Raw genomic sequence first — 66,427 nt, 5'->3', positions numbered from 1 at the left:
CGGAATTTCTCCGTCCCCTTTCTGCAGGGAAGGCCACTGAAGGCAGCTCCAATTTTTCTGGAATGTTTTTGGCTCCCACTGAGTGGTTTCTGAGTGCCACCCTGTGATTCCTGCACTGGAGAACAGCAAAGCACCCAGGAGAATCAGAGCTGCTTGGCACAGCCAAGCACTGCCCCAGCTCCTCTCCCTCTCAGCTGCACTGTGGGCAGGGCCAGAGGGTTTGGACCACAAAAAAACCCCCAGATTGTTTCTGCAGTGAAGGAGGAATCAGGCTGTAGAGCCTGAAGGCAGCTCCAGGAAGGCAGCTCCATTCCCTCCTGGCTGGTTGTGCAAGCACTGGACAGCAGGAGCTGTTCTGGCACAGATGTGACTAAAGCCAGGTTAGTGCCCAGACCCTCAGGAGCAGCCCAGCCTGGGGACCAGACCTGGCTCATCACGGGACCTCTAAAAGAAACTGCAGGAGAAACCCTGCAGTGTGGAATTTGGAGAGTAGAAGGTGTGAGGCAGAGCTGGCAGGACACTGGATGTGAGGCTGCTGCCTGTGCACCAGCGGTCTCTCCTGGGCTGTGGGAAAGCAAACACGTTTCCTGTCTGACTGCTGAGCTCACTCCAGCAGAACTGACAACTCTGATTTACCGCTGTGGGAAAGCAAACACGTTTCCTGTCTGACTGCTGAGCTCACTCCAGCTTACTGATTTACTTATTGGTCCAGTTTTTGGGGTCTCTCTGGTCTGTGACTCCTCTTCCTACCTTCAGAGAAAAACAAAAGCCTCCAAAACGTACCCAGCTGCACCCTGAAATGAAAAACAGAGGGTGAAGAACGCTGTTCTGTGAAAACCTCTCTTGAGAGTTGAGGAAACACCATGATATTGTGGTGGAGAGTGTGCAGAAAAATTCACAATGTGAGAGGCTTATGTCCAGAAAGGAGACAGAGGAGTTCTGCAACTTTATTTGAGTAAAGGGAAAAGCCATGGGGCATTTCCCCTGGGGTCTACCAAATGATTGGAGGATGCAGCCTCCTTTTTATCCTAATTTCCCTCTTCCTTTCCCAACTGACTTCGGTACTTGGAAGGTACAGACTTCCCAATAGGCCCACTGAATATCCCCCTTCTAATATGCACATCCCTCCTTTTTATACATATAACAAAACAATATTCATCATTCCATTCAGTCTTTGTTCTTCTTCTCTAAGTTCAGGAATTTACCACGGCCTTGGCTGAGCAGCAGTCTGTGTCAATTGGTAACATTTTCTAGAACTGATAGTTTCTCCCATTCCTTCCCTATCTATAAGTCCCTGGCCCTATCTACAGGCAGATTCACATGGTCTGTAAAGACACGTTCATCCTATTCCTTTCAAGAGGAAAAGGGAATAAGTCAGGAGAAGGAACCCCTTGTGGCTGAGTGCTGGCATCTGCTGACCCTAGGGTTTATCAGAGGGTTGGGATGGGGCACAGCACATGCCACAGCAAGAGCCTGGCTTGGCCTCCCTGCCTGGCTTTACTGCACCCCCAAAGCAAAGCCCAAAGCTCCCTGCCACCTTATTATGCATTAATAAACTAATTAGTCCATAAACTCAATACAGAGAAGAGGGGCCAGGACTTAGATTAATGCAACAAAGAAAGCTTTACACCTCGCTGAGGGCTCTACCCTTCCAGAACAGAGCCTCCCAGCACCTCCAGCAGTGCCAAGCGTGTAAGCTCGTCTGGAGGGGCAGCTCATTCTTTTCAGCATTGTCTGATTGGGCACTACTTGACAGAATGAGCCTCCCATAAATCCGGGGGTGCTGGGGCCAGCTGGGCATTCCAGCCTGTGGAAATGCAGGACATGGGTGTGGTGGTTGACAGGGGTCAAACGCTGTGCTCGGCTTTGTTCCCAACACAGGCTGGTGGGGTTTTGGGGGTCTCGGGAGGGATTTTACCCCTGCCATGGGTGATGCAGAGCAGCCCCCAGCCTGAAGCTCAGCAACAGCCCCAGGGCCCCGTGTCCTCCTGCCCAGTGTGCCTGGGGGGAAGCAGGAGGGAGGAGGTTGCTGGAGTGGAAAAGCTCCTGCCTGTGTGCTGCTGCAAGGGATGCATGGCCGGGGCAGCACGGGGACACCATGGCGCCTCTGTTCCATTAGTGTCATGGAAAAGGTGGGGTTTTTTTAAAGTTATATTTATTTTCATCCCATTTTAATTGCACAAAACAGTAAAATTTAATGCATGAGAATTTTTTTGTTGTTTTAACTGTGTTTTTTAGTGTTTAAGCCATGCCTTTTCCAGCTTTGGAGAAAGGGTGTGGACAGATGTGCTGTGTAGCTATGTGACAGGATGGCCAAGGTGACAGGGTGGCCAAGCAGCATCTGAGTGTGGAGGGAGCTGACCAGCCTGGGGACGCTTTTCCCCTCAGCCACTTTGTCGTGGGGGCGTGCCTGGCACCTCCAGAGTCCTGCTGGCCTGGAGATGTTTTGGGGGCGACGCTGCCGGGGCACCCTCCTGGCTTCAGTTGGGTGAGCTCGCATTTGGTCTCAGCTGCACAAGGGCTGTGCTCCCCCTTCTGCCGGAACTTAAAAACCAGACCTGTGAAAAACACTAATTACTTGTTTTTAAGATTTTCAAAGTTTAATAGTAACAAAATGGTTATAAAAGTAGTAATATAATTAGAGTAATAAAAGTTTGGACAATTTGGATTAGGACAATATGAGACACAAAACCCAAAGAGTTACGGACATTTCGGGTACCTCTTTCTGGGCAAAATAAGCCCGAAAAAGGACACCCGTTAACAGAGGATTAACCCTTAAAGGCAATAATCTGTTGCATATTCATACACCTCATACATGATGCATAATTCCATTCAAACAAAGGATTCTGTCTGGTCAGTGTCAGCTTCTTCCTCTTAATCCTAACAGCATCTTCATGGCTGAGCAAGGTGGGAAGAAGTTAGTTTATTCTGATAATGGGGAAATAAATTCTCTTTCTCTGAAAGATTAGGTGTCCTGTGGCTGCTATCTCGGTGCGAGTCCCCTCTTAAAAAAAAAAAAATGACGTAACACAGTTCCTATTTTAACATTATGTTATAACTTAAAACTATATTTAAGAAAGCAAAGAACTACTTAAGAAAATTAACACAGCACAACATTCTAACGGAACACATACAATATTCATTTTAACATTTGCCAAAAGCCAATCCTAACATACGCATTTTTCACAAGACCCGATCCCCCCCGAGTCCCGCGTGGACGCGGGCTCCCGGTGCCGGGCGGGCTCCCGGTGCCGGGCGGGCTCCCGGTGCCGGGCGGGCTCCCGGTGCCGGGCGGGCTCCCGGTGCCGGGCGGGCTCCCGGTGCCGGCGCTTCCCCCGCGGGCCGGGAGGTGGCACTGTGCCCCCGGACACGGGCAGGCCGCACCTCAGGGCGGGCAGGGCAGCGCCTCAGGGCGGGGAGAGCGGAGCCTCAGGGCGGGCGGAGCCGAGCCTCAGGGCGGGAAGAGGGCCCCGCGCTGCCCGGGATATTCCCCGTGGATGCGCCCCGGGCGCCGCTGCTTTCAGGCCTTTTTCTCCACTCCCGGCACTTTTGGGGTTTGGGTTTCCTCACTACGAGCTGGGGAGGTGGTTAAAATTAATAAACCCCGCTCTTTCTTGCAGCGGCTCCATCGCGGAGCCAGCCTGGGCAGGGCAGCGGGTGAAGGGTTCACGCTGCCCGCATCTCCTTGCGGGGTGGTTCTAGGGTGAGAGGCTGGGGGAACACGACTGTCCCCCTGTGACATTGCAGGTTGGAGCCCCCGGCAGCCCCTGTCCCCTGGGGACAGCTTTCCCGCTCCCACTCGAGTCTGTATTTTGTTCACTTCCCTGCCCTCAAAAAAAATACAAATTTGTTCTTTGTTATTGTGAAGTGTAAAAACGAAAAATTTAGAAAGCCCTGGGAAATGGGAGAAGGCAGGGCCCTGCTGTAGTGTCCGCTGGTTTGGTTTGTCTTTTGTCCTGTAGTTTGAAGTGCATGGAAGCGGTCACACTGTGCTCCTGCAGTCCCGGGGGTCCCAGGGAGGACCTGCCATGCCCATCCCACACTTTACCCCAGAGCGGGGCTGTGGGCACAGCTCTGCCCCGTCCTGCACCTCCAGAGCCTGCCCCACCACGAGTGATGCCTCCAGCAAGGAAGGCTTCATATGGGGATGTACTGCTGTGGGGGCACCCCGGGGGCTGTTGTTGCTTTTATACAGTCAGGTGTTCTCTGTCCACCCTTACGGGACCTCTCTCAGCAGTTCCTGCTGCTCCCCAGGATGCAACAGTGCTTCCACCCTGGAACAGCCAGAGAGCACAGGAGAGCTGCTGCTGGTGCCACTCGGAAGAGAGAAGTCCATGGAGGAGGCTGCTGAGTGAATCCAATCTGTGACAGCTCTGGAGGAAACTGAGAAATGTTGGGAGCCCAGCAGCTCATCCTACTTCTGGCACTGCTGCACTGCCTGCTTGGGGCTGGTTTGTTGGGACTTTGTGCCTCCTACCATTCATTTGGTGTGTATTAACAAAGTCAGACCTGCAAGACCTGGGGCCAGCTCCCCCGTGTCCACATTGCCTGGTGCCAGGGTGTTCAAACACACTTTCCCTAGTGTAGAAACCTAAGATTTGAAATCACCAGGACAAAGGAGCACGAAAAGAAATAGAGGCACAAAATTATTTACTCAAACACCTGACCAGAGCCAGGAAACAAAATCAAATACTTTAATTTCTAGTGACTGACCTCTGTGTCAGAAGGGGCTTTTGCTCCAAGATGTTTTACGTGCTGCTTTCCATGGCAGGACCCCCAGGAGTGCTGCAGGGATACACACACACACAGAGATCTTCTCTTGTAGCAGTGGAGCTGGCTCAGGGAAGGGAATGTCAGAAGAAAAAGCAGCAGGAGTCTGTAGTAGCAAGATAGAGATGCTACAGATATTTGCAAAAGATCTGTGGCTAAAAAAAACATTTCCCACTGGCAGCGTGGTATCTTTTTCTAGAGCTAAATTCATATTTCATCTCTTTTTATGCCTCCGGAACAGCGAGGGGAGATGGCAGGACCCGTGGGTGGGCTCTGCAGGGTGCCATGTGCTTCCTCCCACCATTCATCAGCCCCAAGCAGGCGCTGCAAACGTGCCCTGCTGCGACTGCCACGTTCTGCACGTGCCCAGCTGCTTTTCCCATGGGAAATGGCTCTGCAGGAAGGCTCACCAGCCCTGTGGTTTGCAGGGGGATCATCAAGGATCAGAGGATGTCTCTTGAGCACTTGTGAGCCAGCATGGTACAGCCCACAGTGCTGCTGCCCAGGGAGCATCCCCAGGGCAGGTTGGTGCCATCCTGTCCTTTGAACCACTTGTATCCTTTGGCCACGGGTGGGACAGGCAGTGACAGTGGCAGCTTTGGTGGGACAGGCAGTGACAGTGGCAGCTTTGGTGGGACAGGCAGTGACAGTGGCTGTTTTGGTGGGACAGGCAGTGACAGTGGCTGCTTTGGTGGGACAGGCAGTGACAGTGGCTGCTTTGGTGGGCAGAGGTTCCAGCAGGGCAGGTTGCAGCATTCTGAGAGTGCCAGGGCACTCACACCCTGTCTCTGCAGGGAGAGTGGCTCCTAATCCCTGTGCTGCCCAGGCTGCTCAGCAGCATGTGGGCCCTTGAATAAACAGAATTTAAGCCTGGAATCTGGCATTCATCTGGCTGGCCTGAAATCAAGGCCTGTCCCTTAAAAACCCACAACTTCCCTTCACATTTCTGGCAGTGCAATGCTTGGTGTGCCCCAGACATAAGCATACACTCCTCCCAGTCTTGCAGCTCACATCCTCTTCCAGTGGGCTGCAGTTTTCCTGTGGAAACAAGCTCTGAAATATCCTGTAATTATAGTATTACCTCCTAGGATCAGGTGCTACCTTCTCATAGCTGCATGTGGATCTGAATGTGTATTTGGACTGCATGGCTTTGAGGTTTAGAGATAGTACAAGCATACCTCACAATAACCCTCCTCTGCACAGACTTTTTTTTTTTTAATGGTTGCTCAGGCTAGTTTGAAAAGAAAGTCAGACTTTCTTTTCAAACTAGTTAAGATTATGCTTTTGTAAATGTGTATATCTCTAAATGATCCAATATCCAGGTGGTGTATTTCCATGTCTCTGCATGGCCAGCAGTGAGAGCTGGGCAGACGCTGGCTCCCTTTTGGGGTGAGCTGCAAGCTGGGACTGACCCCAGCCCTCCTGCACAAGCTGCCTTTGCCCCACCAGTGTAACAGCTGCCAGCAGCCCAAGCTCTCCCAGACGGCCTCATGCAAAGCCCACCTGGTGACACTGATTGCTCTGGAGCGTGCAGGAGGTCACAGCTGCTCCCCGTCACCCTGGAGTGGTGGTGCTGTGGCTGCAGCCCCGTGGCGCTCCCAGCAAGAGCTGCTGCAGGATGGGATGTATCCCAGAGGTGTATGGCAGCTGTAAGGAGGTGAGTTGGTTTGGGGAGGCTGCAAGTGGAGAGGGAGGGAATTGTCCCTGTTGTGTGGTGGTCGCTGGAAAGGGACTTTCCTTGGAGCCACCACTGTGTGCTGCACAGAGCAAGGGCTGGGCTGTGCTCTGAGGGCACCTGGGCTGGCTCTGCTCTTGAGTTGGGGGGTGAGCCAGCTCACCCCTGAAGTCAGGGTGAGGTGTGTGCCCAGAAATGTGCCATGGAGGTTTTCCCTGTGTCTCACCTGTCTCCACCAAGCTCTAGTTTTTAACTTTGCTTTCGTGTGGTTTATTGCTGATTTTCCTCCTCCCCTTCTGAGATGGTTCCACTAGCAGGGTGCTAAAGAAATCTCTTTGAGATAATCATCCCAGATCTCTCTTGTGGGCTTGCCACGTGCTGGTGTGCCTGCATGGGTGTATTAATAGTATCGCACTACTATGTGTCAGCGTTCATCCCAAAGTGCTTCCCCTGCTGAGGGCTGAATAGAAACAGAGCAGGTGAAAGGAGCTTCTGCCTCACCTCCCAGAGCCCTCAAAGCCATAGGGTGTGAGAAGACCCTTCCTGCTGGTCTTGCACCAACTCAGAGTTTGGCTCCCTGATCCAGCTGGGATCTCCCATGTGTTTCCCTACCCACAGTGGCTTTGGGGAGGGAGCAGAGCAGTGGTGGTGTGGCATTGTTCATCAATGCTCTGACAAGCTGCTGGCCCTTGCAGCAGAGCTGCCTTTCATGGGAAGGCTCTGCCACCTGCTCAGCTCTGCTCGGGTGTCTGTGGCCAAGCTCCTGACAGCATGTGGGCTGTTCTCTCGCAGGGAGCAGGGATAATGCACCTGGAGTCATATTAAAATGTTAAAATTGTGAACAAAACCCCGTCAGGAAGGATTGTTGGTAGGCATGTGCACAGGGCAACACAGGGTGGTTTTTCCCCCTCCCTTGTCTCCATTCTAGAGGTTCAGGTGAGGCTCCTCACCAGCCTTCTACTGCTCTGGAAGGTTCTGGTTGTGAATTCCTTAAGGAAGCCATGCCCTGGCCTCTGCCTCCTATCCTCAGGGGATGTGGGTGTGGGCTGGTGTCTGCTGGATGCTCTCCATCACCTCACTGGTGGGAGGAGAACGAGAACCCATTTGGAATCAGGGATGATGGGATTTCTCCAGGTGACACAAAGAGACTCTGCATTTCATTCCAGCTGTCCAGCAATAGAATATATTTAACTTAAAAAAAAAAATATCCACAGTATCAAAACACAAGAAGTCACAATCCAATACCACTCAGTGATATAAACAGGCATACAAATGGTCCTCTGCAACCCCTCAGTTTGGCCTCCAGTACGAAAAGGAAAGATGGGCTCACCAGCAAGGTGCAAACGGCACAGGTGGGCAGGCCCCTGCTCCCTCCTTCCTAAGGTGAGGAATCTGAGCTACCCATGCATGGCCAGAACCACAGAGCACACAGACTAGAGCCAGCAATCCCCCTCCCAGCCTTGGAGCAGTGCCTGTGCTGGTGTGGGGTGGGATGCCTTGCTGGGTGTCTGGGGGAGCACTGCCATCATCTCCAGCAGTGCTGGGAGAGGTGAGCCCCTGTTTTGATCCCTACCCAAAATGTGCCATTCCCTTCCACCTGCTTGTTGAAGGCGTTCTCAGAGCTGGAAGATGAATTGAGCTGCTCTGGCCTTTGCCATTCTTAGAGCCTGAACAAAGCCTTCACTTCCCACTGCACCATTCCAGCAGTGGGGACAGGGCGTTTTTGCTTCCCTCTGGCCACTTGGGTGGGTGCAAGAGAAGCAGGACTTGACTTTTAGCCTGGCTTAGGTATTTATACAGATGACAGGAGGAGGAAGGATGGGTTGTGGTTAGCATGAGCTCTGGTGGGATTCACTGTAATTAACCCTGCTTCAGATGGTGCCACTGTGACTCGGGGTCTTGCACCATGCTGCTCCCACAGGGGATGGGAATGCTGAGTGCCAGTTTGGGAAATAAATTGCAGCACTGCTTCAAAGTGCATCGTGTGTGTGAGCGTGAAGCAAAGTCAGCTGGAAAACACAGGGCTGTGTTGCGACGCCATGGTTAGCAAGTGTGTGGGAGAAGACATGGCTTTTACCTGGGAGGAATGTCAGACCTAGCCAGGGTCTCCTTGTACCTGGGGCTAGATGCCAAGGAACTCTTGGTGGTGTCTTGCAGTGGATGCAGTTTGGGCTGGGTAGCAATAAAATGCATCCTGGCTGGAGTGTATGCATGTGTGTGAGCTGCGGGGTCAGCCAGAACAAGCAGGAGGCAGGGAATAAAACAGCCCTCTGGAGAATACTGGGACTGTGATCTTCAGCTTCCTGCCCACACAACTCAGCACAACACTCCCAGCAAGGCTTAAGGGCAATTTCCAGCACAACTGGAAGGTCTTTAATAAAATGTGTGCACACAGGGAGGGACATGCAGCTTTGTGTCTTGGGAAGCACAGGGTGTGGCACAGATGGAGTCCCCTCTCACACCTAACTCTCCTGACCCGTGGCTGCCTGTGCCAGAGCTGCTCCCACCACAAAGCCCCACTGACCTTCCCAGCTGTGAGCACCCCCAAACCCCTGCAGCAAGGATGGCCAACCAGACAAAAGGCTGGGAGGGTGGGGGTCACCTGCCAAAGCACCTGTTCCATGGTAAATATGGATTTGGCAACACCAGTGAACTTGGGAAAATGGTACTGTGCCTTGCATTGCAATGATTGGGTTGACCCAGAATGAAGCTGTTTTTTCACTGGGTTGGTTCCTACCTGGAATTGCTTTCCAATGAGTAGTAAATCAGTTGTTCAGCCCAGCTGGGTTCAGGTACCAAGAAGCTATTTCATTAAAGCCCTTTTTTTGTTTTGGTTATTGTTTGGGGTTGTTTTTGTTGTTGTTGTTGTTGTTGTTTTTTTTTTTTTTTGGAGAAACCTGGTTTTCACAATCAGAAAGGAGCAGCAGAAAATTCTGTTGCTGGCAGATGGGGGTGAAACAACTGAATTTATTCTTCATTACCCACGATCACTCTTTAGCTGTAAAACTGGCATGTCAAACATCTACATTTACAAAGCAGGTGATGGTTCTGGGATAGCTGGAGGCCATGCACTTCGGACCAGAGGAGGGGCTCGGGCTGTGCCCTCTGGCTGTGCTGGTTTGCAGCTGCTCCCACAGGAGGGAAGGGAGTTATCCAGCCTCCTGGAGGTGGAGGTGTTGTCCCCTCTGCAGTGCTTCGGAAGGAGGTGTGAAAGCGCTGGGTGGTTAATTTTACCCTAAAGAGAAAGAAAGTAATTGTTGATAGGGGAAAGCTCCAGATTTTCACTCATACCTGTGTCTTCACAGCGTGGCTCTTCTTGTCAGTGCCTGGATTGTGGGCACCAGACACACCTCTCCAGATGCTGCCAGCTGCCCACAGAACTCTGACCTCTTGTGAGAGGAGCAAAACCAATCATAGTGGAGGGTGTGGTACTAAAGATGGGAAGAGCAGAACCCCCTGGTGAGCACAGCCCTGCCCTGGGCTCAGTCTCTGAGCTCCCCACTGCTTGCCATGGGGAGACCTGAAGCCAAGGTGAAGCCAGTCTCACCATTGCCTGAGAGCAGGCTGCTGCTCACACCTGGGCTGGGGGGAGACTGGCAGTGCCGGTTTTATTCAGGGCTATTGGAAAAAGCAGAGGGATTTATCATTTTTATTACTACCACAGGACTGCCTTGGGCAAAATGCAATTTGATGCTTGCTGCCTGGTAGCAAGGCCAATCTATAAAGTGGCTCCTGTCCTAAAGCTGAGAGTGGTAAACTGCTTCTAATTAAAATCAATTGAGCAAATCACCACAATAGGCAAAAATAAGGCTTTTTGTCCTGGGTGACATTTGACAGATTTCAGTGCCTCTGAAGTGGTGCACTGAGTGTTTTCTTGGCTTCACCAATTCAATAAGAAGATGAAAGATAAGAAAAAAATTTACAGAGCAAAAGGGGAAAGTAAATTATAAATCCCACACCTTATCTGTGCAGGGCTCAGACTCCTTCATGCAATAAATGCAGGCAGCACCCAGACTAACCAAAGTGATGCTCTCAGAGACCTGCAGCCATCCTGGGGAGGGCAGCATTTCCATTCAGTCCTTTCCCAGCCAGTCCAATTCCCCCATCCTCACTAGAGCACAGAGACAGACAGCACCAAGTGTGGCCCAGAAGTTCAGCAAAACCCTGGTGATGCTGATGAGGAGATTATTCTGTCCCTTTTTGTTCCCAGGGGACCTTCTGTGCAGGTGCTGGGTCTCTGGGATGAGGCATCTGCTGCTGATCTGATAACTGATGCCACAGGGGATGTGACTTTTGGCACTTTAGGCCCAGTGAAAATGTCATCTTGTTTATTCCTCCCCTATCTTGTGCTGCCTGTCCACTACACATTTAAATCCACAACCCAGCTTCACAGGCACCAGAAGAAGTTGTTCTTAAGCCACACTTGCTGCTCCTCTTCCAAAGGTTTTGCCTGGTTCCTTTTATCCATGGCCTGTTATCCATGTCTGCAGGGGCTCCTGCACACCCATCCTGACACCACAGCACAGCTAACTTGGTGCTTAGGCAGTGTTTGGTGTTTGCACTTTGCCCAGCCATTCTGGTTTGGCAAAGGTGAGGGGGAACCATTGCTCTTCGTCATTGCACGTGCTGCAGCTGAGCAGGCAAGTGGTTTGGGTGGCTTCAGGGCCAGTTACAGACCTCAAAAAAAGAGTTCTCACTGATGACAGCAGCAGCTTGTGAAGGTGTTTTCCAGATGTGCTGCAGATTCCCCATTTGCTGCTGGTTAGGATAGGATCCTATTTATTCCTTTTTTTCTCAGGTGGGGAATGGAGGAGCAGAGATGGTCTGTCTCACAGGGAATGCTCAGTTCTGTAACACCTGTACAGCCCAGCAAGCCACAGAGCTGCAGATGCACTGCACAGGCCACTCCCTGAACCAGTCCCTTTGGTAGAAATGGGCAAAGACACTTGAAATTGTTGAATGTTGTGAGCAGAAATCTTTTTGACCATTGCTGTGGCAGTGGTGCTCTTGAGGAGCTCATCCCCTGGCTTTAGGGAAGGTCCCGGATGGCTCTTGGCTTTTCACCACTGACCTGCTTGGTTGGTTTTCTCCAGCTGCTGCTGTCCCCCACGCCTTTTCCTGGCAAAGCAAGGTAACTGTGGCTGGCTGCAGCCTGGCATCCTGGCAGGATAACTGGGCTGCTTTTCCTCTGGAGCACTTCCAACCCTGGCCTAACTGAGAAGCACCCTGAGAAGCACCAACTGGTACTTGTCTTCCAAGGAAAGCTTTTCTTTTCTGCTGCCTGTGTTGTGTGGTTTGTGTCGCTCTAAAAACTGATGGTTTTTCATATCTTTTCCTCTAAAATGACAAATGCAAAGTCTTTCTGTCTGCACCATGCACGATCTTCACTTTCTATGCAGTAGCTCAAAAAGTGGAGCTCAGCATCCCTGTTTGGGTACAGGGTAGTGACTAAATACCTGCTTCTGTCTGTCCAGCATGGCAGTACAAGCAACAGTTTAGGGTGTGAGGACAGAGAAATGCAGCCTGAGTTATTCCTATGCTTCTGCCATGGGTTTGCTTAGGAGACGTGTCCTTTTTCCTTACTCTGTACTGAGAGCTGTACAAATACACTGCCCTGCCTGAAGTCTGGCTTGGTAAAATGTACAATTAATTGTTTGTGTTACAAATTTGCCTCCTTGTTTATATATATATTTTTTAATTTTTTTCCCAATTAATACTGCTGAGATCAGAGGAAATGCTTGAGCCAGCATCTTCACAATGAAAGGTGGTGCTCCCAAGGCTCCTAATTCTCTGCCCCTTCCTCCTGTTCATGTAGCCTAAAGCTTTTCATAGTGCCCAGCCATAGAAGGGTGAAGTGAAAAAAAGTCTGTCATCCCTTCTGATGCCTGCATTGGATAAATAGGCATAGGTTGGAGGGATCCTCTCCCACCACAAGTTAGTTGGGACTATGGATGCTGCTTTATCCTCAGTCCTGAAGAAGGATCTCCTGAGCTGGGATAGCAAAGATGTACTGATGCCTGCTTTCCACAGGCTGTGGGCTCACAGCACAGTGTGGGCATTGGGCAGGGAGGAAACTTTCTGGGAAGAGAGGTGTTGCATTAAATCCAGACAGTGCCCAGGCATCAGGAGAACAGCAGGGGCTGTGGGGAGGCTAAGACAGAGGTTTGCACCAAAACACCCAAGGAGCTTCCTACCCCAGCAGCTCTCTGTGGGATCACTGACAGGTGCCCTGCCCAGCACAGGGCTCTCCTCCACCCTTGGTGGGCAGCTCAGGGCACTTGCTGCTTTTTGACACCCCAGCTCTCTTTACAACAGGAGGCATTTAGCTGACAGGACCTGTTCTGTGTGAAAAATAAAACCTTTGTTAAAAGGAGACCATCATAGCAGGAGAGGCTGGACACTTGCAGGGCAGTGGGGTCTGCTGCCATCCCTTTCTCACCATCTGCCTCCTGGCAGGAGCAGTGGACTGGGAGTGGGTCTCAGCTCTGCCACGCTTGGGTGGCTCCTGGTTTTGGCAGAGGGTTTGCGTGAAACTCCTCTGGCTGGAAGGGCCCTCCCTGCATGTCAGCAGCCTGGCTTTGCCCTTTCAGCAGGGCTCCTCCTGTCTTCTTTTTGGAGAGGAAAAGCATCCAGGTGCTGGCACCAAGCCAAGCTCTTCTCACCCTAGTGCAGTCAGAGGGATCACTCCACCTGCAGCCACTGCAACTCTGCACATGGTGTTCAAACCACGAAATCACAGCCCCACCCCATTTGGCCACGGGCCTTCCAACCACAACAGCTCCCAAGCACCTGTCTGGTACCAGGTGGAGATCCTGGAGTTTTGGATACTTACCTGGGGAAGCAGAGCTGGGATGCTGCTTCAGCCAGGAGCACTTGGTGTGCTCTAAGGGGATCCATTTCCAAAGCATGGAGACACTGCCAGCAAGTCCCTTTCAGGGGCAGGAAAGGTTCTTAGGCTCCCCCAGTATTGTTTTATATGAGAGGCTTTGGGCAGTACTTGCTGCCCTAGAGGCAAGGTGCTGCAGGACGCCAGTCCTGTGCTAGGAAAAGTGTCCCCTGGGCTGGTGGGAGCTCTGGTCTTTGCACGGTGGCAGCGGGTGGAAGCAGGGGATGGCCCCGGTCACTTCAGCGGTACAATACAATTTACAGCAAGCACATTTCTCAAGACATCTGCGGGGACAGAGCTTCAGTGAACATCATATCTACACAGGCAGCAGAGAGGGCTGGGTTGGACCCTCCACTACTGCAGAGCAGTCACAGACGGAATCTCGGGGCAGGAAAAAAGTACCACTGGTTTGCTTTTACATCCTGTACGTGTATCTATGAACAGCTCCTTGGCATTTGATGCTCACAGCCAGCGTCCTTTAACAGCGAGCATAAAAAGGAGGCAAAACATCTTCAGCGACCTCCCCCTGGAGCAGGGGGAAGGCAGCATCTCCCCCTCCCTTGATTCAGCTGCACGCCCAGGTGCCACCTTTGCCAAGGGCGTTTCCTTGTCCTGGCACCCTCGTCCTCCTGTCCTCCTCGTGGGCCGCCCACCTCCTGCTGGCCGGGACCAGTCCAAGGCCAGCCGTGCTTGCCTCATCTCCGCTGCTCGGGCGTCAGTGCAAGTCTGCGCCGGCTGCTCTGCATCTCCGCTCCGCTGGACGGGCACGAGGACCGGGCAGACACAGGGAGACAAAACAAAGGGGACAAGAAGAGAGACAAAGGGTAATGAAAAGGTCCGTGGCCCACGGCTGCCAAAGGAAATCTCTCGCCGTGTTTCTCTGACCACACTTGTCCCAGCCACTACAGCTGCTGTGGGATCCCCTGTTCCTTGTAGCCTGTGAGGAGGGAGGGGAAGGGAACACGATTAGAGTTAATTCCAAATGAGGACCCTCGGTGAGGCTCAAGCAAGCCACGAGCCTGGTTTACCAGGAGTGGCAAAAATAAAAAAAACACGTGGGAAAACAGGGGGGCTGCCACATTCTCCCTCGTGGCCAGGCTGCCCAGGGCAGCCCCTGCCCTGCTGCTAGCCAACAGCTGCCTGGTGCTGCCTCCTTCCTGGGCACAGCCATGTGGGTGCTGGCAGCCAGCCCTGCTGCTCTGGCACCTGCCTGCCACCAGCCTGGCACAGGCACCTCTGCTTGAAGAGATTTGTCCTGGATTGTCAAGCACATTGTATTCTATTTGACATCTATGGCAGTTGTCTTCTGTTCAGTGGGCAGTTTTCCTTATCTCTTCCACAACTATTCCTCCCTCCGGGGAGACATCTGCTGATAACAGGCTCTACAGCATCCCATTGGGAGACGCTCCACCCAGAGGGAGGAGCCAAGCATTCCTACTGGAGATATAATCTGGAGATTCTGGAACACCAGCACTGCTTTCTCCACTGGATTTCCCAGAGGAACAGCAGCTGACTCTTCCACTGGATCTTCAGAGGAAGACTACACCCTTCTACAGGATCCCTGCTCCAACAGAGCCACACCTGACACTCCAGGAGGACTGCAGCCACAATTCCAATTGGACTGCTACCAGCACAGCACCCTGACCAGCAGGGTGTCAGGTTGTGTTCTGACTCTGTCAGTGTTGTTTTAGTTTACTGCATTGCTTATTTTATTTTTTAATTTTTTTCACTGGTAAAGAACTGTTATTCCTGCTCCCATATTTTTTGCCTGAGAGCCCCTTAATTTAAAATTTATAGCAATTTGGAGGGAGGGAGTTTACATTTTCAATTTCAGGGAGGCTCCTACCTTCCTTAGCACACACCTGTCTTTCGAAACCAATACAAGATTGTAAGAGCACAGCAGGTACCAGTGGTCACCAATTCCAGCCCAATAACCTACAGTTTTTATGGAGTGTGTTTTCCTGCAGTGCAGGGCAAATGGATGCCCTTGTATCCTGCTCCAGAGACACGGCTGTTCCCAAGCCCTGCCCTGGTAGGCTGTGCATCCCACACACATCTCTCCTTGGGATCTACTTGTTTTTGAACCTCATCCTCCCAGAGCACTGCCAGGTAGGAGGAGGTTGGTTTCCTCTATCCATCTTTGTGTTCCCCTGCTGGCTTTTGCTGACAGCACTCCCCAGCAGCAACCAATTTGCACAGGTGAGCAAACACCTCTTGAAGGAGAAGGGGAATGCCTTGACTCACAGGATGAAGTGTCAAACACAGATCATGGGATGCCTCTAATGATATCCTCACTGCCTGGTTCTGCACTTGCTTTGCTCCAGCCTAGCAGAATTACAGGTGCTTTTGTTAGGGCACAGCAGCCATCCAGTGGGCCTGGAGGAAACCAATCTTTTCAGCAGCAAAACCAAGGAAACTGCCAGGATCCCTGTTCCTTTTCACCCTTTCCTCTTCCTGTGGCCATGAGGTTGATGCACTTCCCAACCAAGACAGCAAAGCCCTTGGGGTCCCCCAGTGTGTTGCAGCCACATGGATGTTCCAAGGGCTCAAGCAGCCTGTCCTGCTGCTTGTCACAGCTCCTTGGGCTCCTGGGGCCCCAGATAATTACTGTCCTGCACACAGGCTGCAAATCCCACAGGGGACAGCCTCATCCCCTGGCAGGGCTAGGGCAGGGAAGGGCAATAGCAGAGCACCTGCAGCTCCTGTGCTAGTACAGGATGATGAGAAAAATACTGGATTTCTTAACACTTTCCTAAGCGGTTGCAATGACTGCGCCAGAAGCTTTCCCCACTTTCCTTTCAAGACAAGCTTGTTATTCTGACTGTATCAATGCAAAAAAATCTCCTTATTAAAGAAGCAAACTGCCCTTACTTGCAGTGCCTGCCACAGTGAATATCTTTCAACTAAAAAACTTTTTTCAATCTGGAGGGGGTTTTTTTCTTAGCTTAACTAACATAAGTAGTCTGTCATTTTTATATTTTGAATTTCAAAGAAGTCTGAAATTTTATATCTCAGAAGAATGCTTAACTTTTCAAACACTTTTCCATTTATGCTTTGTAATATTCTTTCTAACCCTTATGTTAGGCTTTTTAAAGTCCCTTACAAAAACTGAACATAAAATACCAGCAGGTGCCAGAACTCCTATCTTTAATGGACTTTTTGCTGAACTAAGAATTGACTCCAGCGAATGAACTTTGCTGTACTTTGGAAAAAACCAACATGTTCCCCCAGGTTTGGCAGCCTGGACCTCCTGCTGCTAAACAAGCACAAGGGACAGAATAATGACACTTAACTGAATTTCTGCCTATTGTGTGCAGCTGAACAGAAAGACTCTCATCTCTTTCAAACAGCTTTTTCTAGGGGGCAAAATGGTGATTTCACATGCATTTATGTTTTAAGTGTGAGTCAGCTCTGAAGGCAATGTGAGCTGGCTGGAAACTTGTAATTTGGGCTTGTCTATGGTATGGGTTTGATTTGTTTAGGGAGCAGAGTTAAAAAAGCAAACAAACAACCCTATGGACCAGAAAGGTGGGGCCTGCCTTAAATCTTTAGCTAAAGTAGGAGTAACCTACTTGTACAGCCATGCCTTTATTGAGATATAAGAAAATTAAGATTGAGAAATCCTTTCAGTCTGGCTGTCACTGTTAAAACTGGCTGAAAGGAAGTTACAGTGGCCAAGCCTGTCTCTTTACATAACCATAAGCCAAAAAATGACCTGTCCTATGCTAAACTTGTTTCTTACAATACTTCAGGCTTATCAAATAGTTTATATGTGAAAATAGTTATTGCATTGCTTGCATAGGACTAGCTGTTCTGTATGAAGCAGCTTTACATTAATACGCCTGCAATAAAATTGAGGTGCAATCCTGTAGAACAGACAGCTCTGGGTTCAGGATTAAGTGGGCCTGTGCACAAAGTCACTGATTGAATCAAGTTTACTTGAAATTGCACTTCTGTAAACCACTGCACGTAAGATTGAGGCAAAAGGAACCCAGTCTATGCACAGGCTGTCCTTCTGGGACTGGGTTCATGCAGAGGGTGGTTTCAGGATGCTCTCAGTGCTGAAATTCCTGCTCTGCTCCGAGGGCGCCCTTGGGGCATCCCCAAGGGCATTTCAATGCTGTGTGAAGATTTTCAGCATCCCTGGGGCTGTGCAACCACAGGACAGACACAGACACAGTCGGACACACACATGTAAAGGCTGGACTTGTGCTGGGAGTGGGCAGCGCTGGCCAAAGTGAATTCCAGGTGTCCAGCCCCACTGATGCTCGCTGCTCTCCATGGGAAACTGCCTTAGAACTTGAGGAGGAGGAGGAGGAGGAAGAACAGAAACAAACTTACCTTGTGAGACTTTGATGGTGAACAAAAGGAGGCAAAGGAACATGAAAGAAAGAGAGAGGGAGAAATGTAACTGTAGATGGTATATCTGAAACACACGGAGAACCAGAAGAGAATGAACAAACTGAGGCTGCAGAGTAAACAGAGAACAGCTGCTCTACCATCAGACATTCACACCAGGGCTAAACATTTCTTTCAATCCTTGTACTTGAAGTGGATCATTTCATTTGGGACTCTTGTTTAAAGATGATGGGGGAATTCTTATCTGCTTTTCCAGCCCCAGGCAGAACAGGCTGGATGGGCTAACACCTCTGAGCAATGCTCCCAGAAACTGTCTCCTCTGTGCCACTGGCATTTCATGGGTTTGACTGAAGGGGAGCCACTGAAGGAAAGCATCAAAGGAGACATCACAGTGTACCAAAGGGCTCATGAGATACCATTCACAGTCCCAGAGCTGGGAAAACTACACCTGAAGAGTTTTTGGCAGCTTCCCTGCTCAGTTTGCTTGTGCCCACAGTTAACACAACCACAGCATGCCTCAGGCTGTCTGGGTGCTTCAAACACTGGGGCTATTTAACATTCCTACAATGTGTTAAGAGCTTACCCCACTGCTGCATTTGGTAGGAAACTGCAAAAAAGGGTATTTTAACTACTTGCCTCAGGTTGGGGGATAGCTCTTCTTAGATTTTTTTTTTAAGTGTAGTAAGTCCAAGCAGGCAATTTGTCCTTGGAATTTTTTCTATCTCATGAAGGGTTACTGGTTGGTTTGGGCCTCCTGCTCTCCTTTCTTTCCCAGGAGAGCAGTGTTACCTGCCCCAGCAGGGCTCTGCAGAGCAGAGAGGCTCGGTGATGCTTTCCCTCGGAGCCCGAGCATACAGTGACTGTGCAGTCATCTGCTGCTGCTGCTGGCAGGGTGTGAACAGAGGAATTAGCAAAGGAGTGATGAGGATGGCATGATTACAGGTGAGTTCTCACTACTGGCTGGCGATCAGCCCCGAGAGTCAGCTGAAGTCTCCATCCAGTGAAGCCGAAGTGATGGTGCAGCCAAGCACATCGTTCACTCAGAGGCCGAGAGCCGAGGGAGGGCTTCCTTCAGAAACCAGGCTTGACTTCTTGGCTGCATTCAGCAGAGGCAAAACAATGCCTGGACAAACAGTCCCTGACTTGTGTCCCCTGTGCCACGTCAGTGTGACATTACTATGTTATTTCTCTGTCAAGAAATAGCACACAACCTTTTCTACCCGGCTCTGAGCAGGCAGGGACTTCCTGGAAAGTTCATTCTCACAGATGAAGATGTGGGCTGGGGACAAGGTGTGCCTGTAGCTGAGGGAGCTTTGCCTGGAAAGCCTTAGGAGGCTTGTTTTTTAGTTGGCTTTGGCCAGCTAATTAGCTGTGGTTTGCCTCAGCTCTGTGCATCGTCCCCGCAGAGCTGCCGAGGGGTTCCAGGAGAGCACACTGCAGCAGCGCTGCCCAGCCATTTTTTGGCAGAAGAATTAAGTGCCCCCTAATTCTACCTTTGCCTTCAGAGAGCAGGTACAGCAGAGGACAGTTCCCAAAGCCATCTGGCTGCTTAAAGAAGATATCTCTGGTGTCCAGCAGGGCCAGCTGGCAGTTCGTTTAAATTAGCAGAGAAAATGCCCTGTGCTGTGGTGCTGCCAAAAGTAATTAAGTGTGACAGCAAAACTGCATTCAATTTATCTTCCTTCTGGGATATTATCCTGCTAAAAGGCACCCTAGAGGAGATGAGGGTTGGACAGGACCCCCAGGTCAGTCTCTTGCTGTGTCCCACCTTGTCCCTGACAGACATGGGTCTATCCACTCTTGGAGTCTTCCAGGGACAGAGAGAGCAGATCCTGCCATGCCACCTCTGCAAACAGACATGGGTCTATCCACTCTTGGAGTCTTCCAGGGACAGAGAGAGCAGCCATGCCACCTCTGCAGCATTTTGACCTTACTGGAGGAAAAATGTCCTCTAATTTCCACACAGATCCTTCCTGGTGTTATTCAAGTCTGTCTTAGGCTGAACTGCTGCCCTCTCACATTTACTAGCCCACTGAACACCTTCATCATCAGCATGCCTACTCTCTTCCAGTTCTCTGGACTCTCTCCAGGTTTTCCACTTGAAGTACAGCCTCTAAAGCTGGCCACAAGCCTCACTACAGCTTTGTGCATGCAGAGAAAGGTGATGGGATCAGTAAAAGCCCTCCAAGCCCTGCTTCCACCTGCCTGTGTGGTGTTCATTCCTTCTGCAGCAATGTTTCCCCTGTGCCGCTTGTGACTCACTGCAGCCACCATGTCCTTCCCTAAAAAACAAGCTGTTTCCTACTGTGTATTTATTTGATTAGTCCTTCTGTAGAGTCCTGGGCTTGTCCCTGCTGAGTAGCACTTTCCGTTTCCAGACCATTTCTTTGGTTAGTGTGGATCCGGGCACTGCCCTCGCTGTTCCTGCCACGCTCGCAGCCAGTGCCGGTGTGCGGCTGGGGAGCCTCCTCTCCAGCCCATCCTCAAGCCACAAATGAAAATACTGAGCAGAGCTACATCCAGGAGGGACCTTTCAATATACCTCTCTTTATCTCTTCCCATGTCAGGAAAATCCATTTAGAGGAAAGTCCTCAAGTGCATTTTCACTCAGGCCACGTCCCCCTGGCTTGCTGGTAGGAACGCTGTGTGAGACGGGGTCAGCATCTGAAGGTTAGGAGGGATGGCTGACTGCTGCCACCTCACACGAAATTAATTCCTCTGGCATGGAAGGGAATCAAGCCAGTCTGACACAGCTCCCTCTGGACAGACCCACGGTGACTTTGTGGGGGTGTTTTTTTATTTTCTAAGTGCATGCAAGTCACTTACTTGATTACTTCTTCCAGGAACTGAAGCATACCTGATTGGCCTGTAATTCTTCTCCTTTTTCCCTCATTAAGGACAGTATGCCATTATCCTCAGACCAGACTCCCCCTTTCCATGCCTGGGAAATAGCACTAGAAGATGAAAAGCTGGAAGGAGTCTCCTGTTCAAAAGTCATGTGGATGTGGCACTTGGGGAACATGGCTCAGTGGTGGACACGATGGTGATGGCTTAAGAGTTGGACTCAATGATTTTGGAGGTTTTCTCCAACCTCAGTGATTTTATGATTCTGTGGTTCTAACTCCCTCCCAAGTCTCTACCAGCTGACAGAGAGGCAGGCCCAGGTACAGGGGGTGAGGTGATCCTAAGGCTTATCCCTTAGGAAAGCCTGAGCTGAGTTCCTGGCCCTCAGCTGCTTCTCACCCTCACCCTCACTGCTGGCCCTCACCAGCTTAGACAGGACCTGCTGTGTCCTGCCTTTAGCCCAAATAGCCTGGCACCCTCACAGGGACACATAGGATTGACCATTCCAAGACAAGGGGACTAGAGGTGGGCAATAGTTTCACACTTTTTTAGCTATTTCCCATCTGCACCCAGATTCAAGTTGCAGTGGTGTACGGTTTCTGTTCAGTGCATCCAATGGTTTGCATCCAAACAAAACCCAGCCAAAGCAAACTGGCAGTGTTCTTAAATGAAATGTCTTATTTCTTGCATTAGAAACATGGTTTCCTTCTTAAGTTATTATTTTTTCTTTCAAATATGATAACAAGAATCACCCACTTTGGGTCTGGCAGGGCTGTTTGATACAGGTAAGAGCAAACAGTCACTTCATTCTTTGTTTCAATCAAGGTTTTTCTTTTGTTCTCCATCCACCCAGAGCTGCTGCCTTTAGCCACTACTTTCTCTGCATGGCAAGTAAACTTAAAATCAGCTATTTAATGAGATGGCAAGAAACTGCCAAGGGCTGCAGCTTGTCAGATGCCACTGGTAAAACATAAGACCTGTTGACTCCTCTTGCCATTCTCTACTACCACCAGAGGCACGAAATACTGCTGCTGTGCTTGGGGACCTCTTGCCCTGAGCACTCCCACCACGAGCTGCTCATCCATCCTCTGCCTCCCAAGCTGGTGGAATCCAGCCAGGTGTGGGAAGGAGTGCTTTGGAGATACTTCCAAGCTGTATGGTTTTCCCCAACAGTGAAACTGGAGAAGACCCTCCCAGTAAGACCCTCCTAAGCACCAACCCCTCTAGCTGGAGAGCAGGGCTTTGGAGCAAAGCAAGTCACAGGTTCAGTGGTGGTTCTTTGTCAGGACAGATGCTTTCCTGGCTCTCCCCACACCTGCAGAGTGGGGTCCTGCCAGACAGCGACCTGCACACAGGGGCTGCCCCGCAGAGGAAGAGTTGATGGTTTTGAACATGCATTTATGGCACTACACACAAAACGGGCAGATTCTTGAAGACACATCACACGTGTACACCAGTTCACAATTTAGCCTCAGAAATAACCTGCTCTGCAGGTACACCTGGAAGGAAACGTGGCAAGTGGCTTGCAGGGTAAAGCAAAGAGCAGTACTGCCTTCATCCTGAGGAAAGCTTTTGCTTTGAACATGTTCTGGTTTTTAATATCCATCATTTTGCTCTGCATGGGGACTGCCTTAACTGAACTGGCTCAAAAATTAGCAGGTGGTTTGCAGCTGAAAATGTGCACTGGTTTCCTGCATGCTTTTTTTTTTTCAATTTCATCCATTTTGTCTTTGGGAAGGTTTCTGGCAACTTCCTGAGATCCTCTCTCCCCCTCTGTCATGCAGCCACAGATGTCATCAGCAGGGATGACAAAGTGGAGCCTCTTCAAACGAAAAGGCAAAAGCTGGTCTCTGGGAGAAGGGCTTGCTTTGAGAACTGCCTGTCCTGTCAGCCTGAAAGGTCTCAGAGCTCTTTGGTTTGAGGGCTTGCCCATCCACCTCTGGAAAGGGAGTGGGGTCTTGCAGATGCCACCAGCACCCTGAGCTCTGTGTTGCTTCTGGCTTTGGAGGTGAGATGAGGCTGTTACCTCCATCCTCTGCGCCAGAATACAGGAGACATGACACAACTTTTACACCAGTGAAAGCCTCTACCAGATGGAAGTTACAGAGCCTGTCTTCTGGATTGGTAATATCTATTAACTGGTGACTTCAATTATGAGCATTTGAAAAAGGATTCTTCTTTCCTTAAGCTAATGTTTTAGTCAACTCAAAGGGTGTATGGGACGTTGTTCTAGGAGCAGCAAAACACTTGTGGCTCTGCCTCAGAACTTGGTCTGAAACATGAAAAAAACACTCCAAAACAGTGGGTAAATGTGTCCTGGGGAGGGAGAGGAGGGTCCAGGAGAGTCCCCAGAGCTTTTCTGGGAACAGATGCATTGCGAGCAGAACTGGCCTAGCAAGGTCTCACTAACCACAGATTTAGTGAGAAAGGGAGAAAGGGTTTTCTTGCTCAAATGGATGTGACCAGGGTAGAAGGGGCTCCAGACAGCAGAGTTCACAGTGCTCCCCCTTCCTGCATGTTTCATTTCATACAGGGAACTTCCTGGCCCATGTGGTGGGATGGGAGACTCCCCCAGATACGTCACAGAGCCCATTCCCACTACCTCCCAGCAATTTCTCTGCCTACTGCATTTCTCATGGACTTGCAGAGCCCATCCCATGGCTCTTCCTCCCTACGGTGCAGCCCAGTGGCTCGCAGGGACATTATCTGGGATGCAGCACCATTGCCGCGGAGAGGAGAAGTCAGGAGGGCGAGTTCCCAGCACTTACTTGCCAGAATGACCATGTCCATGCCCCAGAATATGCTCATGATCCAGCCCACCATGACGATGGCCGTGAGGATCTGGATGAGGGCGGCGGCGATGTTGAGCCAGAAGACGCAGCACATGTGCCGGTCCGGGAGGTCGGTGCGCGCCCCGCAGAGCACCGTGAACGCCGACACGAACGTTCCTGGGGACACACAGCAGCACAGCACCCCGTGAGAGCCACGGCACCACCTCCTGCTCCTCACTGCCCCCAGAGCACCTCGCTCCCTGTGCTGCAAGAGCAGGGGGGATCTCGGGTTTCCTGCGGTCAGGATGACCCAGAGAGTCCTTTTTTCCCAGCCCGATGGGCAAAGAAGGAGTTGGCATTCCTTGGCTCTGGTTTTCAAGGTTGTTTATTTTCTCTTATCTAATACATTCTTTTCCTGACCCGCAAAGATCTGTCTAGCAGGTCTGTCCAAGGCACACTGCCCACCCTTGGGCTGGTGCCAACATTTAATACTACAAACTACGTGTACTTTATTTACCATTATTATCCAATACCTATCACTTACGTTAGACTGTCTACTTCTACCCTAAACCAATCCAAAAGTGCCAACATCACACAGAAGATGGAGGCTAGGAAGAAGAAGGAAGAAGGACAGGACAACACCCAAATCCCTCCATCTTGCCTCCTAGACCCCTATGGTAAAAATCCCCAAAATTCCACTTTTCACCCTGTGCTAAATTCATTATCATTCTACTTAAACTTTTTGTGACTTGTAATTCTTCATACAAGGTTGTTAATTTGCTCCATGGGTTAAGATTGAAATCCCAAGTGTCTTTGGCTTCCTGCGAGGGTTCCCAAGCCCCCTGCCAGGGGCTCGAGCCATCCAGGGCACACAGAAGGATGTTCCGACAGGTGGAAAAAGCACACCTTGGGTATAGTAAAATCAGGGCCCCCGATGGAGGGAAACGATTGACATCTGACTCCAAGGAATGCTGAACGCTTGCTTTATTAAAACTATATTATGTTGCATTATACTGTACTATAACTATACTACATCATACTTGCAGCACTCTGAATTGCTGCTAGCATAGTCCAGGGTAAGGAAGCAAAAAGTGCCTTTGCATAATATCCACAGATGTTTCATTCAGCTGCGCAGTGAGATGTTCAAGTCCCACACACACACACACACACAGAAGGTCCAGCTTTTTCTCCCCAGGGGCCTGGGCTGACCCTGGTCTCAGGGCAGTACAAAGATGAGGGCCAATCAGGGAATAGGGAAGAGTGCCTCAGGGACATAGGAACAGACATAGGAACAGGGGAAGGAGCCGATGGGGTCTAAGAGCTTCTTGAGGGAAGCTTCTTGTGTCTCCCTAGACCAGGAAATGCTCCCCCCCCCCAGCGTTTCCACACATACTTACTTCTAACTAACTACTGAAAAACTCGTGACTGTCTGTCTACAATCCCAACACCCACACATGGATCCAATTGGTCAATGAAGCAAAACACCATCACCAGAATCCAATCAAGCAATCACCTGTAGGTAAACAATCTTCAGAACACATTCCACATGAGCACAACAAGAGCAGCAAATGAGGTAAGATTTTTTTTTTCTCTGAGGTTCCTTACTGCTATTCCCAAGAAATATCCTTGGGAAGGTGTGCCTGCTTGCTGTCTAATAAGAGAGCTGTGGCTACACTTGGGTTTTGGCTTGTTCCACCCCACCTAAAGGAAACGACTTCTGTACTGCAAGGGAGTGCTGTGTATCTGTGGAAATACCTTTGCTCTGCCTGGTGACTCTCTCCTGGGGAGAAACACCACACAGCAGCTCTGAAAAGGAAAGCTGAACCCAAAGTTAGGGGAGGACTGGTGTGGCATTCACATTCTCTGAAGGTGATTCCTTTGCCCAGGATTTTTCCCCTGGGAAGCTGAGAGGCCTCAGAGAAAAGAAAAACAATTCTTATCTCATTTGCTTCTCCTGTGTTGTGCTCATGTGTGGAATGTGTTTGGAGATTGTTTACCCACAGGTGATTGTTTCATTGGATTCTGGTGTGAATTGTTTTGACTCTTTGGCCAGTCAGGGCCAAGATGTGTCGAGACTCTGGAAAGAGTCACGAGTTGCCATTATTATCTTTTTTTAACATTGAGTAAGTATCTTTTCTGTATTCTTTAGTACAGTATAGTATAGTATTCTTTAATATAATATAGTATAATAAAGTAATAAATTAGCCTTCTGATAAGATGGAGTTCTCCTCATCATTCCTTCCTTCGTCAGTGGCCCTGTATTTACAATAGACTGGCTCTAGGAATCTCTAATGGTCTGGCAGTCTGTTGCTATGCACAAATACTGCTCTAGAAGAAGCAGACACAAAAAAAAAAAAAAGAGGAGTGGCACTCAATTTTTGCACAATTTTTGCACACCCAGTCACAAGCTGAGACCTGAGGGCATGTTTTAACCAAGCAGAAGTAGCTAAACTTCTTAAAGTGATGGAGCCAGGGGACCTGGTGTGGCAACCCTTGCCTCTGCTTGAGACCAACTTACAAATCTTGCAACCTCACTTCAGACTTCCTAAAATGTTTCAGATGAAGGAGCTTGTTGATGTGTGAAAATTAAAGCTGGGGAAAAAAAAAAACCTACACCTCAGCAGCCTTTCACAAAGATTGTTCCTAAATTTACACTCTTGGATAAGGCAGATTTTTTACTTTTAGCTGCTATGTTGTGTTCATGGCTGGCTGAAACTCAGCTCAGGGAAGCCTTGTCTGTCCCACAACCAACATGAAGAAATACACACTATAGGTAAGGAGCAGAAGAAGCAGTTCCTGACTCCTCTAAAATATGAGCTGTTGGCCAGGAGGTTCAGGCACCTTTTCTAAGTATGGATTTCAACACCTCTCAGCATTATGAAATGTCTTTGGGTTTTTCTAAAACAAATACAGCATTGCTAAGGCAAGAACCAAGGTTCAATGTTGATTGTATTGGATAACACAGTCCTGTGAAATGCCTTCTTTCATCAGTATCTTGAATTAAAATGATAGTTTCTACAAAAACTGCCTTTTTTCCTCTTAAAGGATGGAAGCCTGCGAACAGCCTGTGAGATGTGAATGAATGAGCACATCTTCAGTGCACATGAGTGTCTTGTTGAACTCAGGGGAAGGTGGGAGTCCCTTGGTTGGACTGAAGACAGGGATAAAACACTCAGTTTACACCCTTGTAGTAAATCTTACCAGACCAAGAGAGCAGAACCATCTGCTTAGAAGCAAAATACCATTTTGTCCTGCACTGCTGGGGAGGTGAAAGAGAAAATCTCTTCCTTTGCTGCCTCTTCCTTAGTGGGTCACAAGGATAACAGGCAGCTGAGATGCCAAAATGCTGGGGAAGGCTGGCTACAGCCTATTTTTAATCCTGCCTCTCTCTGCAAGCTTCAATTCCAGCGTCTTCCTAACACTCCAGCAGCTCCTAAAGCCGCGCTCGTGTTCCTGCCGCTGGCTGGATCCGATTCCTTGTTGCCACCCCCTCCCTGTGGCATCTGCCAGAGCTGGGCATGGAGCAGGGATGGAGGGGAGTGAGCGAGTGCTGCTGGGGCAGGGGGAACAGCCCTACAGCACAGCATCACTGCCGGGGACAAGGGCAGCATCTTCTGCATGAGAACCACCCCTGGGCTTCCTCCTCGGGCTTTCACGGCAGGGTTTCATCCCCTTATCCACAAAAACAAAAGGATCTGCAGAGAGGAAAGGGAAAGTCGTTATAATCCCAAAGGATGTTGTGTGAATCTCCCCATAGCTGTCTTTTGCTCTGTGGCATTGTCTTCCACGTCTCTTGTGTCCCCTGTGTGGGATTATGTGACATCTTTGCCCTGCTTCACCCACCTTTTTTTCCCTTTATATTTTATCAAAGCAGAGGGAAGCCTGGAATATTTCCCTCCTGCTTCCTGAAAGTGTTGTCTTCAAAATTGCACCACAGCACTCTCTGAGATTAAATATGGATTGAGGCAAGATCAGAGGCTGGGTGTTTATGTTTTCCCATCAGGATGCAAAATCTTGCCAAATGGAAATGTCTGTCTCTTTTTAAAATGAAAATCTTGCCCTCTTGCCTAACCTTTAACTCTTCCGAGATGTGTTACAAAGAGAGGTCAAAAATGGGCAATAATTCTTAAACTACAGCTTCAAATCCTTCCAGTGAAGCTTTTAAGATATTTACATCATTAGAGCAAGGTGCTGAATTAGCCAATTAATGCCCTAAATACCACAGTGACTAAGCTAAAGTCTAGTCCCATTCAGAAAGGAATAAAGCTAACAAAGCATTTAAGTGTCCTCCTCTGGACTGGGAATAGATACAGAAACTGGGATTAAAATCGCATGAACCTTGACTTCTGATTCCTCTTCAGGCCACTTTCCTACTCACAGGAGCCAATTCATTTTTCCAGTGTCAGTGCATTTTCTTTATTACTTATGATGAGCCAATTTTTGGGAGCTTGCTGGCATTTTTGAACTCAAGACTTTGGCTGTGCCAGCAGCCATAGGATGGAAGCATTTTCCCTCTGCTCCACATATGCTTGAGAATGTGAAGCAGGAGTAAGAGTCTTCAATGCTTTTGCCAAAGTAGATGTTTTTCCCTTAGGAAGCCATCGTGGTTACACACTGCCAGATATGGAATTATTTGCATCTGGAAACAGAGAGGTGGAGAGGAGAAGGAGAAGGAAGGCAAGCAAGCTGTATCTGCTGATAGCACCTGGCTGGGGCACCAAACCATTTCCCTCCCTGACCAGGCTTGAATCCCTACGGTCTGGAAATCCTAAACCTGGAATGCCAGCTGCTGGGGTGATGTTGGCCAAATAAATCAGCAGTCCAAAAAGGTCTCAGGTTGTGAGTGCAACCAGCAATCACAAACCAGCAACTCCAAAAGCAGATATAAACTGAACACCCATGCAGTTATGCCAGTATAACATAAGTAAATTATAGCAAGCATTTCTTCTATCTTCCCAATGGAAAACACCCAATCTGCAATGAAATATGGGATTATTCTAAATCACGAATTAATACAGCCTCTTGGGGACACAGGGGAGGTGATGGAGATGTCCTGGCCTGTCTTTAATGAGTCTGTTTGTTCAGCCCCTTGCAATCACCTGGCTGAACAAACAGCCCCTGCTGCACCTGAAGCCAGCAAGTGCCAGGGGCAGAGGGCTGGGTGGGAGCTCAGGATCGCTCTTCTGGAGCAGCTGGGAAGCAGAGGGTGAAGGCACCATGTGCAGCGAGGCTGTGAGGGGCTGTGACACCCATCCTGCTCCTCAGACTTGTCTCACTTGGGGCAGTGTCAGCCAGCTGGGGCACCCACATGCTGCTGGAATAGAAAGAGCCCCTGGGAGCCTCTGCTTGCTTTGGCTGTCAGCACAGCTGGGGTATTTTTAGACTACACCAGTCTGCTGCTTGTTTCCAGCAGTTTAACCCATTGAACACGAAGGGAACGCATTGTCTGCAGAACAACACAATTAAATGAAGGGGCAGAGGAGGGGTTTTGCCCTTTCTCTCCTCTCTGGTCCATTGTCATGCAGGATGAAGTCCCCTCTCCTGGCATCTTGGCAGCCACGGCCTTCCCAAGAGCATCACCTGCTGGCTCCTGGCCTCACAGCATACACGAAAATAGCATGAGAGGGCTTTTCTCTTTTAGAGTGAAACCTCACAGCCTGGAAAGGGATCCCCTGGTTTCCTGGTGTTTGAGTCACTCATCCAGGGTGGAGAAAGGCATGAGGTCAAGACCACGGCCTGTCCTGAACAGTCTCCTCTGTATTATCTGAGTGCAGAAGGAAATGGTTTATGGAATACCTTAAGCTGCAGGAGAGAAGTTTTTCCTTTCCTGTTTTTACAAGAAAGCCTATCCTGGGCACTCCTGCAAGGGCTTTAGTCAGACACATCAGACACAACTCGGCACATTTCATGTGGAGGACCTGCTCTGGTGGCACCTTCTCAGGAACATCAGGAGAGGGAGCCTGGCTGGAGCCAGAGGAAGATGGGACACTGATGACCACAGTGGAAGTAACTTGAGCATGCAGACAGCTTAGTGGGCTTCCCACTGCCTGCCAGGTATCCGAGACTTCCCAGAAGAAAGCATCTCTGATGCAAAAAATCACATCTGATGAGCTGGTACAGGGGGAGAAACAGCAGAAACCCAAATTACTGCAATCAGGAGCTGCATGTGGAGATGATGATGGTGATTCTATGATGATGATGATCCCTAACATACAAAAGCCTGGGAGGGGGTGAGGAGTATTTCTTCCTTTTCCTGAAAGCCTGGAGATCATTGAAGACATTCCCCTACAGTGCTGGGAGTAAATAAGGCAGTGTTATGGTGCCTCCTTTCCTGCTCCCAGAGAGGAAAACCAGGGCCACATCACAACTCAGGAGCTGGAGGCAAGTACAGGCAAAGATGGGAACAAAACTGGAGGTGTCTGTGGGAGCAGGGCTGTTGGATCATCACAGGGAGATGTAATTAAGGAGTGTGTGCTTTGTGGGGATGAGCTGTGCCTGTATTGTGTCAGGGGAGAGCTCTGTGTGGGGACACGTCTGCTGCGTGGCTTTCAGTTTTCTTAAGTAAAATGATGATTAGCTGTCATTAAACAGTGCTGGCAGGTACGTGAGGCAGATGTTGTGGATGTGCTAAAAATTCATGAGATGTGCAGGCTCTTGCTTGTGTGAGTCAGAAAAAGCTGTGCAGGAATGGTTACAAGGACTGCACTCCTTGCCTTGGTGTAACAGTGAATATGGTATCTATTGGTCAAGGCATCCTTGGCTCTCCAGTGGCATGAACTTGTTTTTATACTCTAATTACAGCTGTAAAGAGTCATTTCAGGAGTGGAGCCTCTCATCCTTGGCATTAATCCAATGCCAGCTGCAGCCCTTGGGTTATGATGAGGGAAAACACTAACTCTTGCTTAAGGAAGGGGTAAGGCACTATCTGCTGATGCTCAGCACCATTCCCCCCTCTGCAAAGGTGGGCAGAGCTGGGCTGTGGAAAGGACACAGTTAACAAGGTGATTAAATGGAGTTGCAACACATTAATACCCAAGATGATGATGATATGCTGAAGTTTCCTAAAGCAGACAATTGTTTGTGTCATTGCTTGAGGAAACAGCTGCAAAGTCAAATGCCCTGGAAGCATTCTGGCCAGTGTGAATCCTCACCAGTGTCCCCAGTGTCCACCTGGCTGGATCTCACTGGGCTTGGGCTGCATGAGAGAGAACCTGCCAGGGCAGGTGTGTCACCTAAAGCCCCTGAGATAAGAGTGCTTTCTCTCCAAGCTTACTGCAGCTCTTTGAACAGAAAAGCTGGCTCAGGAAAACATTTGAGGTACCTCTGTGTCATCCCCTGTGGTTGTTGCAGCTTGTGAGTTCAGGGTTCTTGTCAGGGTCTCCACTACTCCTCTTCTTCCATGGCTCCCTCAGAGAGCTGTGATGGCAGGCAGGGGCAGTCACTGAACCTCTTTGGCTGGCAGCAAAAGTAGAGGAGTGGAGGCTGCAGGGTGTCCCCTGGAGGGAACTGACCTTTACTGAGTACCTGGATCTGTGGCCAGCTCTGCTCCTTTGCCAGGGGGCAAATTTGCCTCAGGGTTTGTTTCCTCAAAGACACTCCAAGCAAGCAAAGCAAGACACCAAACCATTTGCCATTCGTAGAAATGGATGAAAATCAGTCCACAGGGTTACAGCTGCACTCCTGGAGCACAGCATCCAGCTGGACAGCCTGTGGACTTCTCCCACTGAGTACACCAAGCCCTGAGGAACTCGTGGTGCTGCTGCTGTGGGCTGGGCCAAGTGCAGGGTGTGGAGGCTGTCACTGACCCTGTAGCTCCTCACTGGTTATCCTCACTGCTGGACTTGCTTCTCTTGGCAACTGGATGGTTTGACTTGATGACCTTAAAGGTGTTTTCCAGCCTTGATGATTCTGTGATACCATGAAATTTGAAGAACATAGAGGGGGCAAGGCTGCAACAGAGTGCTGCAGCACCAGCAAGGCTCAGGTGTCCCTTACATGCAACCTGTCAGGGGCATCCCCTGCATCCTTCCACTTGTGGTTCATTTCAGCCACAGAAGTAAGTCAGCACTGGCTGCAATTACCTGGTTTGGGTTGTTTTTTTTTCCTAGAAATAAGCATGTTTTAGACTAACATCTATAAAAGCTCAGGTTTTAGGATAAAGCTTAATTAAACAGCCATGGGCAAGGTTTTTTTCCCTTTCCAGTATCCATACAGACTGAAGTCTGCCCCGCAAATACAGTGCAAGGGGGCCAGAGTGGATAGCAATAGTGATGGTTTTAGCAGTTTGAGGGGTAAGAAGAGCAGGAGCAGTGGACAGCTTAGGAAATAGGAGGCTTACTTGGTCCCTCTTAGAATTAACAGCCTGAATCCCACAGATTCAGCTCTGCCAGGAGGGGACATGGATGACACCTTGGTGCAAACGCCAGGTCCTGTGGGCAGGAGCAGCAGGAGCTCAGGGGTAGGAGAGGGAGAGAAGAAAGGGAAGGAGGAGAGAGTGGAGGCAGCAAACGTGACAGAACCTAGATGTTGCCATGGAGAGTAGCTCATGAATTTTTCTTCCATGGCCTGCTATTAAAATTGTTTTGTTTAGCTTCTGCCAGCACATTGTTTTTATTTTCCCCTTCCATATCCGAAGGACACCCAGACAGAATTTTGGCTCCCTCCATTCCCTTTGGCCTCGCTGTGGACAAAAATACACAGTCACTTGACAAGGGAGAGCTGGCACCTGCAGTCCTCATCTCCACAGGGTTTGTTCCAAGTCCTGAGCCTGCAGAAGGCAGGCTGTGTATGGGATCAGCTCTCTCCTTTCCCTTCACACGTGGAAAATGACCAGCACATCCCAAAGCATCCTGTGCCCGTGGCTGATCCCAGCTTTCCCAGCACCTGGCTGAAGCTCCAGCCCTGAGCTCTGCATCTGTTTGTTGTCAGGAGCTTTGTGTCATGTGGTGAGAGCACACTTGACAGTGTTTGTGTAGCTTCTACAGAAGGCAGCCCACGTGCAAGTAAGACAGCAGTGCCTTTGCATCAAAAATGAGATTTTTCTCGTATTTAATGCTCTAGAAAAAGTTAACTCTTCCAAAATGCAGAGTTTTTTTTTTTTTAACTAAAACTTCAAAACTTGACTGCAAGAAACTTTCACAGACTTCCAAGGCTAAAAATACGTAGAAAAATCTTAAATTACATGGTGGGGGGGGGCTGCATGAAGGTGAAGTGACTTACTAAAGCTTTAATTATATACAGACCCATCAAAATTATTTTTACTCTGCAGCACTGCAATGTTTTGAACACTTAAAAGCAGCCACCCATAAATAGTGAGATTGAAGTACAGCTTGTTCCACTGCCAGACATTCCACAATCCTTGGGTGAAGTTTTCCAGTCCAGCCCTATGGTTTAATTCTGTTGACTTGATGCACAAAATTAAGGGTGTGCTTGAAGTATTTGAGACTGGAGAATTTCTGCTGAACAGCAAATGCAAGGCCCCAAATAATCCATGGTGGTGGAGCAGATCTCTAAAATCTGCCAGGACTTGCTGAATTATCTTTGCAAGTTGCACCTGCTTGATTCCCAGATTATTTTTTTCTCTCCTTTTGGATAAATGATGTGGTCCCAGAACCACCAATGGCATTTTGCATCGTGCTTTACACCAGTATGAGCCTGTAGAGAAGATGTGGTGTCCCAGGAGAGGGGGGAAGTGTTGCTACACGGACAGGACACAGACACAGGGAATGGGAAAGCTGTAACAAGTGATACCTACCACCTACAGTCAAGGAATGGGAACAAGCTCATCAAAGTGCTTCAGAAGTGGATGGCAGCCCAGCTGCATGTCAGACAGGGAATGGGGAGCCAGGGAGGCTGAACGACCTGCCCCAGGTTCTGCTGCCAGCAGGGACACCGCTGCGACAACAGCTCGGGCACTGCAGCCGCGCTCCTGCTCCTGCTTGCTTTTTCCCTTTGCTAACAGAATGCAGGGAAGATTTTTAATTAATTTGCGTCCTTATTAAGTATGCCAGCATTCAGAGGAATAATGCAACTGGCTTCCAGTTATAACAAACATGAAGGAGAACAAAAGGCACGAGCGCTGTTTACAGCACAGGGAGCTTTGCTGGGAGCTCCTCTGACCCAGGTGGAATCATTCCTGCTGCTCTGTAACTTTAGCAGCAATTTAAAAGCTCTTTTTTTATGGAATCGGCTCTGCTGCTGGTTTCTCTCATACAGAACTTGCTGTATTTATATTGTCTACTATTAAACCAGGTACTTATCCCACCTTGTGTTCCCTTCTGCTGGGAGCAGAGGTGTGGATGCTCTGCCATGGCTCTCCTAGTCCCAGGCTGCTCTGCACCCACCCACTGCAGGAGCCTGGGACTTACATGAGAGAGGACCCAAGGAGCCAGAAATAGTCATCCACTAAACCACCTCTTATTTTTAAGACTCTGCTCCTATTCACAGAAATTAATTCTCTTTTGCTGATGTACATCCAGAAACAAACCTCAAGCCATTCTGTTTTGCACTGTTGATACAGAAGTAATTTGAAGCTGGCTTGACCAACCTGGAAGCTTCAACAGCAGAATGTCTGGGGAGAGCCCCTCCTTGTTTCAGAGAGGCCATGAAACCTCCTGCAAGAAAAGCTTTCTGGCTTTCTGATCCCTCCAGTTTCTAAAGGATGCTGGAAGTAAAAGCTGTGTAACAGCAGAAGCATCATGAGGAAAAGCCTATGGATTCTTATGAGCTTTCACACAGGCTCTTGCCAATTATACAGTGATGAAATGAAGTTTATTCTTAATTGTCTGTGCCACGGGAAGCTCTCTCCTGTCAGGCACAGAGCAGGAGGAGGGCAGGCAGGATCCTCCAGCTCCCACACAGGTTTAAGGGCTGCTGGGTGAAGACACATCGAAGGCTCGCTGCTCCTCCTGCCTCTGCCCTCTACAGGTTCATCGAGTGCCATCAGCGCCCATCTCGGGGGGCTCTCAGTGAGCAGAAGGACGGCAGCAGGCCAGGGGCACCGCAGGCTCTCTGCCCCAGCCCTGCCTGGGTGTTCCAGCCCGGCAGCCACAGCTCCAGGTCAGGTCTGCAGCTGCTCTGCCTCCTCTGGCCCTCCCATCAATGCCTCGAGATGAATTTAGCCCTTTGAAGCTCCCCAGGAGGATCTGCTCTGCTCACGGAAGGATGGATTAACTACTTCCAAGATTCACTGAGCGGTGGCTCTGAGCTTGCTGTGATACCCTGGAGCCCTTAACTGTGAAGACAAATCATGTTAATTAGGGACTACCAAGACACAAGACAGAATTAATCTTATTAGAAAGTTAGATGGGGATGCAGAGCAATTAGAGGTTATTGTACTGAACAAGGCAGCTGAAATGGCAGTATAATAAATTGCATCAGCCTCCAAAATCACCTCAAAGTACAAGCTATCTTTTAAGGACTAGAAGAATGTAAAATAAAACTGACATAAATGTTCGGAGATCTGCAGTGATAAGTCTGCAGGAGATAACAAACTCATCCTTTCATCTTTTTTTTCTTAATCCAGAAAACTCAGTGCACACATTTTATGAGCCAAAGTGTCTCAGGCAGGGACAAACAGGACATAAGAGAATTACACTCTGTAGCTAAGTGCTGTGGTGCTGTACCCAGGAGTCTGGAATATGATTTGTGAGACCAGAACTCCATCCTGGATTTACAGCTGCTTGCTAAGTAATTCTGATGTTATAACTTGATTCTTATAATGCCAAAGTAACATTATTAAGGTGTTAATTTAGAGTCTGTCAGGAAATTTACTGTCTAGCCTGATGGGGCTATGTCCTTGTTGTTCTGTTCTATGCTGCCATTTGTCAAGTAGTGACCAAGTCTTGCTTTTAAAGGACACTCTTCATAAAACCACTGCTCTTAGATGAAAGGTAAAGCACTTTACCTACTAAAGCCATTGCTATTTTGCTGATGTACATAGCATCCAATATATGTAGGAGATGGTGCTTTACACTCTAAGTTTGGCTTTGGTACCTTCAGGTGATTCAGACACTTTACAAACAAAAATCTCATTTCACCGTTTACTTGACTGAGAACACCAAGATGTTTTATCCTGTTCAGCAAAACCATTAGGGAGCATTTTCAACAATACAAGCAGCTTTTGCATCCATTTTAACTGGAACTTCCCACGTTGCCATCCCTGACCAGCATGATGGCAATGATCATCCCCGAGTGAACGCGATGGGTTCTGCAGAAGAGGGAACATGATGGATTCTACAGAAGAGGGAACGTGATGGGTTCTACAGAATAGTGAACATGATGGATTCTGCAGAAGAGCAGTGTGGGGTGAGGAGGACCAGGATCCACTTAGAGCAAAGTGCAGTAGCCCACGGCCTCCTTGGTGAGGGTGCTGTAATTCTGGAGGTGAAGCACAAAGCCAAGAGTTGCCTCTGCTCATAACCAGTCTTGCTCCTGTGGACAAGCTCTGGAGTCTTCCAAGCCATTTTGGCTCCACATGCAGGCCAACAAAAGCAAATCTCTTCTGGCAGCATGGAAATGAGATGTGCTACCTTGGGCCTGACATCACCCCAGCCCCAGCTCCATAAATAGTGCAAGCTGGAGTGACCCCTGACTTCACAGATTCTGTGGATATGAGCACCAGCCAAGACAAATGAATTCCAGCCCAGATAGAGCAGTTTTCTAAAAGGAAGATTTCTGATTAGGATGGAGAAAATGTGGATATTATGGAGGCTGGTGCATGTGTCAGCAGCAGCAGGTGTCCTGTGATGCTGTGGAGGAGGACCTGAGCAACCTGCTCTACTTTAACCCACTCAGAGGAAGGACTAAGTGACCCCCAGAAGCCTCTTCCATCCCAGCTTTTCCATGGTATTTCAGTAACTTCAACTACTCCACACAAAGCTTGGCTGATCTCCCTGTTTTTTTCCCCCAGAGCTGTGTCCTTCTGCCACCACATGTCTGACAGCCCTTGAACACAGGCATCTTCATGATTTCTCAATTTATTTTTGAAAAGCTGCTCTGGTTCTAAAATGTCAAGTGCAATTACTCTCCTAGCAATCAGAAAACTTGCTTGTGAGTTGCTGATCACACCAAAACAGGTGAACTTCAAGTCTCTCCCCCGAGCTGTGCGTGCTCCTGTCACACAGCCCTGGCAGCCTCTGAGGGGAGATGCAAATGCTGCTTTGTGCACAAGTACTGTCCTTCTTTAGAATAATTATTTACTTGGATAAAATAATCATTTCTGCAGGTCTAGTACTCTTCTGTCTGAGAACAAAGCTAAAGGAAATGCCACAGCTTAGCTGAGCAGGTCACAAACACAGATGAGTGCTTGTGTTCAAATGCCAGGTTATCCACAAACAGTTAATGCTTCTTGGCCATCTGGATGTGTCCAGCAAGGCCTGCAGAGGCACAGCCCTGTAAATGTGCTTGTGAGGTTTTATATGTGGTCTTCTCATCTGAATTCCCTCTTCCTCCCATCACTTGGAGTTCTTGTGTTCCCAGTTGGCAGGAAATAGCACTTGATTTACACCTATTTGTGTCCAAGGACTGATTTTCCCTTTACCAAATACTTTCCAATACCTGCCAACTAGCTGCTGGTCAGCACTAGATAGAAATGAATGTGTATTTTTTTTGTAGATGCCACAAAGAACTGAGCTCCCAACATCACAATAGAGCACATAATGATTTTGAGTAAAATACAAAAAGTAATACCTCTATCTACAACGACTCAAGGACCTCATTTTTTAGAGGCTAGATGAGATTTATATGGAGTAAGGTATAGCAGGAAAAAGGGTTATACAGAGGAACTCAAAATTAACATGGCTTCATCCCACCTCTTTTTTTTTTTTTAAATTCTGACCTGGAACAGGTTACAATGAGGTTGGGCACAATGGTAACATGGTTCAACACTCCTATGCAGGACTGCTGGAAGCACTTATCTCACTGTCAAAAGGTGCAGCTGAGACTTTTAAATGTCTCTTCCAGGAGTCACACAGGGGGCAGCAGACCAACCACAACACCTGACACTGGCACTGCAATGCAAGACTTCAGTCTGAACAAAGGTGCTGTTTCTCTACTTCTGTACATCCTCCAGTTTGGCTAACTGGAATTCACTAGGGTCAATTTTCCATTGTGTTTTCTTAACAAGGCTGATTTTTGGAGTACCAGTCCTGCTGAGGAAGGGAAATTCACTTTTGCCACTTGTGTGCCAGCCAGGGCCAGGCTTCAAGTGGTGAGCAGGGTTTGCACCCTACAGGACTCTCCCTGGGCTCTTTCTGAAGTTCTTGACTATCCCCAAAGCTATTCCTCCCATATTTTCTTGGGACCTGGGTACTGTGTCTCTCAGGAGCCTGTGCCTCCCTGGAGCAGCTCAAAAAGCTTCATCACCTGCCACTCACCAAGGATTACATTTTGCACCTTGCATGGCTCCCCCAGTTCAGCTCTCTGAACCAGGAGAACACATTTCCTTGGAAAGGAGTGGGCATAGAAGGAAAACACTTCTTTCAAGAAGGCCAGGCACAGCTGAGGGACCATCCATCTAACCTTTATTCATTCCTCCGTTGGTTTACTTTTCCTTCTGCCAAAAAATACTTCTATATTGGACCCAGATTCACCCCTGACACAAATCCACTGACTGCCAGAGTTACACCAGGGATTAATTTGGCTCGCCAGGGCTAACCTGATCTTGGCAGCAATTCTGAAGTGCAAACTGCAGAAAGACAGAACTTTTAAATAATAGTCACGGCCATGACTATTATGCAAACAGCACACACCTGCTGCTCGGTGTGAGGTTGATAAATTCAAACATGGATAGCATGCATACATCCTTAGGCAGAATTAGAAATTGTAGGAGATGGATTCTATGTGCATACATGTTCTTTCCTAACTTTTTTAGCGAGTCTGTTGAGCTGTGTGAGGAGCAGGCTCTGCTCAGCAGATGCTGTTGCTCTCCTTGCTCCCAGCTGGGCAGGCCCAGCAGGACCTGGTGATCATGGCAGGTTCTTTGGGCTTGCCTTGTGCCCAGCAGATGTACAGCTGTGAGACTCATTATCCAGCTCCTGGGACTCTCCAGCTTTAATGGCAGCTGTGGTTTAAGCTCATTATCCCACCTGGATTCACACCACCACATGAACTCAGTTTGTGGGACTGCACAGCTGAAGCTAAGGGCAGGTCTGCACTTTACCCCACTGTAGAAAAAGGTTTCCTGTAAGTCTCCTACCTCAACAGAGTTGTGTCAGTCATGCAGCTTCACTTGTCACTCCAGCTCCCCTGACCAACTTCCTTCCTCCCTTGCTTTATCTTGGAAATGTTGCAACATTACCTAAATTTCCCTTCTCTCACAAAGGAGGTTTCTGTCCTCTCTGCTGAAACAGTTCTCACCCAGGTCTGCAAAGAGTGTGGGGGAGTGCTGGGACCTGTGCTACACGTTTCTGGTTCCTGCCCCAGGGCTCTCTGACATTGTTCCTTCTGCCTCCCCCCTGCCTCCAGCCGTGTCCTCAGCATCTCTCACTCTTTGCTGCCATCCTTCTCTTCCTGTTCCACAGAGGCACTGACTCAGCCTCTGCAATCCGCCATCCTTCTCTTCCTGTTCCACAGAGGCACTGACTCAGCCCCTGCAGTTCCCTTCCCCACTCTCTGCTCCCTCCATATCATGCCCTCACCTGCACACAAGCCTTTGTGTGCCATCTCCATTTCTTTGCCAGTGACTCAACTCCTGCATTTCTTTAGGACGCTTCTCCCATATCCTGCCCACTCCTCGTGGTCTCTCTGCTTGGAAATCCTCTCCTCTTAATGGAGATGGCAAAGTCAAACTCAATTTCTTTGCACGGTGAATGTTTCTTACTGATGACACCATCAACCATCTTTCCAACAATCTGGCTTGCAGGAAATAGAAAAGGAGGATAATTATGTATTTAATTCCTCCTTCTCCTTTCCCCATGCGGTCATGTCGCTCCAACTCCTATTTCTTTTTCCTCTCTATCATAAAATTAAATATTTTTTCCTTCCTTATAGTCACCTACTCTCCAGCCAGAGTTCCCTTTCACATGCCACATCAAATGCTTTTCCCTCTAAGACTTGGCTTTCAGAGCTGCTGAAAACCTGTTACTGTTTTCATTTACAGACATCCTGCTGCACAAATGCCCTGCCTTGAATTAGGGGTTTGTTCTAGACACAAAGTGACACGAGGTAACTTGCTGTAACAATTTATTTCTGTAGTTAACCAATGTCCTAGTCTGTATTAGGAATCTGGAAAAGCTGCATCAGTTAAACCGTTGCTGTGTCGTTTTATTTTTATTTACAGGTCAGATGCTTTTCTTGCACATCTAGGTACCTGCTGTTCTGAGCACAAAAAAGACAGGCAGCACTACTTTCTCCTGCCCAAAATTCAGTCATAGTGCTCCTTCCCACATCCCTCCTCAAAGCATGGGCTCCTGTGTGCTCGGAAAGCACGGGCCACTGATGTGCTGCTACACACCTCAATGTTCTCCTCCTACTTAGGGATTCCTTACTCCTCTCTGCTAATCCCTACAGGTGTCTGAAGTGTATTTCTACAGTCATTATAACTTCCTACACTTAAGCATTAAATTACCCTACATTTCTAGCTAAAATAATTCATTTTTTCTTTTAATTTTAGTGATTAAAAGCAGAGCACTTTTTCTTCTCTTGCATTTTACAAAATGAGATTTCTAGTACAGTACTGTATAAAAGCAGCAATCTGACACATCAGAGCTATTCTGCCATCTTTTATTGTGCCTTGTCTGCAATGAAAAAAAAAAAAGCATGTATTTTTAGCTGTGCTACACAGAACAATCTGATAGCAGAGGCCTGCTATTGTCATTCAGAGGAGCATTTGTTTAACCAGATGCGCTCATGAGAAATTATCTTAAATTTTACAATTAATACTTTTCAGAGAAAAGTGTCTGTTCCATGAAAAATCCAAAGACACTGATGCACTAAGACCACATCACAGAGCAGCTGCATCTTACTCCTTTTCTTGGAGGTGGGTTGGAACAGCAGCACCACCACTCTGGACATCAGTCATCCACAGCCAAGCACGCCTCTCCATCTCAGACACAGGAAGGAATTAAGGCAGTGCAATGCTCTGAGCAGAAGGGTTTGCTGTAGGATCTCACATCCTTAATGATCCTTACACTGTGCACTACGAATGGAACCACTGTCCTGCAGCAGCTCCTTGCAGGGAAGTCTGTGACAAGCTGGTTCACAGGACAGCAGGGGAGAAGGGAAGCTGAAGTTCAAAATGCGCAGATTAAAACTCCTGAATGAGAAGTTGCTAAGGGTTATGCAGACCCCATTGGCTCTCACCCAGAAAATGCTCCTCATGTAGAAAAGGGACTTCAGAACACAGTAAAAGGACTGGGTGCTTGTGACTGGGCACAAGCATTGGGGTCATGGGTGGGCCTGGGGTGTAGGTGGAACAGACCAGCCTAAATGTGCCATCCATGAAGGGTCAAAAACCACAAGCTCAAGGAGCTCAAGGCTGCAGTGCTGCCCTGGAAGTTCCTCCTGTGCTCCCCTGCAAGCAACTAGAGGCAGCCCTGTGGCAGTCATATTTTCTGGAAAAATCCCCTTGCCCAGGATTCTTCTCCTGGGAAGCTGAGACGCCTCAGAGAAACAGGAAACAATACTTATCTCATTTGCTTCTCCTGTGTTTTGCTGCTTTGGAATGTGGCTGGAGATTGTTTATCCAAGAGGGTGTTTCATTGGTTTCATGTGAATTGTTTTGACTTAATGGCCAACCAGGGCCAAGCTGTACTGAGGCTCTGGAAAGAGTTATGAGTTTTCATTAGTATCTTCTTAGCCTTCTGTAAGTATCCTTTCTGTATTCTTTAGTATAGCTTAGTATAGCATTATTTTATATAATACAGTATCATAAAATAATATATTAGCCTTCTAATGATTCATCATTTCCTTCCTTCATCTGGGAACCCCGCAAATACAAGACAGCCCCAGGAATTTTTAGAAATCTTTGCATTCACCTTTGCAATTTGCTCTGTACTCCTCTCAACTGTGGCATCTGACAGAAAGCACAACCAGATTCAGGGTGGGAAGAGGACTGGATGGAGTGAAAATTGTGATTAATTCCTCTTGGTACTCTTTGAACAAATACTGATCAAAATACACACAGAAGAAAGATGAAGAAAAAGAACAATACAGGGGTGCAAGTGCCACTCGTGGGGTAGGAAATTCCCTGAATCTTAGCCTACCTTGAGGAAGAAAGGAGCACCTGGAGAAGGTGCAGGTGCATTTGCTGACATGTTGTCTGGCTGCACAAAGCAGAACCTGTGTGGTGCTCTGGGGAAGTTCAGCCTCATCGTTCCCAGACAAGTGACAAATCATATTATTGTATTTGCAGGGTTCCCAGACAAAGGAAGGAATGATGAATTCATTCCATGTTCTCAGAAGGCTAAGTTATTATTTTATGATACTATATTATATTAAAGAATACTACATTAAACTATACTAAAGAATACAGAAAGAATACTTACAGAAGGCTAAAAGGATACTAATGAAACTCGTGACTCTCTCCAGAGTCCTGACAAATCTTGGCACTGGTTGGCCAATGAGTCTAAACAATTCACATGAAACCAAAGAAACAACCACCTGTGGGTAAACAATCTCCAACCACATTCCAAAGGAGCAAAGCACAGGAGAAGCAAATCAGATAATTATTGTTTTCCTTTTTCTCTGAGGCTTCTCAGCTTCCCAGGAGAAGAATCCTGGGCAAGGAGATTTTTCTGAAAATATAACTGACATCATACCAGGCAGGCACAGTGTGCACCATCCATGGGATCCATGGGAAACATCCCATTTCTGGATCTGGCATTAAGGCAATACAAATCTATCAGAAAAGTGCTTTTTATTTTCCTGTTAGTGAAAATTAACAGCTGAGCCAAACTCTTCAGCAGGGAGAGAACACAAACATAATTCTTACCCTTCTCAAACGTCTGGCCCTAAACTATTTATAATCCTTCAGAAATGTTTTTTAACATATGCGAGTAACTGCATCTATTTTTCTACTTATTCTGCTTTAAACATACTGTCTCTTCTCTCGTAATGTCCATACTGACCAAGAGCAGCACTTCATCTAGTTCCCTTTATTTTAGCATCTCATAAGTACTAATGATACCCCAGTGTGTGTCTGGGTAAATACACATGGCAATGTTCTCTTCTTTCTGGTGAAGAATGATAGAAGGAAGGCAGAGAAACTAAAGCATGGACCTTTGAAAACACTTTGGCACCAAATTCCTACTGAAACCAAGGAATTCCAGGCTAAATCATGCCTCAGGCACTACTGAAAGAGCCATCAGGTTGCTCAATCAAAATCTGGCTTTCCTAGTTAAACCTTGCTGCCCTCCATGGGTTTTGGCTATAATGAAATATATAGATTAGGATTACAAGTAGGACCAGAAAAGTGTTACAGGATGTTAAGGAACGTTCATCTGAAATGTCTTTCTCTTGCTGTGATATTTCTTCCTGCTTTAGCAATGCTAATGACATTTTATGAGGATCTTTATGACTTGAGGGGAGCAGAACTGATCCAATGGTGTCCTATCAAGTGCTTATCCCGTGCAGCTATATTAGAACTTCATAGGCTGAAGAGGAGCAGTGGCCAGGCAATTAATCTCTTCTTAGTACAGGCAATAAACCTGTTTCAGAGTCAATGGATGGGAACACTTATCTGTGTCACAGCAGGTTCAGTGCAAAGTCTTTCCAGAGCTGTCCTAAACTTAAATTTGGCTTTAACCGTGGCTTTGCACTGAGTTTTCGGTAGATGGTTTTCTCCACTTTTTCTTGATGTGAGGTGCTGTCATTTCCAGCCAAGACCAAGGGACAAACACTGTTTGTAGAATTGCCACAATCAAGTTTCTGATGGATATGTCAGTGTCCCAGGAGTCAGAAGGGTGAGAAGGGAAACCTTTCTACATCAGCCATCACACCCAGGGGTCATGGCCAGGCACCATCCTGGCTGGCTGGGGTGAAGTGAGGAGAGGCAGCAGCCAGTTCTCAAGAGTCCCCTGGGATCACCTGTCAGCCCCACTGGTAAACTGAGCAGCTCTCATCAATGCTACTGCTACAGAGCCTGCAAGGGCCTCTCTCATGTTTTCTATTCCTTAAACAATGCATGAAGGAAAGAAGCATTGTGAACACCCAGCACATCCCTCAAGAAGGGGATCCAAACATCACCGTGAGCAGCGCTGAGAGAGCACGGGCTCAAGGTGTTCCAGGGTCAGCAAAGCCCTCAGGATTTGCAGGCTGGGCTAAGGACGGATGCTAAGGAGAGCAGGACAGAAACTGGTGACGTGCTGTGGTGAGCTGCCCATGGCTGGCTGCCACACACCCACCCAGCCACTCTCTCACTCCCCTTCCCTTCCAAAGGGCAGAGGGGAAAATAAGACTAAAAAAGTTTGTAGGTTGAGATAAAGAACAGCAGGATCACTTACCAATTATTGTCAAAGGTGAAACAGACTGGACTTGGGGAAAACCAATTTATTGCTAATTAAAATAAGTTTGGAGAGTGAGAAACAAAACATGACCCTTGCCCTTTAATTTTCTCTTCACTGCCAGGTGGAGTTCTTCTTCATCTTTCACTTCACTCTTTCATTCCTGATTCCTCTTCCTCTGCCCCACTCTGAGCAGTGCAGGATGGAAGGGGGACTGACAGAGGATTTGTGGTCAGTTCATAAAGTTCCCCTCTGCCACTCCTTCCTCTTGATGATTTTCCCCTGTTCTGCTTCAGCCAATTGTTCCAGGTTTTTTTTGAGAAATCTGCCCCAGCACGAGCTCTCCACAAGCTGCAGCTTCTGCCAGGAGTACCTGTTCCAGCATGGGTTCCCCATGCACATCTCTCTGGGATGTTCTCACAGATGTGTCCCCCTCCCTCTCAATATCCCACACTTTGGGAAAGAGCTACCAAAGAGCTGCACTCGCAATGATGGAAATTAGAAAAGTTATAGGGTTTTGTGTTGAGCACTCATAAGAAAGAGAGGAGGTCTGAGTTTCAAAAATGCACAGATTCCACGAGACACAGCAGATGTGTATGCATTAGGAGACAGCACGGAGGTCAGAACTAGTTCAGTTCTTGTAAGGACGAGATGAGATCCAGAAAGATGTGTGGGCAATGCCTGAAGTGTTTTGAAACTATTGAAGCAAATGCCTGATTTTGCAAACCAGATAATGGGTAGCTTTCATCTGACCTAACTTCTGATATCTGCAAGGGAGCTGTCTTGATCTGAGCCACTTACCCTTTGGAGGCAAAAAAAATAAAAATATATATAAAAAAAGAGATGGAGGCCCCCAGAGGGTGTGATTCACTTAACCCAGTTTAAAGAGATGAGTCACATGCTGATAGTGCCTAATTCCTCCTCTCACATTATAAAGGGAACCAACTCAGGTGCACAGGTTTCATGAACCCCATCCAATCTGCCCAATAAATACCTTTGCCATTAATCTATTTTGATTAAATGACACTAATAAAAATTCTCCTGCTTTGGGGTATCAGCCAGCTAATCAGCTCCTTTAGGAGGAGCTCTTCCTACAGGCCAGTAGGACTTTACCCTGTGCATTACAGATCTTCCTCTGAAACTTCTGGTACTGACAGAGCGAGGCACAACAGAGCCAGGACTTTGTTCTGCAGGACTCCAGTGCCCTCAGTGCAGAAAACAGCCCTGTTACTATGGCTACAGGAGGATGGCAGAACCTAAACTGTGCTTTATGGTAATACTAATGCACCTATTTTTAAATAATATTTTTACTGCTCATCCCTGTTGATAAAGACAAGTAAAGAGGAGTTCTTTGTTCTGATCATTACAGTTTATCAAAATGACCTTGTTGTTGCCTGAAGGCTTTGCAATGTTGATGAAATGCTCCTGCAACAGCAGGAAGACATCTAAATTTGATGTTTCTAGCTCTTTTCATTTTGCTTTTCTTCTGGAGGGTATCTTTTTCCAACATGACAATGTTTGCAGGGCTCAGATGAGCCCTGTTGCTAAGAAACAAGTCCCAACTGTGCCTTTAAAACTCTGTCTTTAAACATACAACTCAAGAAAATGTTTTTCTTTTCATTACACTGTATTGTGTGTTTTTATTAGGACTTCTTTTAACTTGGATCTGACTCTTGAGGTTACATTCCTATCACAGTCTTCTGGGAGAGGACCTTTTCTTTTTCCATTGTCTGTACAGTGCCATGGTCACCTACATAGTTGCATAAATCAGTTATTTTAAAATAGCATTATTTAAAGTATCACAGTAAGGCCCCATTTTGTGCACAACTGTGGTGCAAACAAGAAGGAATACAGAGCCCACTTACTGCAAATACTGGTTAAGACTAAACTACAAAGCACAACATAAATCAGTGCTCTTGCAGGAGCACTTGTGCTCAGCTGTGCTTGCCTGGCTTTGGGTTTTGGTGTGGGTTTTCTTTTTTGCCATATACTAACTAAAAGATGTTGGAGCCCCTCATGTGTGTGCATGAGAGTCTGTGGCTCTCACAGGCATAAAGCAGAAAATAGAAACACGTGAGGGGTGGGTTTTCTTTTTTGCCATATACTAACTAAAAGATGCTGGAGCCCCTCATGTGTGTGCAAGAGTCTGTGGCTCTCACAGGCATAAGCAGAAAATAGAAACACATGAAGAAGTAACCAGCACAAAACTAAAAACTGCTTTGTCCACCCTACCTATTGACTGTGCTTTCATTAATGCATGGCACAGACAGCACCCCTCTTCTCAATGAACACAAAGTCCAAGAGTGATGGAAATAGTTCATTAGCAAGAGTTTTCCTGGAAGAGATTAACGGAACTAAAGTGTGGCTGCATTATTTGAGGTGCTGCATTGCAAGAAGTCCATGTAGATTCTCTCAGCAGTTTTGCCACTTTGACTTCCTGGACAAACTGGATATTTCCCTTGAATTCACCACTCAGGTTACAGATAGTCTTAAGTGTATGAAATACACTCTTCCTTCATATCATAACATTCCCTTCTGGATCATTACAGTGTAGTCTGCACCTCACAGTGCTGCTGAAATAATGCTGCTGGGTGTCTGTGGCACTTGGGGATGTTGTTTAGGGCTGGCTGTGAGGGGTTAATAATTGGACTTGATGATCTTAGAGGTCTTTTTCAGCCTAAATGATGCTATGATTTTATGACAACTGCTTGACTAGCTGCTTGGCACTTTTCACGCCAGTAAGTGGTGAACTTCTCAGGAAAGACTTAAATCACAGTCACTGGAGTAAGCTATCATGTCGTTTAGGTATCATTCCTTTTACAATATGTACTGAAGAACATTTACTAGTGTGTGATGAATTGTCATAAATATTTAAAACAAACCCAGATTTGTAAGGGAGAATGCAGATTAAGTTTTATGATGCAGCACAAACCAGATTTTTAGCTTTGGCTGCTGGCTAATTTGGGAAATACAATTCTTAGTGAGTGTCCAGCTTGATACTGCAATTCCCTGGCTGAAAGGGCAAAGAGCTCAGCTCTGCAATGCTTCTTTACAGTAAATAATTCACTCATGGGGCCAGCTCATGTTGCTAGAGCCAAAGAGGTGAGCAGAGGTGAGACAAAATAGTTCTAGAGGCTCAACAACCACATTGCTCTGTAAGTTGTGGGCTCAGTTCTGACAAAGGAGTTGAGCTTGCAGTGGGAACATGCTGTACCTGTTCTGCACTGGTTCGTGTGATGGGCTGCTGTCCCAAACAGTGTGACCTGGAATCTACAGAGCAACTGGGAAGGGGACACCCTCCCTGTGCAGTTCTGCCTTGGCACCAAATGAATAAATGAATAAAAAGAACATCTGGGGGACTGAAAGCACTGACATGAGACCAGAACACAGACACACATGTATTGTAGCAAAAATACCATGTTTAGTTCACACACAGAACAAAAATCTCTTGTTCTTTGTGTCAGTACAGCTAAGGGTGGACTATTACCATTTAATCACCACAGCCTCAGGAGAAGAAGGGCTCCCTGTGTAACTGCTGAGTAAGAGTGGTTCCCAGGAACATTATGCTTGGTCTAAAATCCATTCCCACCTCCACCACAGGCTTCTTCTGAGTGTCAGCTGCACACAGCACAAGGAGACAGATCCTACTTTTAACTGCCCTGCCTTGAATTCACCATCCAAAGTAGAAATGCTGAGGCTTAGCTCTGGCAGCAATGAGCGACGTGTTATTTGGGTCGGGATGGGCTGGTCATTTACTTGGGTCAGGATGGGCTGGTGCCACGGACTGGCTGAGCCCAGAGTGCCCCCATCCTGCTCTCCACACCCTTGGCTTGGTTCAAGCTCTGCCCTGTGTGTGTGCAGCTGCATGCACAGCTCTGCAGTGGGGTGGATGCTCTGCGGAATGCGCCGTGGAAGGGGTCGGCTCTCCTGGCACCCACGTCCAGCTGGCCAAGAAAACAAGAACCAGGTTGGGTCACCTGAGGGAATCAGCTCCAAAGTGGAGTCAGGAGACTCCACTTCCACATTATTTCTGTGTGGGGGACCGAGTGAAATAAGTACTCAGATGCAAGTCAATGCATAAAATTACATTGTGACTTGTAAAAGAGAAAACAAGAGATGTTTTTTACACTCTCAACTGACAATGATTGTAGTCCCTGTGCTCTTTTCTCTCTTTTACACAACACATGAAACCATCCCACCAAGCTTTCTGCAGCCACAATGAAATTTCAGTAGGAGGGGAAAAAAATATCCCGTGATGCTGAGTCTAAAATACTGTTTTTAAAAAAGTTTCAATCTTGTTCTGTAAAAAACTTGCTAAACCTTCCCTGGCATTGATCAGTTTGTTGGATGCAGAGCCAAAGCAGAAAGACATGCAGCAAAAAAAGCATTATCAGATTTGCACTACGGACAGGAAGATTTGGCAATGCTTTCACAATTAAACAGATCAAGAGAGGTAATTTAATGGCCCAGTCCAGAGAACCCACACTCATCAAATTGTCCAACTGCACTGGGGAAAGCGTTCCAAGTCTTTCAGTGGATTACTGAGTAACTCATCTGGTGCAAATGAGTTTTGAAAGGGGTCTGATTTGTGGCAATAATTTCAAAAAGACAGGAGGAGAGTATGGGGAAATCAGGCTGATCCCTCAGCCAGGGAGGGATTTTCCTCTGGCTACACCTGACAAATGTCTCAAATGATGAACATTCCTTTCTCACCATCCCAAATCCTTTGTGAACCCCTTGCACTAAGACAGGAATTCCAAAGTGTGTTGCAGGGCAATGAGAGTTGTGTGTCCTTACAGCTGATTTGTGTGTGTAGATCCAAAAAGGCCCAGCTGTACTTTTAGCCAGAATTTAGTCTTTACATTCTTGGAACCAATTTTCAGTGGAAACTTGAAGTTTCCTCACTCCAAAACAGCGTTCACAAGAAGATATGAAAAAAAAAATCTAATTTACAGGGAATATAAATACATATAACTTGATCCTTGATATTTTAACTTGAGATATATATATAGACTTGATATTTTTTAATAACTTGATATGTTTTCTTACTATAATGAACTTGTCCTGACCACTCTCAGTGAGAGCTCTGACTATGGGCCTCTCTGCATTGTAATTTATGTGGTGCCAAGTTGCCATCTCCTTTCCCCACACAGCACAGCAAACACACTGTTGGACAGTCACATCCAAAATATCATGTTTATGGAAATCAAATTGTCATGGCAACAGGAGAGGTCTTGCAAGTATTTTAAAAATAGCAGATTAACAAAACCAATTTATGAAGTCTAAGATCCATTCTTTCATGGATGCTCTTAAACAGATACAACAATTGGGTTTCTGCCTACAGGAGACTTTCCTTTAATGCCATGATCTCACTTCACCATAGTGGCATACATAATAGATATGCATGAAAATAAATACATATTTTTAACTTCAACCAGCAAAACTATTTCTGATGGACAGTGTCATACTAATGTGATCATTTAGCTTATTTCAGGTAAAATATTTTCACAAAAACATCCTGATTCATACTTTGTGTGAAGTTACTGAACTTTTTAACATAGTGAACTTGTGGCTCGTTAAAATCTATTTTTTAGTCTACAATAAATCTCAGTTCTTCAAAGGTTTATTAACACTAATACTTAGTAAAAATGCCCAAACACTTTTTTAAAGCAGCATTCTTATTTGGTCTGAATTTTTTTCCCCAACACAATCACAAGATTAATTTTACCATTTAGCCCTTTTGCATTCTTTACAAACCTGTTTGAGTTTTAACTAAAACAAAATGATTATCCACAATCTCAAAGGATTTAAGTTTTGTGTGGATATTCACCAATGCTTGTGGCCACCTGAGAGTTCAGCCCAGACAAACAGCCTGGTGAGAGGCTGGACAATGATCTGCCACATTTAAATTCACATTCCCAAAGATGCCCTTGGTCCCCTGCACAATTCCTTGTATAAGCATTATACATATATTATAAGCATTATTTCTGAAGCTGGAAATGTAGTACAGGATGAACCCCTGCAGAGAATGTGATTATGTTTCCAAGAGTTCCTCTATTGATTGTATTCACCATTTCCTCTAACAAGATTTGACCATGATCCACTCCAGGCATGTCCTTTGGGTATGTTTATACTGGTATTTTTAATATGAGTTCGTGTATTGCCCATCAGTTTTCATCAACTACCTCATTTATATTTAAGGTATTTCATGATGCTGTGCTCGAAGACATGGATGTCCATGGTTTTGTCTAACGGGGCAGAACTGTAAATTAGTTAGTAATGTGTCCTCTTTTTAAAATTTAAAAGCTCAGTATAATATTGCCATTTTCCAGTGCTGAAAAATCATGACTCAGATGCTCCAAAACTGAGAATTGAAAAAAAAAAGGCAATTCATTCTTTCTTCCCACAATCTCTCTTTCTTATTTTTTTTTCTTTTGAGATAGGATCATTATCTTCAAATCCTGCTCCACAGCCATAAGAGTTACATTTTTTTTTTCTTTTCCTGAAAGCAAAGATTCTCATCTAATCAAGAGCCTCAGGGGATTAAGTTCTAAGGAAACACCAAATATTGTGTGAGTTTGGGGTTGCAGTGCTAGGCCTTTTGAGGAGCTGTCAAGTAGTTAGAGAGAAATTGTTTGGTCTGTAACTCCTTTGGAATGGAAACACTGAGTTTGAACTGCATTTATTACAAGGTCTGCATTGCTGAAGGAAAGAGGGTTGAGAGCAGCTTCTAAGTGGTAAGATGGAGAGAGAACAAACTGTGCAAATGAGTTTTTTTAAATCAAATATTTGAACTCTGCCCATTTGTTTTTTTCCATGACTCTACACAGAATGAAACCTAAGTTTATAATATCAGAAATCAACAAATGAAATATAACTAGATAGAATGGCATGTGATTTTTTTTTTCTCAAGTTCTTACAGTATTTTCACTTTGGGCTTCACTAGATAACATAAATGCTCAAAAACCCTGGGAAGGGGAAGAGGGATTAGCTTCTTCCCTTAATGAAAAAACCTCCTTATCTTCAGCAGAACCAGGAAAACTCAGGTTTCACCTTCCTGCAGTCTCTAAAGCAAGGTCAATGACACAAACTTTTCTTTCTCATGTCAGGCTGGGCCCTAAGCCTGCCAGTGTTTAAAATCCATTTGGACAATGGCCTTAACAATATTCCTATTAATGTTAACATTACTGTTACTATTAATGTTAATGTCAATGTTAATATTGGTCAGCCCTGACCTGGGCAGGCAGCTGGACAAGACAATAATTGCAGGTCCCTTCCAGATGAAATAATCTATTCTGTTTTGTCTTTGACCAGCATCTTTGCACACCCAAGTTTGTGCTCATGCACTGTGGTGCTGCCTCTGTGTCCCTTTAAAGCTGCAGAGCTCTGCAGTGAAGACGAGTCCTGAGACAGGAGAAAGGATGTCATATGTCAGACTGACTTTATCTTATTACAAACCTCAGGACAATTTTAGAATCCCTTTACCATCCAATCACTTGTTTCTCCACAAAATTCAAAACTCTGCACAGGTTCTAAAATCCTCCTTTGTGCCAGACACTGCCAGCTGTAGGTGTATTTGTGTTCAGGGTCCTGCATGCAGTTTCATGGGTAAAAAAGAGCCTGAGGAACCTGGTTTCTGCTTCCTGCTCCTCTCTTTGTGATCCTGAACAGTTCAGAAGCTCTCAAAGTTCTTTTCATGGTGGAGAGATTAAATGGCAGTGAGCTGCTGCAGGCAATGGTGCTTTGTCAGGCTTTGTAGATCTCTCCAACACCCACTGTTTCAGAGCAGGAGAAAATTCACTTCCTTCCTGCTATCCAGACTAGGAAAAATTCACCTATCAAAAGCACTCTCCTCATCCAAGTTACTTTAATCTTCAAATCCTTTCACTCATCTTCTCCCTTGCTGCAAGAAGTTTCAGTTCTTTTGCCTTCTCACTGAATCTCTGCACATGTACTTTTCTCCTTCTGGACTTGATTCTGTTTCCTCCACGTCACACCCTTTGTCTGGAACAGCCTTGAACCCACCTTAAAATTCAGCTGCTTTGCTTGGCCATTTAGCAGCTCTTCTCTGCTCCCACCTTCACTCTTAATCTTCAAGTACATCTGTCCAAACTGCATTAAATGACAAACAAGATTACAAGATGCTGAGCAAACCCTGTCTCCTTATGTGTTCATTAAGAAATTAATATCTCCACAGAGCTGCTTCAACAACAGCAGGTAACAAAAACCACTGAACAAAAACGTCCCTGGCCATTTCTTTTGTCTTCTGTTTTGGTGGAAACAGAAGGCACGAGGGAGGCAGAGAAACTTGTTTGCATTTTAGCTGGTCTGGCACGGACAGCAATTCCAAGGCTGCAGCCCTGGGTTAGTGACAGCCAAATGAAACAAAAAGTCATTTTAAATGACTCAACAGGTGACTTCTACCAACTGTAGCAAGGGAAGAGCAAAAACTAACCAAAGGACAGAAACAATTCTAAATATTTGAGTGTGATTTGTCATGAACAAGGCTCCAGAGTGCCTTGTTTGCCATGGGTGCCCATAACTGCGTTAGTGAAGGAGGGCACAGGAGGAGGAGGAGGAGTATGGCAGCACATACACGTGTGACCATCACAGCTGGGCACACAAACTCAAGGAAGGAACCCAGTGTTACACACAGGAAGGGGAGGAAGAGGAATATATTTAAAATACCCTTTTTTCCCCCTTTTTTCCTGATCAGTTACACCAGGTGGAGCTGTCTCAATCGAGCACCTACAAAGTTGAAAGACTTTGGCATTTCTTCAGCTCACTAATTACCTGTGAACCTCTTTGAGTTTTCCAGGATTGATTGTCATTCTAGGTGGTCCAGACACTTCATGGAACAAAAATATTCCAGACTACCCAGTGGTGGTTAAGATTGTGGAACGACTGTTCAATACCATCTGCCAGGTAAGTTATATGATACAATTATATTTCTCGCTTAAATCTCTGTTATAAAAATAAAATAAAACAAAAAAAAAATAGGAATTTAATGGCCTTCTACATACTGAAAAGAACAAAGACCTGCAGATGGCAGAAACCTCAGATTCAGCTGTTCTTGTGCCCAACTTTACCTCACTGTGAGGATAATCTACAGCTGATACCACTGGTACCAGTAACGGAGCAGTAAAACCTGGATGCACACATTTTATTGCAGGTCTCATTTCCCACCTTGCACAAGCACAAATCACCACAAAGAACTTCTTGACCTTTTCAGTGCAAAATACAAAACCTGACAGAGTGGAGTCTGCTGGCAGTAGCTTTGCTTTGTTTAATTATGCTCCCATGAACAAACAGCTTTTTCTGCACACTACCAGCATCACAGGCTGAAGGGCAATGTTAGCTACAAAACTGCAGCAGTAAAGTTCACTGTGAAAAATGTGTATTTTATGATTGGCTTTTCGCAAGTATTAAAATGAATATTGTATGTGTTAAGCTAGAAAGTTATGCTGTATTAATTTTCTTGAGTATTAAATTAACCATTAAATATAGGTTTGGTTATAACATAATGTTAAAATAGAAACTATGCTGTGTAAGATATTTGGTTAAGAAAGGACTCACACCAGATGGAAGCCACAGGACACCTAAATCTTTCAGAGAAAGGGAATTTATTGCTCCCTTATCAGCAGAAAACTAACTTTTTCCCACCTTGCTCAGACGTATTACTATTAAACTTTTAAAAAATTAAAAACAAGTGATTGGCGTTTTTCACATTCACAAACACAAATTCACACAAACACTCGAGAAAACCTTTGTTTTCCACAAATGAGCTTGTAAATCACACAGATTCTTTGTATGTTCAAAATAAAATAAAAAAAAATTAAAGGATCATAAATACCAAAGGGCTTTTGAGATTTTATATGTCTGAAACCCCAAATTTCTTTATTACACTGTTTGCTCTACCGTAGATAAGAAAATGTGGTTTTTCCTTGAAATCCCTTCTTTCAATAATGAAGGCAATGGATGTTTGCTTGAGGCATCTATTTACCATTCCAACCACAAAAATAAAGTGAGTACGGGTAATGTTATGCAGATCTCATCCCATCGAGTTTCTCGAGTGTTGTGTTCTGCACTTCTGTTCAGCTCTTTGGAGAGCTCTTTCTGCTCAGGAGAGCCTCAGTTTCTAATGAGAAGATGCTTGGCTGCTATGAACCCAGTGGCAAAGCCACATTCCCAGAGCTGAAGGTGCAGTGCTTGAACTCTGTCAAGAGCGAACAGACAGATGGCAGAAGACTCGTGATACGGAGCTGACACACCCGGGAACAGGAGAGCTGCACTGTGGAGCCCTGGAAGCAAAAAGCTGAGTGGGCTGGGAATCACCCCTTCTTTCTGTAGCTGCTCTGACAGGCTGGCACTCCTGAACTCCTCCAGAGGCTACTTGGTGGCACATGGGTGGCTGCTCTCCCATCCTGCACCAACATCATTTTATGCTCCGTATTTCAATTACTCCCTGCATAAAAATAGTATTCACGTATCACGCAGGCTGGGATCCAAAAGTCCACCCCCTTCCTGACAGGAGGGATTAATCTTGGAGAATACCTCAGACTTTCAGATAATTTCCCTCACTTCTCACATTTCCCTCAAGTTCCCCCCCTTCGTTTACCCCCCTCCCACACACGTGATGTCGGGAGAAGGAAGAGCAGAGAGGAAGGAGGGCAAGATTCCCATGGATCAGCTCCGGGAATGAGAAGGAGCCAGATCTCCTCCCACGCTGACTGGCACACGGCAGCAGCTCCAGGAGAACACAGTCTGCCAGCTAAAGGGCACGGCCAGCCCTTCTCCCGTTTGCCATCTGCGGCGCGGACGGGCGGCAGGGGCACAGCGCCCAATCCCGCGGGAATGGCAGCGCTGGGCACCCTCCAGCCACGCTGACAGCTGCATCTCCCACTCTGCAGAGCTCATCACTGCACGGTTTGGCCCCGATGCCTCGGAGCCTGCTGCAGAAACCCAAAGCCAGAGCAGAGGTTGGAATGCCTGTGGCAGAGCTGGAGCGTTGGTAGCCAAGGCACGATGGCTTTTGCCACAGCGCACGCTGACTCCTCTGCCTCTTCTTCCTGCCCACTCTTTTTAGGAGCCTGAGCCTGGGACACCTTCACTGCAGCTCAGCCCTACAGCCCTGTTAGGCACAGATGAGAAAGAGTGCACTGGGCCATGGGAAACTGATCCAGAACATTTCCTGCGGCATTCACATCCTCTGAAAAAATCCCTTCGCCCAGGGTTTTTCTCCTGGGAAGCTGAAAAGCAGCAAGAGAGGCCTCAGAGAAAAGGGAAACAATTCTTATCTCATTTGCTTCTCCTGTGTTGTGCTCATGTGTGGAATGTGTTTGGAGATTGTTTCCCCACAGGTGATTGTTTCACTGGATTCTGCTGTGAGTTGTTTTTACTCTTTGGCCAGGTGGGGCCAAGCTGTGCCGAGACTCTGGAAAGAGTCACGAGTTTCATTATTATCTTTTTAGCATTGAGTAAGTATCCTTTCTGCATTCTTTAGTATAGTATAGTATTCTTTAATATAATATAGTATCATAAAGTAATAAATTAGCCTTCTGAGAACATGGAGTCAGATGCATCATTCCTGCCTTCATCGGGGCTTCCCTGCAAATACAATAGGAAACTGATCCAGAACATTTCCATCACAGTGACTGGAAGGAATGTGTGATTTCAAGGCTATTCGGCACGATGGATTACAAGTAGATGGGCTAATCAAGATTTTTTACACTGTATTTGGTCTGAATTTTAAGTTTTGGCACGAGAAAAGTCCACATCCCCTATGTATGAAAAAATTCCTGTGAACTACATCTTCTGTAGCATGTGTGGAATGAGTAGTTAAAACGCAGTTTACAATGCACCTTAAAACCTGCAGTTCTAGGTTATTACATAAAACTCTGAAAATTAACCAAGTGAAGATAATACACTGACTGTAAACAAAGAGAAAGTGTTACTTCTACTGTCCAAATAGAGTACTACTGCTACACATAAATAGCACAAAGGGAAAATAAACCAGATATTTAAAATTTTCAGATGTCACCCTCAAAGGTGACTTCCATAACAGAGAAAAGATAATTTAACTAAAAAGAAGAGGCTTTCAGATGGTGAGAGCCTGCCCAAGGATTTGGAAGCCTGCATCAGAGCGCAATTTCTATTTGGATATCACTGCTCTGAGGCACGGGGCACTAATGAAAACCTCAAATGCACCAGTCCCCAAGCAGTGGAAATCTTGATTAATTCAACGTTGCCCATTTTCCTGTCTACTCCGGTGGTCTCTGACCCTTCTTTGCAATTGCAGAGTCTACACTCAAATGACAACTACATGCAGGCAGATGAGGGATGAATTTAGGGACTGAGAAATAGAGGAGTTCCATTAACACCTAAACACAGTCACACTCTCCAGCTAAGCAGGCAGAAATACACAGTGAGCCTGTGAAACATCACTTCAACATGTTATAAATCTGGACCACAAGAACTGATGGGAATTTTGCCATTTACTTTGCAGGGAACAGGCTCACATCCTTGATGTGACTGCTTCACACCACTGCAAATCTTATCTGTTTTACAAGCATTGCTCAGCTCATTGAGATGGCTGAAGCACAACAATGACAGAAAATCTCTTTTTACCTTGAACATTCCTGCCAGTAGATTCGTGATCCTCCCGTTTCCCCTCCTGTGTGGGCTATGTGATACATGACAGGATGTGGCTGAGATTGTAAATAGCTGTATTCTAGTCAGGTGTGTCATCTCAGACTAAGTTTTCTCCCAAAATGCATGTGATATTAGCAGCTTCATTAACAGAACGGTTCATTTATGTACAAACTAAATGCCACGCTTTGCATACTGAGCTTGGGATGCATCTCCAAATCACTGCATTTTGCCAGGCTGTGGGGATGCCACAGGGAAGGATTCCTTTTCATCTGTAGTTTGTTTGGTTTGCTACTTCTGCAGCAGGGCACCAGGAGAAGCAGCGGCACAGCCGGACAGACTGTACCGCTGAAATCACTGCATCAAAGGGCAAACAAATTTTAAAAAAAACAAATAGAATTGAAAATAAAATTAAAAACCATTTCGTGTTGGTCCAGCCTGCCACAACCAACATAGCTGCATAGTCCAGATTCAACTCCCTGCATGGAGTGTGAGCCCCGAACACTCACCTTCAGGAAGGGAGGGCAATCTGTCCTTCCTCCCCAGGAAGGACAGATTGCCCTCCCCAGGCAATCTGTATTCCCTTCTGTATGAGGGAAGGCACAACACTGGCTACCCCCAGCAGCACCCAGAGGAGAACTCCAGCACAGAACCACACTTCAAGCCACTTTCAACATAAGGATGTCTCATGGGGAACTGTCCTTCTGGGATGAAGGGAGAACACTGGGGGTTTTCTAGTGTGCTTTGTAAAGTGTCAGATAATTTGGATAAGGAAAAAGGGGTGGTAAGTCAGGGCTTTTTTTTCTGTATGTTCACACTGAAGATGTGGTGTCTTCAATGCCCACAGAAAACAACACTTACTTTGAAAGGTCTGGTTTTGAACTTCTCTCTCTAAAGTGGGAAACTAAGCCCCAGGAAACCTAAAGCCCCATGAGAGAACTCAGCTCCAGAGATTGTCCTTGATTCATCACCCGAGGTTCTTCAGGTGGCTGCACACAAGGGCTGTGCAAACAACACCCAAGCACAGTGCATTGCACCTGGAAGCTCACACACACACACCAGTCCTTCCACAGGAAAACTCAGAGGTATTGCAAAAGGGGCAAGTTTTCCTCTGGAACACATCCCCAGGTTCAGAGCAAGCACGCTGGAGTAGCAATGGCTTCTACGTGTTGCACACACTATCCCACCCACACATGCATAGTACTTTAATCAGAACTTTAAGTATTTCAGACTTGTTAAAGAATTAAGCCACCTGAAGCACATGAAGCAATTAAAGGCAGGCAGTAGCTCTTTGAAAGCAGGGCTAGGTGGAGGATACTCCCCATATCACAAGGAAGGCTTTTGTGGTGGCCACAGCAGCAGAAACAGCAGCCAGAAATGGACTATGAGAGACTTGAGGTATGGGTTAATGAGTCATGGATTATTTTGTTTGGGTTTGGTTTGGTTTTTTTATTAATGTGGTTATTTCACTTTCAGCTCAAATGTTTGTATTTAGCCTTGTATTCCAGGGGCTTTTGTAGTGTTCAAACTCTAAGCTCCTCTTGCAGTAAGCAATTCCCAATTCGAGTGGAGGAAATGGAAATATAGAAAGGATGCATCAACAGCTTAGGGACCTGAGCACACTAGAGACTTCATGCTGAGAAACTGAATCCCCAGTTTCTCTGGTCAATGGCTCTAACATTTTCCAGGGGTCTCCTTAGAAAACCCGGCACGGTGGGCTCTGAAAGCTCGTCTCAAGCTAGCGAGCGATGTGGTCGCCGTGACTTTGATCCTCTGACCGCAATCACAGTCGCCGAGAGCCCGAAGAGCGGAATCCCTCCCGCACCGCCCGGCGAGAACGGCGGGCTCGGAGGTGCGGGATGTGCCTGCTGTGTCCCGGGGACCGCCCGTGCCCGCCGAGCGGGGTCAGCCGGCAGCCCCGGCCCCGCTGCCCGCCGAGGGGAGCGCGACCCTCGCCCGCTCCGCTGGGTGCGATCCCTGCGGACCCCGCACGGCGCTGCCCCGACCCCCGACGCGAAACTTGGAGCAGGAGCTCCTGCCTCCCTCCATCCCTCCGTTCCTCCATCCCTCCCCGCGGGGCCGTCGGGGAAAGGGAAAGTTGCGGCCGCGGCGGGTCCGGCAGCCCGAGCGGCCCCGGCGGGGCGAAGCAGCCGCAGGTGGGGAGAGGGACGCCGAGCCCCGGCCGCCTTCCCTCGCTCCCTCCCGCAGCATCCTTACCCAGCCCCGGCACGAAGGTGTTGAGGAAGAGGCAGATGACGGCCACGGGGAAGGGCATGTAGGGGATGGCGGCGCGCAGGGGGCCCTTCTTCTCCCGGACCTGCACCACCACGCCGCTGGACGGGGCCGAGCCGCCCCGGCTGGGCTCGGCGGCCGCCGCGCTCTCGCCGTCTTTGGGCGAGGGCTCCATGGCCGGCGCGGCCGTGTCCCGCCGGGATCGCAGCTCCNGCCCCGCCTGCGCGCCCCCGCGCCGACCCCTCCCCGCCCTCCGCCCGCCCCTCGCGCCGCTGGAGCCCGCCCGCATCCCGGCTTATCCCGAGACCCCGGAGCGCTTCCCTGCATCCCCCTTTATCCCGAGCCCCTCGGCAGCCGTGTGCTGCCGGAGCATTTCCCTGCATCCCAGTTCATCCCGAGCCCTCGGAGCGCTTCCCTGCATCCCGGCTTATCCCGAGCCCCTCGGCAGCTGCGCCGCTGCCCGGAGCGCTTCCCTGGGTCCCGGTTTATCCCGAGCCCCTCAGCAGCCGCTGCCCGGAGTTCTTCCCTGCATCCCGGTTTATCCCGAGCCCCTCGGCAGCCACGCCGCTGCCCGGAGCGCTTCCCGGTTTATCCCGCCCGCATCCCGGTTTATCCCGAGCCCCTGGGCGCTTCCCCAGCCGCCGGAGCCGCGCGCCCCTCGCCTGGTCCGCCCCGGCAGCCAGAGACGGGGCGAGGCGCTGTCCCGTTCCCCGCTGGAATGGGGGAGAGAACTCCATATGAGGGAGCGCAGAAGCGGTGGAAGAGCATGCCCTGTGCGCCCCTAAAAAGGGAAGGTGTAAGAAAAGGTGTAAATTAAACCCACACGCGTTTATTGTTTGAAAATCGCTGCGGTAAGGAGGAAGAGGGAGGGGAGCCACGAGAATTGGAAAGCAAAGAAAACTGTGTCCCTGGAGAGCTAATCGCAGCTTGGTGTGGAAGTGTGGCTTCGTTCCTCAGTGCCAGGAGACGAAACATGGCTTTGCAGGGCTGGTAATTATTGTTCAGCACAGAATTCAGTGGGTGAAATGGGAATAAAACTTGTGTGAGTCTAGGTAAAAAAAAACAAACCCACAATAATTGTCCCTGTAGATGGGATTCAGCAGAGAAAACGGGGAAAATATTAAAGGCATTAATCCTGATATAAAATGACACATACACAGGGTCTTTCCATGAGCTAGAGGATGGTCTGTGTCTTGCTGTGTATTTTGAAGCTGCGGTTTTGCCGAAAAAATTCCTGCTAGGAATTTAGATTCCAAGAGAAACCTTGAACTGCTTTATTTATGCCACTTAAATACCACTTGACAAATGCCTTATTCAACAGTGTAATTGATTAAAGTACAAATTAGCACAACGAAAATGTTGGGAAAACTAAACGAGGGAAATGCAGAATCCTCTTCCTAGGTTACATAATTTTATTTTTCTACTAACTGGGCTTGAAACCACAAAAACTTTGCCCATGTAAATTCTCTCATCTTTAATGACAGGTTTTCTTTGCTTATCTTCTTATCTCTTTATTTTCTTTGCTTATCTTTGGCTTGTCTTCTGAGTGCATTTCATCCAAAAAATCTTCTGACTTTTTTTTCATGAAGCACAAAGTTTAGACATATTTCTGAAATATATTAACTAAACTGGTTTTTTGGGGAGGGTATTTTGGGGTTTTTTTGTTTGTTTGGGGTTTTTGTTTTGAATTTTTTTGTTTGTTGGGTTCTCTTTTTTTTTAATGGTGACATTTATTTCCATCTAAATAGTTCATGACAGCCTAGACTCTGTATTTCCTAGACAGAAAGCTGTTGGAGAGCTGCACTTTCTCTTGGAGAGATCCAGCGTAACTGATATGAGCTCTATATTTCTCTGCTGGTTGGTCAAACCACAGCCAGATGAGAAATCCTTATGGTATGAATATGGATTAATTAGAGCCTGTACAAAGCAGAATCCAAGTTGGAACACAATCAATAACTTGCAGTGACATAACTCTCCATAGGTCCTGGGAATTGTGTGTGGGTGAGCCCGCATCACCTACAGTAAAAGCAAGCAAAGGGCCATTGTGAGAGCAGCCCAAATAGAAAATCAAAGACTGAGATTAATTAAAACAATATTTTGTCAGAAATACTTAATAAGTTGGGCTTTTATGGAACATTTCCTTGGAATGTCTCAAAGCCTGTGACAAATGTGAGCTAGTTCATTTACTTCTCCGGGATTAGCTGGCAGTGTGTGGAGCTTCCTCTCCCCACTATAAAATGCCACCGCTCCCGGACTCAGCTGCATCATTAATTTCACACTGCTGGTGCTGTTGGAAGCTCTGGGGCGCCTCAGGCAGAAGTTATGACTGCTTCCCGAGGGTTTTAAGGATTCCAGGGTATAACAAGTTGTGACATTCCCAAGCTTTTCTAAACAAGGGAGTTGGTGGCAGCGTTACTCTGCTGAGGTTCCCTGAGTGCTGCGTGGCAGAGCAACCTCTGCGGAGCACCCGCGAGCTGCAGCCTTCCCTCTGGCCCTGGAGAGCTTCAGCCAGGGAAGGCAGGAATCCATGGAAAGGTGTGCTGGGACCTAAGCAAGGAAATGTGGTCCAGGGCTGAATTTTTTAATTTTTTTTTTTAAATGAAAATAAGGTTACAGTTTATAAAAAGCGGTGATATTTGTATGTGCTAAGAATACTCGAATGTGGCCCAGGGCTGAATTTTTTAATTTTTTTTTTTTTAATGAAAATAAGGTTACGGTTTATAAAAAGCGGTGATATTTTTATGTGCTAAGAATACTCAGATTTCTTCAGATCTGATCTTTTAAAATGTTCATTTTACTTCTCAGCATGAAAACAGCTCACAGAACTGCCATGTATTTATATATATATATATATATAATTATTTTTTCTGTAGTTGAGACCAAAAATTGTTTTGAAAAAAAACTAGAAACAAACTGAACATAACCTAAAGTGGTGTTTCAGACCATGGTGGTCCCCTGGCACACCAGTATAGCACCGGTATGCTGACACACAGGGCTGGGGACACATCCTCCCCAGGCTTCTCACTGTAAAGTTGAAGACAAGCAGTGCTGCTGTGCCAAGGGCAGCTTGACAAAGGAAGCTGAGACAGCTGAATCTCCTGGGTGTCTGGTGAAAGAGTAGGTGGTGCTGGCCCAGGTGGCAAGAAGGACTTCCTGCAGATGGCTGGGCCATGCACACTCTTGTAGCCCTTAAAACCAGAGGAGCCTGGCCTCTGACTCCCTGCAGCCTGGCAAAGAGTCGAGTGCAGTTGTTGTTCCCTGATAAGCAGGATGGACAGAGAACTTGTGTGTGAAGCAGCCTTGTCTCAGTGCTGAGAGGCTTGAGCTGGACTTTCTGGTTGATAGTGGCAGCCTGACTGCCCAGGCTTTGTGCTGGGTTACCCTGCTTGTGAATGCTGCTGTGGGAAGAAGGTGCTGGGGCCCTGGTCAGTGAATGATGTGGGAATATGATGGATGTGGGAATTCCATACCCATCAGGCCTGAGGGACTCCAGCGTGTGGCTCATGGACACCAATCATCCAGTCAGAGAAGAATAATATCCTAGCAGAGAGCAGGAGAAGGGTTTGGTTGTGGTCACTAGCTGACTTTCAAGGAGCTGCCATAAGAGATGTTATGATGGGAGTTTTTCCCTTTGTTTTCCACAGAGTCTAAATAAGCTGTATCTCAAACGTTTTGCAGGTATGGGCATTTAGAGTCGTACACTAAACGATGAGGGAAGTGTTGGCAGGCTAAAGGGAACTTAAGATCAGATAGTTGTTTTAGTTTACCCTGCAGCTGCAGAATGACCTTTTCTTCTTTCCCTGCTTGCCCTAGTGTTTGTGATGTTCTTGTGGAGAACAAGTTGTTCAGTGGAGAACTGGAGATTCTGCAAAAGGAAGGGATGGTGCTTCTCTGTTACAGTGCTCTGAGGGTTGGGCACACCACAGGCTGCCTCTGACTGTGGAAAGGGAGAAAAAAACTCCTGCAAACTGAATGGACACCAATGGCATACCTACAGCAGCCAGGGGTTCATCTGTTTTAAATACACCCCTCTCCTGAGCTTGGGTTCTTTCCAAGGCAGCCTTGAGTATCTTACAAGTATGTTAAGAGATACAAAAATAGATGCAAACGCAAATCATTAGAAGTGTTATTAACAAAGACAATAAGGAGCCAAGCCGAGCTGCTGCTCACTAACCTTCCCTGGGGGACAGGAGGAGCCCTGCAGTCTGCGCTGCAGAGCTCCAGAGTAAATCCAGCACGGCTCCTCACGCTGTGACTTAAAGCAGAGCTTGGCTCAAGGAGTACAGCAGCCTCCCAGCAGAAAAGATCAATTAATTCCATTCATGTGCAGGATGTTTGAGTTGTGTCTGCCACCAGAAAATCCATTGTACCAGCTGAAATTGGGGCTTGCACAGCCCTGTGTCCTCACAGAGAAAATGCAGCTCTGTGCAGAGGAATGACATATTTAAGTAGCACTTGTGGCCCGTGTCAGAACAGAGCCTTGAGACTGTCATGAACCTGAGACCTCATAAATTGCTTTCATCTGACAAATGTCAGACTGTCACATGAGGCTGGGTTTGTGACTCAGTGAGCTTTTCCTGGTGCAAATGAGAGCTACACTTGTTGCTGACATAGTACATGGGTATATCCTGTACACACAAGGCTTCCCACTAGTTTAACAAAAAAAAAAAAAAAAAAAAAAAAAAAAAAAAAAAGGATTCTTTGTGTCCAATCTGCATTGATTCCACTGGGAATAATAGTAGCTTCATATTTAATAATTATTCTTCTGTTCCATGGGCGTCAAAACAACAGGAAATTTTAGTTTCCATAAATTTCTCTTAGCTTAGGACTTTTAATATTGGCATTTACAGCTGTGTTCTGCTATGTCTTAAAAACATGTGGTGGTACCAAGATCACCAAGAAATGCTTAGGACTCCAGGACAAATCTGGGCAAATCCCCTGGCTCCTGCCTTCCTTTCCAGGCTTCAGTTAAAGCATCCCTTCATCCTTACAGCCTGTGCAAAATGCATTGCAGTAATTTCTGGGAAACACGAGGATCTAGTCACAAGCGTATTCATGTTTTAATGCCTGTACCTGCTTTTCTTTCTTCTCAGCTCAGTGTTCATGCAGTTGTTCTTTCTCCAAAGAGCTTTGGGCTGTTCCATGTTGCCCCATGTGTCTGTGCCAGGCTCTGTAACACCCCCTAAATTCACCCCATGTGAGCTGTGGTGCTCAGAGAGAGAAAATCCCCAGTGAGTAAATTCTCCCAACAGAGAAACTGGGAAAACAGTCAGGAAAATCTGTACTTATCACACCAATGACAAGGTAGGTGAGGAGAGAGGACAGGCGCTAGAGAAACCCTGTGGACAAAGCAATTTTGCAAGGACAAACATTCCCCTGCCCTGTTCAGTCATTCATGTTTTCCCTGAAAATAGAGCAGACACCCCAATCCCTGGTTTGTCTTCCTGCGTTCAGAGTTTTCCAGGAAATGCAAATGAAGATCTGGAGCTCAGTATTGATTATTGCACCACAGCTTTGGATTTGGGTCTGCCTGCAGTTCACCTGTGGGTTTTAAACTCATGACTTAAGCTTAATGTCAGTCTTCATCTGTGCAGATGATTTGGCAACACCTCTACAGTGATCTCTAGAGATTCAGAGATTTATTCTGGGATTTACCCCTGACTGTTAAGGGTTAACAAAGATGTTAAGCTTTACTGAAACCATCAATAGTGTCAGGCAGCTGCATCGTGTAAGATAAAGAAAGCAACATGACTGGAATCAATTTGTACCCTGCTTGTCCACTGACACCAACTGCTTGTCCAGTGGAAGTCCTCTGCTCTAAATTGTATCCTGTTGATAATTTTGTGCCACTGAAATAATGTTCTTTGTCTTCATCTCTGTTTGTTCTTCCCTGTCATTAAGTCTTTTGGGTGGGAATGGACAAAAATTACAAAACTTAGAGGCAGATCTTAATTTATTTTCAAACACTCACAAAAATGTATAAGAAAGAAAAGGAGGTCCTTGCTGTATTAATTCTATGCTACCTGTATTTTTTTTCCCCTCATTTCCCTTCTGTCACTGAAACAAACATACTTCTGGAGAACATCAGGAAGGCTATAAAAACATCAGGAGCACTACAAACACCAGCTGCCAGTGTCCCAGGGGGTGATCTTGTGGCACTGGCTATTTGTTTTGCTGCAGATTATTTTTGAAGAGTCTTGAATGTCTCCATCTCCATTTGAGCTCATGGACACTCTTTTATACTATTTACAAGTTCCCTTTTCTTCTTTTTCTCCATGTAACCTCATTGCCCCCTTGCACAGCACCTTGCTGTGTGAATTTTTCTACCTTGCAACACAGCAGAACTCTTTGTTACTGCCTTAGCATTCTGTGCCCTTCCACGGTGCTCTTTGATTAGAGCGATGCTCCCCAGCACGAAATAATTATTGACCCCAGGCATTATGGGATGCTCTGGGCATTCACTTTTCGTGAGTGTGGGCGGCACAAAGTCTCTAGGTGTTAGCTCTTGTGACATTCAGTACTTTGGATTATTCAGTCCTCTCACACCATGGCTCAGTGGATCAGTTGCCGTGCTTGGAAATGCCCGAGGCTTTCTGGCTTAAAAGGTTTGTGTTTTCCACATTTATTCCCACACCTCACAAAATACAGTCTCCTTTCCCCCCACTTCTTTTCTACTGAGGGGAGGCATCTCCTTGCCAAACCCAGTGTCTCCACATGCTGATCCATTTTTCTCTTTCAGCCTTGTCCTGATATCTGTAATTTCTTGTACCAGCCTTATTCCAACACAGCCAAATTGCTGCTGAAGGCAAGAGGAGACCCTGTTCCTTCAAGAACTTTTAGCCTCACCCAAAAAATCCAGTTTCCTTACACAACTATGGAAGTTCTGTCTTGCAGCTGGTGGAGAGGCAAATTCTTCAATCTTCCAGGAATGATCAAGTCTGCTTAAATTGAGCATTTCTTTCTATGGTTAAGTTTAGGTGAAATCTGTAGGGAAAATTAGGTGTCTTCATCCATTTGGCATCTTTTCTGCTTTTCCTTCCTTGGAGGACAAGCATCTAATGGTTTAGAACACTTTGTGCAAAGCAGAACCAAGCATCTGTGTGTTTGGTTTCTGAGTGAGTATATTTTGCCAGAGACTATAATTTAAAAGCTGAGTGCTGTTACCATCACGCTCTGGTCAGGGCTGCTCTGAAGGACATAGGAAGGATTCAAAAGCCTAAAGTAAATCACAGCAGGGCTGCAGGTGATGGAGAAATCCCACTATTCATAGAGGAGCACTAATGAGCAGCAGGAGGCAACTGAAATTATGTGACAGGGAAATAATTTGTCTGTGTAATGAAGCACCTTTAAATTCAGGCGCCTGGAGGATTAAACAATCCTGGAAGGTAAGTGGCAATGGATTACTGGGTGGATTTTGTGGCTTTAGGATGTCTGAGTTACAACTTAAGGCAGTGTTTGGACAGATGAGATTCCCTTCATTTTACACTTGGATTGCCCCCCTTAAGGTCATTCTTGGACATGTTTTCTGGTAGGACTGTGAGATGAGATGGGAGCTTTTTCCACACGGTCTGTTTCTCTCAGATTAAGTCTGAGGGAGGCAAATGATGTTCTGTAGCTTGGGAAGCACAGCAGTCTGTCAGGTGAGCTACTGCAAAGCTGTCACGCTCTGCCTTAAATGAAATTGCTCTTTAGATCAAATTTTTTTGCCTCTTACATGGTACTTTTTACTTCTCAATAAAAGCTGGTTCAGACAGGTTCATAAATGTTATGTATTGTAAGACAGCCCTTTCAGAAAGCTGAG

The 66,427-nt window shown here is 47.1% G+C and overlaps 1 protein-coding gene across 5 annotated transcripts; it reads right to left on the bottom strand.

Annotated features, from left to right (window-relative positions):
* Window positions 1–7,605: 7,605 nt before the first annotated feature.
* STUM (stum, mechanosensory transduction mediator homolog) lies at window positions 7,606–58,838 on the bottom strand. 5 transcript variants are annotated; one of them, XM_041425119.1, is made up of 5 exons: window positions 58,612–58,838; window positions 23,303–23,482; window positions 17,673–17,681; window positions 13,278–14,268; window positions 7,606–9,680 (listed from the first exon to the last, which is right to left on the bottom strand). In XM_041425119.1, exons 1-4 carry the CDS (start codon window positions 58,799–58,801, stop codon window positions 14,234–14,236), a joined length of 414 nt encoding a protein of 137 aa, XP_041281053.1. In that variant the 5' UTR covers window positions 58,802–58,838; the 3' UTR covers window positions 7,606–9,680; window positions 13,278–14,233. The 5 variants fall into 5 exon arrangements, with proteins under 5 accessions (XP_041281053.1, XP_041281052.1, XP_041281055.1 ...); XM_041425118.1 differs by having other exon boundaries at window positions 13,278–14,087; XM_041425121.1 differs by lacking the exon at window positions 17,673–17,681.
* Between the last annotated feature and the right edge of the window lie 7,589 nt (window positions 58,839–66,427).

Source organism: Onychostruthus taczanowskii, unplaced genomic scaffold, assembly GCF_017590055.1.
Source record: "Onychostruthus taczanowskii isolate IOZ18803 unplaced genomic scaffold, ASM1759005v1 scaffold87, whole genome shotgun sequence".
Taxonomy (NCBI): domain Eukaryota; kingdom Metazoa; phylum Chordata; class Aves; order Passeriformes; family Passeridae; genus Onychostruthus; species Onychostruthus taczanowskii.
The sequence above is the reverse complement of the archived record's forward strand: the minus strand, read 5'-3'. Positions and strand labels throughout refer to the sequence as shown.

Coding starts and splice junctions, on each gene's coding strand:
- STUM (XM_041425117.1), bottom strand. CDS start 58,801: ATGGAGCCCTCGCCCAAAGACGGCGAGAGCGCGGCGGCCGCCGAGCCC. Junction 23,483..58,611: donor CACCTTCGTGCCGGGGCTGG/GTAAGGATGCTG, acceptor GTGTGTCCCCAG/GAACGTTCGTGTCGGCGTTC. Junction 20,645..23,302: donor GGACATGGTCATTCTGGCAA/GTAAGTGCTGGG, acceptor TTCATCTTCTAG/TGCTATTTCCCAGGCATGGA.